The sequence below is a fragment of the Canis lupus genome, chromosome 22 (genome assembly GCF_048164855.1).
Source record: "Canis lupus baileyi chromosome 22, mCanLup2.hap1, whole genome shotgun sequence".
In the NCBI taxonomy this organism is placed as follows: Eukaryota; Metazoa; Chordata; class Mammalia; order Carnivora; family Canidae; genus Canis; species Canis lupus.
The window spans coordinates 30205296-30277384 of record NC_132859.1 but is presented as its reverse complement, the minus strand read 5'-3'; the positions used below and the strand labels follow the sequence as shown (position 1 = coordinate 30277384).

General features: G+C 35.2%; 2 long non-coding RNA genes and 1 pseudogene across 2 annotated transcripts in view; 1 reads left to right on the top strand and 2 right to left on the bottom strand.

The window, feature by feature from the left end:
• Positions 1 to 22982: 22982 nt before the first annotated feature.
• LOC140614107 (uncharacterized) lies at positions 22983 to 58756 on the bottom strand. Its single transcript, XR_012015001.1, has 4 exons — positions 58623 to 58756; positions 31533 to 31617; positions 29875 to 30029; positions 22983 to 24238 (listed from the first exon to the last, which is right to left on the bottom strand). It is a non-coding gene; the product is annotated as an uncharacterized lncRNA (long non-coding RNA).
• On the top strand, positions 35097 to 40773 carry LOC140613727 (large ribosomal subunit protein eL33 pseudogene; annotated as a pseudogene).
• Positions 58757 to 71580: 12824 nt separating the features above from the next.
• LOC140614105 (uncharacterized) overlaps positions 71581 to 72089 on the bottom strand; it is a 10992-nt gene continuing 10483 nt past the window's right edge. The window contains exon 2 of the long non-coding RNA XR_012015000.1: positions 71581 to 72089. This exon is cut by the window's right edge and continues 50 nt beyond it. This is a non-coding gene — a long non-coding RNA (uncharacterized lncRNA).

Below are 72089 nucleotides of genomic sequence, written 5' to 3'. Positions count from 1 at the left end.
ACTTCTGGACATCTAAGTGGGATCATAAGGGGAGTACTTGTGGGAAGACCTGTAGTATCTACCTCTTCTGAGGAAGCTGGTCCCTGTGGTCAAGTGCCTGGTGGTGGACTTGGAGTCACCATTGCTTGATGGGGCCAGGAATTAGGAAGACAAGATGAACTCAGGTTGGGAGGAGAGTAAAGACAAACTGGAGTTTACTTCTGCTTTGTTGTCCTAGTGTCCAACTGCTCAGTTCCTTCCCAGACTAGTGGCTTTGGCATCATTTCTGCCTTCTGGTTTTGTACTAGTTTCTTTCTTGACCAATTCTATTCTGGAATTGCCCAGGGAAGAAGATTCTGAGGAATACAGCTGTTAGTCTTAGCCACCTGATAGAATGTATTCAAGCACACAGTCCAGTCTCCGTATTTCATAAATACTGATTTTCTCATTTATAAATTATAAAATCATTTATTCTGTAAATGACTTTCAGAATGCTCTGGTATTGGCACAAGAATGTTTAATAGGAGGTAATGATTAGAACACAGGTTGCCCGATCCTCAAAAAGAGGGAGACTACCTGCATACAGGCCGGCACACATGCCCTGAAGCAATTCTATTGCTCCTACTTTTATGCTGATGAAAGAAGCTATAAAGGGCAAAATAACATCTAAGGACAGTTTACATTTCCATTCAAAGACAGTAAATCAGGTGGAACTAGCCAAATGATCACTGGAGTACACAGAAAAAGCTCAAGGCCAAATTACTCATTGGGCTTTTTATGTCTCATTTTTATGTCTCATTAGCCTTTGGCTAAAATTCAGGTATATCTTTATAAAATAAAAGATTAGTATTACCTTCCTAGTAAAAAGAACTGAAGGAATATATTGTGTTCACATTTACCCATTGTGGCAGCTAAGAAGATAAATCGATCTCCATTCTTTTGTGACAAACTTGTAGAAATAATGGTGTGTAAGCAAATGAAATGCAAGGGAATTATTTATGTAATGGAGACATTTGTTCTCATAAATTGTCAAATTATAAATAGTTGCCGACCTGTTGGATTTTCCTAAGGCTGTGCTCTTTACTTTTATCAACTTTATATATGATTTATGAAGGCAGATGCATCAGATTGAAAAACGATAAAGAAAATGTGACTTGCCTGAAAACAGAATTCAGAGATAAGTTTGTGAGTTTTACAATATACTGAATCAGAACACAGAATTTCACTGGAGTGATGACATAAAATTTACCTATTTTCACGAAAAAGTATTTTTATGTAAAATACCTCCTACTTAATTATCACAAAAACTTTGTGAAGTTAGCATTACAAAGCCCATCTTGCATAAGAAATTATTGAGACTCTAAAAAATGTGGCAACTTGTTCACATTGTTGTCCAAGGAGAAGATGAATGATGTTTTGCCCTGGTTCCAGGTTACAAATCTTTTTAGTCTTAAGTTAGTCTAAAAATATCTAGCCTTAAACTAGAAATTCAAGTCCTGTCTTAATCATCTAAAGTTCCATTTCATTTTTATATAAAATTTAAGAAGAGTATTAAAAAGAGCTCAAATAAATTACAATGAAGTTGACTGAAGAAAGATCTGGTCAAGAACCACATGCTTCCAGGAGTGCACAGTGTGGGACAAATCACCAAGAAAACGCTTTATTAGGTGCATGATTAAGTTTCTTTATTATTAATATTTTCTAAACCTCTGGTAAATAAAAATTATATGTTTAATGTATAACATATTTATCTGTGCCTGGTTCCTGGTACAGAGATCCTAATACCCTTGTATCTTCCTAACATCTTTTGTTCTAATATTTGATCTTTGACCCTGGTTTCTTATACAGCTCCTAAATCCCTTAAAATTTCCTCTGTTAACATGTTCTACTGAGGTGACTCAGAGGGCTCCTGGATGGAGGGCTAGCACCAGAAAGACCAAGCCATGATTAGAAGCTTGGAACTTTCACCCCAACCCCATTCTTCAGAGAGGGGAGAGCCTGGAAACTAAGATAATGATCAATCATGCCTACATGATGAAGACTTCATAAAAATCCCAAAAGGCATAGGGTTCAGGGGACCTCTGGTTTGCTGAACACATGAAGGTGCTAGGAAAACAATATTCAGGGAACGCTCCATGCCTTTCCCCACATCCTTTGCCCTATGCATCTTTTCTATTTAGACACTCATCTAATGATATCATTGTATCCTTTGTAATAAAACTGGTAAAAAGTAAGCTATTTTCCTGAGTTTTGTGAACTGTTCTAGCAAATTAATCAAACCTTAGAGGGGGTTGTGGGAAACTCCAATTTATAGTCAACTGGTCAGAACAGGTGATACCGTGGACTTTACCTGGCCATCTGCAATGGGGGTGGGAGAGGGGGGGGAAGAGCAGTTTTGTAGGACTGAGCCCTGAACCTGTGGGATCTGAGACTATCTCCAGGTAAATAGGGTCAGGATGGAGTTAAATTGCAAGGACACCCAGCTGGTGTGGAAGAATTGTTTGGTGTGGGGAAAAAATCCCAAACATCTGTTCCAATGTTGTGAACATGTAGTTGTATAAGAATAAGAGAAGAGATACAGGAGCAATGCATGGGAAAGCATATGATATCCACATGTTGCAGGATTTCTCTGCCTTTAGTGCCTGCAGTTCTTGGTCATGCCACTTTGAGAATGAAGAGGTAGGCCAGATGAAGAGTGGTGGGCAGCACAGTTTATTGAGCAATAGTACAAAGCTCCCAGAGACAAAGAAGACCCAAGGGGGTATGCCCTTGGAATTTCTAAGTTGAGGGGTTTATGAGCTCTTTTGCTGAACTATCTTAAGGAATTAGGGTGTGCTGAGTCATGCCAATCAGGGCTTTGGTCACATATCTGTCCACCTATTAGAGTAATGTTAACATGCTGAGGATCTTTTTTTCTGACATCTGGGGGCTTATGTCTTAACTGCTCCTTGCCCAGGATAGTGATGAAATGTTTTGTGCTTGTCTTATCTTAGAACATTTTGCAGAAGTCATTCCTACAAAAGCTGCAAAACAGGGTGCTAGTTCCCTCCTAAGCTGTAAAACAGAATGTTATTTTTGTTTTGTTTTGGTTTTTTAGCTGTACTGATTCCCTATTTTCTGGTTGGAGACCCTGGCCCTGCTAACTGTTCACCTAACTCCTAACACATGCAGACAACCAATTTAAGCAGGAACTATATCAGCATCATTATTTTTATTTCTTTAGGCCCAACTGTACCTTGAACAGACACTCAATACTATTTAAAAAAAAAAAAAAAACTCTTCTGTTTTTTTTTTTTTAGTCTTATTTTTTTATGTTTTTTTTTAAAATTTTTTATTGGTGTTCAATTTACTAACATACAGAATAACCCCCAGTGCCCGTCACCCATTCACTCCCACCCCCCGCCCTCCTCCCCTTCTACCACCCCTAGTTCGTTTCCCAGAGTTAGCAGTCTTTACGTTCTGTCTCCCTTTCTGATATTTCCCACACATTTCTTCTCCCTTCCCTTATATTCCCTTTCACTATTATTTATATTCCCCAAATGAATGAGAATATATAATGTTTGTCCTTCTCCGACTGACTCTTTTGAATTTTATACTCCTTTTCAACTAACTCATCAATACCTGCCCTTGGATCAGATATTGACATAGAGAACATGGAATATCTCAAGCTCAGATTATCACTAATCAATCCTTTCTGCAAATCATTATTTTCCAAGAGTCCCCATCTTATTAATCCACTCTCAATTACTTAGTAACCCAAACTAGCAATCAGGGCATAGTAGGATGTAGCAACGGCCAAATAGCCCACATTTGACTTTACCTTTGCATGACTTAGGAAATTTTGCTTCCCAGTGTCTTAGTTTCCTCACATGTAAAGTGAAAATATAATAGTACTTACCTTCCAGGATTCTAGTTTAGATTAATTGTAGATAAATATATAATACTTAAGATTCAATAAATCTATACTATGATTCCCTTTCTTTTATGCTTCACATTTATAACCAGACTATTTTATTTCCTCTCATAAAAAATTTCTTGGCTCATTTCCACTGTGTTTGTTCAAGCTCTTATAACCTCTTACCTTTTAATTGATTAACCTGTATCCAGTGACTATAGAACATTTCAATCTTCTATCTCCATTCCTCCTCCTTGACATATCTACTCTATTCCCTGTTCTATTCTCTTACTATTTTACACATACATGATCAAGCCACTCTTTCCTTAAGAAAAATTTGCTCTTTTGGTACTTAAGAAGTTATTTCTAACTTTTTAAAATGACATATGAGACCCTTTAACATTTGATTGAATGTACTTTTATTGACCATATTCCATTTTATCCCAGCTGAGAATCAGAACCAACTATACCCGTATGTCTTATGGTCTACATTAACAGGACTTTATTATTCAACTTATCATTAATATAACCTTATAATTCAGGCTTTTTCGAGGCAAGATAAAAGGTACAAATAACTATCATTCATTCTAGGAACTATATGACAGATCCATCAACTCTTCACTTGAAAGTGTCAAATGATAGTTTACACTCTAAGACTCAGAACCTCTTGCTTCAAAATCCTTGCCTTGCTGCAGTGTAGCAATCCTAAGAATGATTTTTTTAAGCCTCACTTTTAAAAACCAGACTTAAACTTGATTTTAAAAATCAAGTTGGAATAAATATTCCAATTTTTTTAAAAAATCAAGTTGGAATAATATTCCAACTTTGCCCTTTACCATACTGCTAATACTACAGAAGGATAGCTCTTAATGAGGTAAGAATAAACTTAATTTTGTCTCACTGGCTGGCTGTTTTGCTTATATTTTGGGGAGCCTGCATTTGGTCCTATCTAGCCAACATCAGAGCATTCACAGTTCTCCAAATGCCCCATTCTCAATCATGCCCTGTTTATTTCCACAAGTTTGGAATGCTTTATAATATCCCCCCTCCCTTTTCTTTTTCCAACTGACAAACACCAACTTAAACTTTAAGGTCAATTTTATTTATTAGGTGAATTCTCCTTCAAGAATTTTAATTAGAGACAATTACCTCCCAGTTGGCACTACACTTTTCCTATGTCACAATTATTACATATCCCATGCTGTATTGTAAATAAACGTATGCTTTTCATGTTTCATTGAAAACATGCTCCCTACAAACAATAATGCTATGTTTCTTTCACCTCAGAGCCCCAAACAGCTCATCTAGTGACTGACCCATTGTAGCAATGCATTTATTCTGTTACAAAAATGAATGAATATACATAGTAAACATGAGCCTTCTTAATATTAGGTATTCATAAGTTATACTTTTAAGATATCACATAACTCAAATCAATAATTCAGCAAGGTAGTAATGAATGAAAATGTAGAAACTGGCACCCAACTTCTCATTAGAAGAATTTACCCCTTTTGGAGGACAATTATAATCTGAGAGTTCAAGTGGTAAAGGGTTATGTCCTAAGCCTCATGGTCCTTGGCAAAGTTCCTTTCCTCTCTAAGTCTGATAACTGTTTTCTGCCTATTTTCCAATACATACCTAGTTCATTAGACTACCATGGGGTTCATTTTTATTTTTAAAGTTATGTCCATCCAGTATTTCAGAGCTGATTTGAAAATCCAGAGAGTAGATAATGTGGTAAAACGGGAATGGATTCCAAATAGAGCAGGAATTGAATAATTTTATTCACTATAATTAGGTTTACTTCTTCTATATTCCCTAATAAGTATTTAAGCTCTTATTTCTCCTCCATTCAATAAAGAGGATTTTTGCACTACATATACCATTTTCTAAATAACTTTTGGCAATCAAGGTTTCAAAATGGAGATAAAATTAATACTCGTTCATAGGATTATGTAGAAAAATGTAATGTGGCAAACTAAAAGTGTTCTAGGAATGATAAAAATCAGAGCAAACATGGCCACTGCTATTCCCTTCTGAATCTGTTGAAGAAGAAATTATTATCTCTAAGCTAATTATGCATGTCCTATCATGATATCTGTAGCAGTATCTTGAGACATTGTCCATCTGCAGAAGCTTTACTACATGTAGGAGTGTATGAAATATCCACCAAACAATGGTAGAGTTTCATTTCTATCCAATGACTATTTCAAGGTCCTATAATCTTTTTATACATGATCTCAAATTATTCCCTCTTTGAATCATCTTTTACTATGAGTGTCAGTTTAATCATAAACAAGGAATCAAATGGCAAGTTGGCAAGCAGAACTAATTCTCAGCCATTTGAAAATTGGGAATATTTGGTCCCTACCTTTTCCTTGACAGCTCAACCTTTTCAAGATGGAATTCTAGAAGGCATCAAAGTAACCACTTGGGACCTAAACACAAGTAGAAGAGCAAATTTTAAAATATGAATTTTCTAAAATGCCTAGCAATGAGAAATAAGTGAAATTCCATAGATATCAGGAGAAAAAAAACAGATGGATAAATACAGAAGGATTCATTTGCAAACAAGGATAATGGTGTAAGTAAGCTTCCTTCTCTTTCAAAACTGTATAAGCCCAAAGTGGAGTTGAAAAGCAATGGGATAGAAGGGGAACAATAGAATAGTAAGAAGGATTAAAAGCAGAGACTTTATAACTTGGAGAGTTGTATGGGATTTTTGGATGAAGATAGAAACTTTTGATTTGGGGTTTTTGAACTTGAGGGCATCACCTATCCTTTCAGGTAAACCTTGTTCAGCCACAAACATTACTCATAGAATTTCCTTTGTGCTGTATCTTCTGAGACTTTCAGGAATCCTCTTGGAATAGTAAATGGATTTTAGGAATGTGAGAAACCCCAGCAAGTTTTGCTCAGTGCTGTACCAACTCAGATAACTACTGTCTCCTCCACTCTTATCTGCGTTACCCTTAAGTGTGCTTAAGCTGTTCCTGAAGGGCATGTAGCTTCCTGATTCCCTTGTCCTTTAATTCCTGTGGTTTCTTCTCAAGAAAAATGAGAAACAGATAAGAGCACTGGGCCTCTCTGGACCTGAGCCACAATGCTTACATTTACTAGCTTCACTAAATTAGAAGTTATGTGTTCATAATGTGATCAGTTATGAGATTTGGAACAAGTCAAAAATAAATTTCCTTTCCTGTGTAATTGGCAAGAACATGATAATACAGTATGTAAGAACTTTTTAATTTGTAAACTGATATATAACTCAATAAAGTTTTTTATAAAAACTTTATTAAAAAAACTTTTTTAAAAAAAATAACACTTTCCCTTATCAAACTCTCAATAAATATTTGGCATTTCTGGTATAGGCCACCATTTATTTATAGAACCCAGCACATAAATATACTATAAATATTATACACACACAAATACAAGTTTGTTACCAGTCAGAATTTATAGGCCATAAAAAGAAAAACAAAAAGACACCCACACACTCCTCCTGTGATTTTTTTCCCTCTACTCACATAATCACAGTACTTCTGAGAGTAGAACTTTAGATTTTCCACCCACCAAGCAATTTTCTGGCACCAGCTGAGTATCCTATGATGTAAGTACCTGGAGATAGCATCAGACCCCACAAGTTAAGGGCCCAGTTCCACATGACTGACCATCTACTTCAGATGCCAATCTTAAGCCCCAGGTTACACTTGTACTTTTGATTGACCAATGATAAATTGGGGTTCCCATGATCCCCCTCCTTGGTTTGATCATTTGCTACAACAGCTCAGAGAACTCAGGGAAACACATTTACCAATTCATTACACAATGGAGGATATTATAAAGGGTACAAGTGAAAGCCAAATGAAGAGATACATAGGGTATTGTCCAGAAAGGGAGGGTCCCCAGTTTGGGATCTTCTGCTCCCCTGGGAGTTGAGGTACAGCACAGTGCAGGTAGAGGTCCATACCAACCCAGAAGTTCTCTGAACCCCATACTTTTAGTATTTTTATGGAACCTTCATCATGTAGGCATGATTGATCATTATCTCATTTTCTTGCACCTTTTACCTTTCTAGAGAAGGAGGCCTTGGACAAAAGTTCCCAAGTTCTAATCATGGCTTGGTCTTTCTGGAGACTGACCTCCATCTAGGTGACACTTCATGAAGGCTAAATATACTTACCCAGAAGATTCCAAAGGAATTAGGAACTCCATCAGAAACCAGGGTCAAAGACCACATATTAAAACAAAAGATGCTGTTAGTACTGTATCACTTAGGAAAATGCAAGGGTTTGGGGGGGAGGGAGTGAAGGCAGGTAGATCTATCTGTATTTACTATTTCACAAAAGCAAACAGCACAAGACAAGAACCTCACTGGTAGGGCTAGGATACACACTCAGTGTGTTTAGCACCAGGTTAGATTCATGAACCCCAAAAGGCAGTTAAATCTAGCAGCACAGGGCACATCCTAAGCCACTTGTTATTAGCTTATAGAGGAAACAAACATACTAGTATTTTCTTTTGAGATCCTTTGTCTTTTCTTCTTATCCAGCATACCCTGAACTTACTGAGTCTACCACCGTATCTATCAGATATTACTCTTATCTCCCCAATCATTTCAATTCCTTTTAAGATGACTTTTCTTTTGAGCTGATTCAATTTCATTTTTTTCTTAGTCTCTTTCTTGACAAAGTGGCCCAATCCAATAGTCTTCTTTCCTGGAAATGCCTCTTGTAATGTCAGTGTCTATTAGTTCTTTTTTAAGATTTTATTTATTTATTCATGAGACAGAAAGAGAGAGGCAGAGACACAGGCAGAGGGAGGAGAAACAGGCTCTATGCAGGGAGCCCAATGTGGGACTTTATCCTGGGACTCCAGGATCACACCCTGAGCCAAAGACAGATGCTGAATCACTGAGCCATCCAGGTGTCCCAGTGTCTATTAATTCTTGAACAATTAGTTATCCTGTTAATATACATGAAAACAGATGGCAACATCTAGACCATAGCAAAAAATGCCACACATCTAGGCATATCTAAAGCCAAGTTATCACCCTTTGCTTTTTTGGGTTCAGGTTATAAAGTACTAGGTTCAACAATATTATTAACATCTGATTTTGACAACTGTAACATGCAGAAATGATTTGTAATATGGTTAAAAAAATATTGAACCTTCATAGTTAGAAACACATCCCAAAATCACCTTATTCCAATGTGTAATGTTTGTATTCAAATAATATATGTACCTTTTTGTAAATATCAATTGTCAAAAAAAATTGCAATCAATTGCGTTGATATACTGATTTATTCAATGGTTACTATTATGCCAAGGTATGTACTAGTTACTGTCAGTAAGAAAGAGATGAGGAACTTAACTTTTCTGACTCCTACTCTGAACCAGACACTATTTATTATTTTAGGTAATCTATGCATTTCTCCCTTACACCACAAGTATTATCGTCACTGTGTTATACATAAGGAATCTAAGGCTTCAGTACCTTAAGTACTTTGTCTAAAGTCTGCAATTCAGAACCAGCACTACTTGACCTCAAACTTTACTTTCTTTCTATCTTTATCAAAGTAAGTTCTACTCAAGAGGACTTTATAGGCAGAATAAATACAATAAATACACATAAAAACAATGAAGAAGTAATAGTAAGATTCATCTGTGTAGTGCCAAAAAATTGCTAAGGGGGGGAAAAAGAAGCCATGGATATAGGAAAAAGGCTTGGTATTCATGGATCTGGCTCAAGTGTAGGTAAACTTAGAAAAAGCCAGCCTAGAGCTGCTTACCTGTCAATCAGATTGCAGTAAAGTGCCGCATTAGTTCCTATGGCTGTTGTACCAAGTTACAGCAAAAGTTATAGCAAAGTGGGTAGCTTACAACAACAGAAATTTATTTGTTCATTGTTTTAGAATTAGGGTGTTGGCAAGGCCATGGTCCCTCTGGAGGTTCTAAGAGAGAATCTATTCCTTACCTTTTCTAGCTTCTGCTAGCTTAATCATTTCAATCTCAGCCTCCCTGTCATGTCTTCTCTTCAGAGTCTCTTGTGTAAAAATCTCCTGCTTTCCTCTTATACATGTAATTGCCTTAAGGGCCCACTGGGTTAATCTAAGCTCTTCTTCCCAACTCAAGATTCTTAATTATACCTGCAATGACCCTTTTTGGTTTGTTTGCCATATAAGGTACATTTCCAGGTTTGGGAATTAGAACATGGTTATCTTTGTGGACGGGGAGGACGTTTATTTAGTCTACCACAAGTATCTCCTTGACAAATTGAAAATTTTTTCAACAGAGTAAACAATAAGAAAAGTTTTGAACCTTCAGTACATTCTCTTGGTTCTCTACTCAAAGCCCCTAGCCAGGCCCATGAACCACAGTTACTATGAGGGTTGGGTTATAACTACTCACAGCTGCCTTCCCTGGAGAATTGTCTGCTAATGGGAAGTGCTTTACTCCCAGCCTGCAGCCAATAACTGCCTGATTCAGGGGTGCAAAAGGTCAACTCTACTGCCCCACTAAGAATAATTAAAAATGTTAACTTAAATATATTACTCTAACATAGCACAATGTTTCATGTAGGAAACAAAATCTGCATCTAGTAAATGAAAATATCACAGCCCACCTTTTTTCACTGATTGAAATTTTAAGCACAAAAAAATTCCAAATGGTAACAATGAATTTACTCAATTACCGTTTCTTTGTCTTTGCTACCACTGAGCTATTATTGTTTATTTCAAATGCTCTATTTTTTATAGATTTATTTATTTATTTATTTATTTATTTATTTATTTATTTATTTATTTATTTATTTATTTATTTATTTATTTATTTGAAAGAGAAAGAGTGTGCCCACAAGCACAAGCACAGGAACAGGCATGGTAGAGGGTGGGGCAGAGGGAAAGGGAGAAGCAGACACCCTGCTGAGCTAGGGGGAGGGGTGGACCCAACTTGGGGCTCAATCCCAGGACCCTTGGATCATAACCTCGGCTGATGGCAGATGCTTAACTGTCTGAGCCACCCAGAAACCCCATCAAACGTATTACTTAACTACATAGCCCCACAGTGACATAAAATTCACCTAGAGAGCAAAGAATTCAATCATTGACAATTAGCTCTCACAATGAACACATACAGCTCAATCTGCATGTGTTAGGAGTCACTATATAAATGGGAAAAATTCGAATTAACTCCCATGTAGAATATAACACATTGACAACTAATTTATAAAAATGTGTAATTTGAAGCTTAAATATAAATTACAGAGTCAACAGAAACTGAAATAAATTTTCTAAATTTAGAATTCAGACTAACCAAAGTTTTGGGTGTGAGAACTACAAGGAAGTGGAGAGTGGAAATGGCACTGTCTTTAGTTGGCTTTAACACTGCTTCTACATTCTGTTCAGAGAATATATCCCCTTATTACTGCCTGCACCCAAACCATAACACTCTTCTCACCCTTGGTACTTGCTCAATTGGGTAAATAGGACAAGTTTTGCTTTGACTAATTGCTGATTTTGTTCAATGAAACATTAATTAATGGAATAAAACACAATTAAAAAATTTTTAATATAAGATTTCTAAGATCTTTTATATGCAAAAATACATTATAACCCTTTAATGAGAAGTTTCAGACTTTTTTTTTTTAATTTCTAACTTGGAATTCTTTGCTCTCAGAACATCTGGAGAGATTAATGTTCACAGGATAACACTTTGGAAAACACAGCTGTAGTGAAATTCCATCCAGCTCTTAAATAATACAATAAAGTTTGTTAGTGCCATTACTATTTAATATTTTTCTGGAGGGTCTATTCAAAGGGAAAGAAAAAAAAAAACAGAAGAAGAAAGGAGAAAGAACAAGAAACAGGAATTAAACCTAGTGGAAAGAATGATATAAGATGATTGCAATGATGTCATCACATCCTTTTTTTAAGAATGTAGAGAATTAATTCTATTTTAAATAATAACAAAATCCAGTAAAAGAGCTAAATAAAAAAAGCAATAGACTTCCTGCATATTTGTAAAGTCAGTTAGAACATGTAATATATTGAAGTTTCCTTCAATAAAGCAATGTAAGTAAGTAAAAGGAGAGAAATAATTAATTCTAATGGGAAATGGCTAGAATTCATATAAGCAAAGCTACAACACTTTCTAAGAGCTATGAAAATTTAAATAAATGAGGAAACATAGTATTTTCCTGGATGGAAATATTTAATACTGGAAAAGGTGTTATTTAAGTCCAAAATACATCTGACTACTGAAATCTCATTAAAAACCCCAAATGACAATTATTTGGGATTTGATAAAAATACTTTAAGGTTATTCAGAAATATTTTGAGAAATTATTTTGAAAATGGAAATAAGGAACTTCCATCATCAGATATATATATATATATATAAAATATATCTATTATAAAAGTATAGCAATTAAATGATTTATTTTGGTGCTACATGGGATAAGTAGATCTGTGAGTTAACAGAAGTAGTTCTGAAACAGACCAGAGAATATGTAAGAATGAAATATATATGATACATGATATGTGAATGATATAATATGCATTCCAAATAAACTCAATGAAGAGGTAGATATATTCCAATAAAGGCTAGAATCCTTGTTTGACTGTAAATTCTGATTAGCAGATAAATATTTATATACTTATATAGTTACACTTATATACTTATATATGTCATAACTTATATGTATAAAAAAAGGACTAAACTTAAAGTATTATAAATGTCTTTTGGAAAAGGCAGTAAAGGAAAATGTTAATTTATTAAAGCATGTAAAGTGGCTATTATAGACTAAAAAGTTATTTTATATATGCTCTCTCCCCAAAAATGTTAGAAAGTACAACATAAACATATACACACACACACACACATACACACACCCCTTAAATGTTAAATAAATGCATCAAAATAAACTCAGGAATTAAAGAATTTATGAAAATAAGTGAAAAACTTAGAAGAAAATGAAGGTACTATCTTAAATGATTACATCATGAGTAAAGATTTTTTAAGAATGTAGTAAGTTCAGGGGCTCCTGGGTGGCTAAGTCAGTTAAGTGTCTACCTTCCACTTAGGTCATAATCCCAGCCCTGGGATCATGGCCCAGCATCAGGCTCCTGCTCAGCAGGGATCCTGCTTCTCCCTCTTCCTCTGCCCCTCCTCCTGATTGTGCTCTCTCTCTCTCTCTCTCTCTTTGTCAAATAAATAAAATATTCTTTTAAGAAAAGAATGTAATAAGTTCAAAAATTTATATTTGTCTACAGAATAATGACAAAAATCTATATTTGTCTATAGATATATGGACAAAAGTAAAGAATAAAATTGAAAAGAAAATACCTTAGAATATGTATGTATGTCTAAAAATATACTACTATAAATCAGTATTTTGGAAACAATAATATGTAAAGGTTTAGAAAGTCGATTCAAAGAGGAAAAATAGAAATGGCTAATTAACAAATGAAAAAGTTTATTCCCTCTTACAGATAGAAAAATGTAGGTAATATGGTATGCACAATAAGATTCCATTTTTAATCTATCAAACTGACAAAAGTTAGAAACAGTGATAATCTTTTTAAATATTTTATTTATTTATTCATGAGAGAGAGAGAGAGAGAGAGGCAGGCAAAGACACAGGCAGACGGAGAAGCAGGCTCCATGCAGGGAGCCTGATGCAGGACTCGACCCCAGGACTCGACCTCAGGACTCGACCTCAGGACTCTACCTCAGGACTCCAGGATCATGCCCGGGCCAAAGGCAGGTGATAAACCCCTGAGCCACTCAGGGATCCCCAGTAATGATAATCAAAGCTGGCTAGATCAAGTTAACAATGACACTGATGGTTGTGCAAATTGCCACAGGTGACCTGAAGGGTAATACAATAATATGTACCCAGAGCCTTTAACCTGAGTTATGTACCTTGATGTAGAAATTCCATTTCTAGCAATCTTTGGTAAGAAAATAACATGTACAGATAGAGATGTATTATAAGGTGACTTATCCAAGTTCGGCTTTTCTGGTGTATGTATGTGTGTGTGTGTATGTGTGTGTGTGAGTTGCAGAACAGCAAATTTTGGAAACATTCCATATATTCAGGAAAAAAAGAAAGAATTATTTAAAAATATATGATACATCTATGTGATAAATCACTGTACAGCTATTAAAATCATGTTGTCAAAAAAGACTTTTGACATAGGACCATATAATAAAACATTGCAAGAAAAAGTATACCAAATTTATCTGTGCATAGAGAAAGAAAGAAGAAATACATGATTGCATTTTAACATATTTTAATGTCCTTATACTTTTCTATAAATTGAGTTTTAGAGACTGAGCACAGAATTTTATAATCAGCAAAACAAGTGTTCTTTTTATTATAAATGCAAATTAGTCTGTAATCATATAAAAGAATTTGAAAACCTAAAATCTGAAACAATTCCCTGGATGCCACATTATATTTTCTGTCACCAGCTTCTTAGCAGTGGAATAACAAAAGACAAAATTCCCTTTCCCTTCCAAAAGCAAGAACAAACAACTAACATGAAATCCAAAAAATAATCAAAGAACTTCATTAAAGTGTGGGTTGAAAAAATAGATTATAATCAATTTATACATGAAACCTTTAACAAAACAATATTCTAGTTTCGTGATTCAAACATCCCCTCAGAGATTCAGTGTCACATCTGGGGATTATTTTACAAATAGAAGCTTTGAGTTTTGTCAATCTGAATTTAAAATGTCATCTTCATTAGCATCACCTACAAACGTGTCATTTATTCCTGCCACGATGGTAATGATATGTTAAATACTGATTGAGAAATATGACTGATGTCTTTTTTGTTGTTTTAATCGAAAACTGATTTAAGGCAGCTAGGTGTGTCTATAAGCCTCTTTATATTTTAGCAATTACCTTTTTTCTATATGTCTTACAAGAGTAAGACACTTCTTGACTGGAGCATAAGGTTCTATGGAAACAAAAAAAGGAAGAACTTGAAAAATTCCAAGAGGCATACTGTTTCATTGCTTAAAACATGCCCCTGATTTATTTGCATTGCAATAACTAAAACCTTCTTTACCCATAATGTTAATTACCACAATCTTTCATTCTATAACAGCTCTTATTTTCTAGACTTCTCTCCTTCCAGACTTCAATTTGTAATGTCGCCTCCGCAAGGATTCATTATCTGGCATTCTACACCCTGGCAGAGAGGATCTCTCTTTTCAAGCTCCACTCTCCATGCATTCATAAGTCTCTAGACACTCTTGCCTGAAATATATCATGGCAGTCCTGTCTTTATGAGGTGGCTAGCATTCATATGAAAAAAAGAACCATTTCTTATAAATAAGACTTAAACCAAAGATATTCCTTTTTTACAATGAGATGTTGATTTCCCGTTAAAAATAGAATCTTTCATCTTAAATATTTTGATGTAGTGGTCCAGAACACAATCACCCTAATCATTATATTTTGGGTGCTCCACATATAATATGCATAATTACTGTACCATTAATTTCATTCTTAACTGGGTATTTTTGTATTTTTTTTAAATTTGCCATTCATATTTCAAACCTGGAAATCATCTAGACTCTACTCCTAACTAAGTTAGAAGCAATATCTATAGGATGGACTATCCAAACGTTGCCCAGAGCTGTCCTCTCTCTTTTTGCTGTAAAATTCCTCATACAAATCCTAACCTTCCAGTAGCTTATTACACCTTCCTAATGCCATGATCCTCCTGCCCACAGCAATACATCCTCCTTTTTCAAAAGTATATATCTGATCATGTCATACTTGTATGAAAAATCCTCTAATGGCCATGTGCATTTTTTAGGGTAAAGCTAGCTGCAGTGACAAAAAAAAATTGAAAATGCCTGTGGCATAACAGAATAAAAGTTAATTTCTCAATTGTGTATTTGTCTAATGTAGGTGTAGCAGGGTGGGGATATGATTCATCTCATTTAGTCATTCAAGAATCCAGGTTGGCTTTTTGTTTTTGTTTTTTTGTTTTTGTTTTTTGTTTTTTTGTTTTTTTGTATCATATAACCCTGGGAGAGACACATAACACTGCTGCTTACATTTAATTAGTGAGCACTAGTCACAATTTAGATTTGTTAGAGACTGGAACATGTAGTCACTGGCTAAGAAGCTATATTTAGCAGTAACTCTATTTTACAAGAGAGGACCCCAAACCTTTGGTTTGCTTTCTCTAACATCATTTCCACCACTAGCCTTCACAGGAAGAAATGCAAGGTGATAATCTAGCCCTTTGCAAATCTATTTCCCATGTATTCCCTATGCAGACATACATCTTAATGTCCCCCTAACTATGCTATTTTAGATTCTCACTGTTAAGCCCCATACATTTACACAAGCTACGGTCTTGCCTGAATTTCCCTTTGTGTTGTGGACTCAGTTTCCTGAATCCTGAAAGTTGAATTGGGAGGTTCTGAAGTTCATTGTTGTGTAGCAGCTAATACATACAATACATTCAATGTATGGCTATTACATGGCCTGGGTCTCCTACTCATTAGCAAACTCTTTGAAATTAGGAGTCACTTTATGTTATTGAAGGGATTCAGAATGTGTCACCCCAAAATATCCTGCTATGGAATATTGATTATTTTGAGCTGAAGTCACCTGAGAAATAGCAGATATAGGAAAGTCTCTCCGATGTTCCCCTTTCCACCTAAAAGCAGGCATAACATGCCTGGCAAAAGTGACCTTATACTGAGAATATTTTATCACCTGATTGGGAGTCAATACTGAAATGGATCTATATAAACAAACCTAGTGAAAAATCCTAATCTTCCATTAGTCCCCCCCATACATTTCCTCATCACTGTCCCATGATTTATTACTCCTAGCCCAAGTACAGTTGGCCCTTGAATAACACAGGTTTGAACTGCACTGGATATACTAAAATACATTTTTTAAAAAACTATAAATGCAATGCAGTACTGTAAGTATATTTTCTTTTCTTTATGATTTTTTTAAATTTTATTTATTTATTCATGATAGACACAGAGAAAGAGACAGAGACATAGGCAGAGGGAGAAGCAGGCTCCCCACAGGGAGCCTGATGCAGGACTTGATCCCAGGACCCCAGGATCACAACCTGAGCCAAAGGCAGATGCTCAACCACTGAGCCACTCAGGTGCCCCCTCCTTATGGTTTTCTTTTTTTTTTTTTTCCTTATGGTTTTCTTAATAACAGTTTCTTTTCTCTAGTTTACTTTATCGTAAAAGTACTGTATGTGATACATAGAGCATATAAAATATGTGTTAATTGAATTTTATGTTATAAGTAAGACTTTCAGGCAACAGTAGTCTATTAGTAAAGTTTTTAGGGAATCAAATCTATCCAGGGATTTTTGGCTATGCAGGCGGCAACACTCCTAGCCCTTATACTGTCAACTATATAAACTCGGGGGCTTTACAGCTTCTTTGTATCTTCATTTTCTTTTTAAAAACTCTTGTGTACATATAAAGAATATTTTAAAAATTTGTGTGCTTTTCTTCTGATAATCTGTTTATGTCAGTTCTTATGTCAATTTTTAAGCTATGTCATAGATCTCAGAAGAGTAAAGGGAGTTTTTCCCCTCTATGTTAAGTTTCTTTGGGGAAGAGAAATGCCTGCTTGTGTGAAAAATCTATCCCAAATCTCTAACACATATCTGGGCATATAATAGAGGTTTGATAAACATTTGTTGAATAAGTGAATGTGCAAACTCTTGCATTATTAGAATATATTAGTGTTGATAGTACACTTACTGACTATACATGCAAAGAAGAAAGTAAAAAATAGAAAGAAAAGGAGAGGATTCCTGGAGGGGAGGGAAACTTGCTTGGTTCTACAGCATAGCATTTCTTATTTCAAAGATCATCTTCAATAATTTGGAGTTTGAAGTATATACCACATACTATTATTTAAATAAAATATGTGATTAAACAAATAACTTCATATCATAGACACAGACATCTCCATGTTAAAGAGACTTCTCATTTATGTACAACCTAACTAAATCTTCAATTTCTAAGTCTTGGTAAACATTATCTGGGGGTGGGGTGTGGAAATCAGAGAATGCTATGATTTAATGGTACCAGGAAGATATGACAAAGAAAAGTTGAAACATAGAAATGTTCTGAACCTCAGACTGAAAATAGAGAAAATTGGAAACTTTTATAGTTTGGAAACCATAAATATTGTATTGAATAAGGCTATGGAAATTCACTGGGGAGAGCTAAGACCTCACAGAAAGCTCATAGCCACAGAACTGTCTAGAATGTACCTGTATGCTAAAATAAAACTCTTTATAACAATCTATTTAGAGTTGTTTTTAAAAAATATTTGGAAAGATTCCATGAAGTATCTCCAAAGTGTTATTAATATGAAAGAATTTTATTTTCCTCTTGGCTCCATGCTGGTTGTCCTCGGATGTGTTCAGCCAAGGGGCACTTCAGTTCAGTGAGTGACTTCATTATGTATAAAGGGTAATGAGCTTAAGTGTTCTACATTGGTAAAACCTAGAAGAGAAATTTCCTCACTTGCTCAAACTCCTTTCCCTGTAGCAAACTTGAAGTCTTTGCTCCAATAGTCATCTAATGGTTGAAGCTGCAAAGGCAAAACATACTTTCCTCTGGAACCTTTATCTAATTATTGAACACTGAAGTTTGCAAAAGGAAATGCTCTTTTTCTTTTTTATACAATCACTTAAATTCATATTCCTGATTTCTAGTTAATGTATTCAAGATCTGAATCCAATTATGCCTCATTGTAAGATTCCTTCATTTTATCTAATACCCTCTAGGATTAAGGCCCTCTTAAATCCTATAAACTCAACCTTTTTTATTAACACTATCATCTAGATTCAACTATTGTTTTCATTTATTTAAGCCATTCAGGAAATGTGTATCAAAAATAGAAATACAAAAACGCATTATTGTAGAATTAACTCTGTAAGCTCCACAAAATAATGACAAATTCCAGATCCAGAAGCAGTGCAGAGTTGCTGCAATTGATTTACCTGGCCAGCAGTCTCTGAGGTGGAATTAACATGCTAACATGCAGGAGATCTATCAGGCTCTGGGGATCTAACAGAAGAAAAAGGAAAAAAAAAACAAAACGCAGGATTGGACAAAATGAACTGCAATGTGGCCTCAGTGGAAGTCATAAATGACGCTGCAGAGAGTTAGAAGGAAGGGTTACTCCTTTAAACCTTTCCCACTTTGATGTTAAAAGGCTGGGCTCTTCAACTTTGGGGTAGCTACTGGTTGCAGGAAATAGAGTTTGCATGAGGCAGAGCTCCACCCGAGGCAGTTAACTCGAGGGGGTTGAAATCTGAGACACCAGCAATTGGAAGTTTAAATCCTTCATTCCTGAGGATGATTTGGGCAAGAGTCATAATGTCTACTATAAGGTTGCAGCTACACTTAGGTAAAGGAGTACAGACAGCCCAACCACTACATAAAGTAGTGTTGAAATAAATAGAAATAAGTGGTTGAAATCTGTGTTGAGAACAGTAGTGGAGAGTGGCTGGTATGAAGTAGTCACAAGGGAAATGCAAACAATAGCCCTCACTGGAATTTTTGAGAATTTTTGGCACTGTATCTTACATACTTGCACTTCTGTTTCCTTATCTAAAAAGTTGAAATAATAATGCTGTCCTCATACTGTTATTGAAAACATGTTTAAGACCCTTCTCTTGGGCCATATCTGCTCATTGATAAAAAGCACTGAAGGAAATTTCAGGAGAGAGAGTTCTCTCAAACAACAGCATGTGAACTCTTCGCAGATGACTCTTAGCAAGGTAGTTGCCATCTCAAATTAATCTGACTAAAAACCCATTGATATGATTTCCCACTAGTTTCTATGCAATGTATTTCAGTTGGCAAACACTGGCATTATCAACTGCTGGGGCTCTGCTAAGATCCTGAGTAAATAAAATAGAGCAATGAAATTTCTGTTTTCTAAAAGGCAGATAACCAAGAGGGTAGTTTACTTGCCAAAAAAGAAGACCTAATCTGACTTCACACATTTTAATGTTTTTCTCATCCTTCTCTTAAAATGGCTCTATAGAAGTAGAATCATCCCTTACGTCCTTACCCTTAATCAAATATGGGAAATGTTTGGCAAACTGATACGGTGGTCTGACCAAATAAAATGCCAGTCCACAAAACTTGTGACATATTACATATGTATTGAACTAGATACTCAAATCCAAAGACAGGATAACTATGTTTTCTTATACAAATAAAAGAAAGTTAGAGAAATGGATGTAAAACCAATATTTATTTGAAGAATGTAGAATTTTTTTTATCTTTATTTAAAGAATGTAGAATGATAAATATAAGAATATTAAAAGAATATAGAAAATAATTCGCAGCACAAAGTCGCTACAAAAGAATCCCTGATAGAATGTAAGTATTATATCATTAAAATTGTTCTGTGAATGACTTTAAGAATAATAAAAATTCACTTCATAATATGGATTCTATTAAAAATAAATGCCCAGTTACACTATTGCACTTTTACTAATCCATTAAACTGATGTTTTAAAATTACTTATAAGGAAATGTTAGTATGGGATATAATAAAATACCATTCTATAGCTATAACATGTTGGATTTTAATTACTATTCTTATAAAATATGAATTAACATGGTGGCAATTCACTTGAAATCTAATTAACGTGTTTTAGTTATCTTGCTCAATGCCCACAATACGCAAATAATCTTTACAAAGTTAACATATTAATAAGAATATGATTATGCACTTTCCTTAATTTAATTTCTATTTAATTATGTTACTAAACTTGGTTTGTCTTCTAGCGAAGTATCAATTTTGTAAATAGTATCTGTAACAGTCACTTGATCATAGCTTTTAAAAACAACCCAGTACCTTATTAATTCTGTATAAATTATTAAATATATCTGTGCTTAATGTCCAATGCCCCAATTTTCTGCCACTCTGAACCAGTGCTGCTCTGGCTTTTTCATAGATTTATCCCTAAGTGAAAAAACCCGTACGTGGAATTGCAATTCCTATGCCCCAGGCATCTGCCCTGATAAATAGACTGACATGGAAAAAGATAAGAGACTGGCAGGAGAAGATGACAGAGAAAGAGGAAGGTACCAATATCAACTTACAGGTCATGGGTAAAAAAGAAGTAGATTGTTGTAAAACTTGACACTGTATATTTTCAAAATACTAATGTTATATTCTGAGTTGCATTCATTTTCTTAATATTCATGCAAAGCAGCTCAAATTTTCCTGCTACTACAGAGAGGAATATATTATATAGCAGAGATTTGGAAGTCTACTACACTTTCACCAGCTAAACAGAGTCCCATCCAAGCTCCCTAGTCCTTCATCACCTGGATCCTAAAGAGGTTTGTTGGCACATGCTCAGGGGTTTGTTATATTCCTTGTGGGACAAAACACATCATTGGAGTAACCAATATTCCTTCCATACTCCATTCTGAGAGATTTTCCTAAGATCTCAAATTACAATAACCTCTTGAGCCCCTATGACCAATCTTTTCTTGTTCACAGGCATGTTACGGGAAGAGGTATAAGGAGGATGGAAGGAAACTTTCCAGATGAGCTGATCTGCACATGCCACTTGTGCCCTTTATCCTGATTCCATCTTGTGTGTGTGAACACATAGTATTTATCTTTAGCATCTGCCCAAAGGATGCTTCATGCCCAACATCAAAAGTCCCCAATTTATATCCCTTCCTATAATGTCATTTATAGAGACAACTAGAAACAGGCCAAGATACGGAGATAGGTTCTTTTTAACAGATATTCATCCCATTAGCTAAGAAGTAAAGGAAAAGAGAACACAGGTGTGGATTTCTGGCCATTCAAATCCATCTAGTCTTAAATGTACTTGGCAGAAATTATGGGGAAAATGGTAGATTTAGTGCTTTTGGGGAGGTTCTCAGACATTTAATAATTAATGTCCGGACTTCAAGTATTCATATTACAATTCAATAGCACTACCTTTTCTAATTAGATGGGGTCATGATATGGGACAGATAAATAGATGAAAGATTTGTAATCAGAAAATCATCCCTGCTTTCACAGTAATTAGAACAATTAGACCAAAGTATGGGTGAAAGTAGGTGGAGATAATAATCTTTCACATTTGCATATAGTCTTGGTCTCTACTGAGTATTCTCATCAATACATTAATTCTAATTCATTTCAGCTCAACAAAATTTTTCAGTGAGGTAGACACTATAATCCACATTTTATAGATGAGGAAACCAAGGCTCAATAGGAATAAATTATTGGTCCAAGTATCCTTAATGAGTCAATAGTGTTCCTATGATTTAAAGTTTGAACTCTAAAGCAGCCTGGGTGGCTCAGCGGTTTAGCGCCGCCTTCAACCCAGGGCATGATCCTGGAGACCCGGGATGGAATCCTACGTCGGCCTCCCTGTATGGAGCCTGCTTCTCCCTCTGCCTGTGTCTCTGCCTCTCTCTCTGTGTGTGTCTCATAAATAAATAAATAAAATCTTTAAACTAAAATAAATAAAGTTAGAACTCTAAATTTCAAGCCCAGTTAGTGTTCTTTCCACTCTCCCTCATAGATGGGTCTCATGCATAGCTTTTGAAAAACTACAACCCTTTCCTCTCTCAGCTGTTACTTTTGCTGGAGGCTGTTACTTTAAAATCTGAGTGAGAGTCCTGACCTTCATTCTTAATACTATTAGGGCAGTTGAGCCAAAATATCAAAGAAAGCATTTAATCTCCCACAAATCAGTGACTTTCCCAAACCAAAGGGATTTCTTTGGTTCCTTGTTCATAACCTAATACGGACAGGCCTAAGTGACCCTGGGATCTGAAGCCAGGAAGGCAGCACTGCCAGCCATAAAATAAGGATTACGGCCTTTGGTGAAATAGGATTAAGACACATGACAGAGAAATTTTAGCTTCACCTTCTTTTCTTTCCACTAAAAACTTCTGGGATTTGGAGACAACGAAATAGGCCTACAGAGCATGAGAACATCTTTGTTAAAACATTTACCACAAGCTACATTTTAGCCAATATGAAAAAACATTGACTCCCATTATTCCAATAATGCTATAACATAGGTTCTACTAAGGTGCATTTATAGGTTTAAAAAAGAAGACAAAAACAAAAGCAAACCTCAGGTCTATAGGGTCAAAGATCTGAGATCTTCCTAGTGAGGATAGTAGGATTTCAAAGTATGCTGTTTAATTTCAGAGCCTGTGTTCTGAATCACTAAGTTATGCCACCTTCATAGTATTGGTGGAGAAATATGGAAAATGAGGGTGGCAGCATATGACTCCTAATGGCACATGGGAAACAACTATGGAAAATATGATAGAATCATGTAAAAATACACATAATCAGTTACATAAATGCTAGAGTATAGGTCATGTTTCAATTCTATTCTGTTAAATTTAGACCATGCATTCTTATGGTTATGGTGGGGGCGAGTAGTGATATCACCTTCAAGATTGTGAAAATTGGTTCTTGGGGGACAAAAAAGCCTTGGTGTTCTTATATGTAAAGCTCAGATATATATATGATACATAAACAGATCTAGTTTATCTATAGTAGGATATCTCATGAGGAGATTGTTTAGGTAAACAAATGTCTGAAAAAGCTCTTTGGTGGAGACATTGAAAAAAGATTAAGAAATACTGATCTACATAAACAACTTAAAAAATTTAAAACTAGGAGTTCTTCAGTAGAATTCAATGGGGACTACATCTTTTTTATCTTAAAGATTGATTGGTGATTGATTGATTGATTTGAGAGAGAGAGCATAAGTATGGGCAGAGGAAGAAGCAGACTCCCTGCTCAGCAGGGAGCCCCACAAAGGGTTCTATCCCAGGACCCTGAGATCATGACCTGAGCAAAAGTCAGATGCTTAACAGACTGAGCCACCCACTTTCACCCACATGAAAGTGGTTAGTACACCACCTCTCTTCCACCATAGTCATTTCTGTTACATCACTCTAGAAAAAATGTCCACATATTCTTGTTCTGAAAAAGCATTTTGGTGACACTAAGCTTGACCGTATTTGTTGTAGCAAAACAGGACATGAAGGACTTGATGAAATCTTTCACTGTATGACTTTAAAATGAAACAATATTGTGTACTGTGTGCTCCACTATATTTCTTAGCCCCTTTCCAGTTTGGTGAGGCCGGAGGACTAGTGCTGACCAATGGCCTCAAAGCAGAAGTAACAATTCTCACTCCTAGGGTAAAGCATTCAAGAGTCAGTGACATGTGTTCCAGGTTGTGCAGCTATAAATTGCCAGAGCCTTCAAAAGCCTGGGTCCAGGTGGAAAGATGTGGAGGAGTGGCTCCTGTTCACCTACAAAAGAAAGATAATCTTATTAGGATTTATTGGACAGTTAGGTAGTCAGGGCCAGGGTCCCTAATGAGAAAATATGGAGTTAAGGCAGCTGAGATAAAACAGGACTAACATCCTGTTTTGCAGCTTACATAGGACCATACTAGCATTCTGTTTTGCAGCTTCTGTAAAATGTTCTAAGATAAGACAAGCACAAAACAGTTGTCATTATCAAGGGCAAGGAGCAGTTAAGACATAAGCCCCCAGATGTTAGCAAGAAAAGATCCCTAGCATATTGACATTAACCTAATAGGTAGACAGATATGTGACCAAAGCCCTGATTGCCACAACTCAGCACACCTTGATTGCTTAAGATAGTTCAGCAAAAAAGCTCATAAAAAACCCTTCAACTTAGAAACTCCAAGGGCAAACCTCTTGGATCCCCTCTGTCTCTGGGAGCTTTGTACTATTGCTCAATAAACTTTGCTGCCCACCACTCCTTCATCTGGTCTACATCTTCATGCTTTGAAACGGTGTGACCAAGAACTGCGGCACTAAAGGCAGAGAAATGCTGCAATAGTCTGAGTGAGAAATCAACTCTGCCTGTGTTAGGTCATAGAAATTCCAGGATTAATCTGTTATAGTGTCATACTCTAGCTTATCGTGAAAAATACAAAAGTGATTGCTAATTTTGAGATGTGGAGTTGATATTGGGGTTCCAAATTTATTAATCCCTGCAGCAATTTTATAGCCTTTGTAAAATGTACTCTTGTATAAAGCCAAGGCGTTGTGTACCAGATATAAATGTTTCATAAATGTCCTAATGGAAAACCCATAGGTCTTCTTTAGAAGCAACATATTCTCTTCCTTATTTCTTAAAGAATTCATTCCAGTGACTTCAATGGTGAATCTTAATAATAGAGTCAACTCTTACAGTGGGGTTCACAGGAGTAAAAAAAGAAAACATCATAAATCAAATATTATCAATGCTTTGGGAATTATTTTTTATTTTTATTAAAATATGCTTGCCTCCAGCATTCCTTTTAAGCCCGGCCAAGTTCCTTTTAAATCCTGGGCCTGTGGGCCAGTGCTTATTTGCATGCTAATTACCAGCTAAAGGCATTTTATGCTGATCTAAGCTCTTTAACCAATTAATGAACCAAGAAAAGATGATCTTTCCTTGGAGGAGAATTGCTTACTTTCATCATCATTACCACTGAATTGCATTCATTGTACCCATTGCCTCATACTTCAGGCTTGTTCCTGAATACATAAGTAGAAAATTGAGGAGCCATGGTTGGATGCCACTAAGTAGCTCATTGTGTATATCTATACTTAGGAAACATGCCAGATACTGTAAGTACGTAACTGACACTAAATGGGCAAAAGAAAAGTCCTAAGCAGTCTTCTTGCCATGCCAGGACTTTCTTAGAGTAGTTATATTCTGTCAAAGCTCTTAGATCTTTAGAGGAGTCCTTACATAGCCCCTTAATCACAGAATTGTTATTGGTGTATTTAGAGACACTGCAGACAAATAAAATGGAGAGTCTAGTGAGAATAAAAACTAAGAAGACAATGTCAAACACTCAATGTATGCCAAATGAAGGATGAAAATCGAGATTACTCATGATACTTAGGAATTGGACCTAACTATTTGGTTTCCATATTTTATAAGAGGGTTCCTCATAATTATGAGAGTTTTTTGAAATCTATAGCCATTCACAACAGCTGTTTCAATGACTTAGAATATGCATAAATATACATAAATTTCTTCAAGCACAGGCATTCCCTAATTTCATTGACTAACCAGTTTACCTATCCTGTTCTTTTCCCCGGGAAATTGACCTTTATAATTAGAGGTACAGTTCTAGTTATCAGCCTTATAGGTTTTAAAAAATGCAACAGCACAAATATACAACAGTAATATATTATTTGTCCAGATTATCTATTTCTTGATCTTGACTCTCTGAGGCTTCCTAGACCTACCAATGTAGACAATGAGCAATGACAATATTCTACGCTCAGCATTTCCTCTTCCCAACTATTCTATCTTACTACATCCCCTTGTTCCCTAATAGAGCAGGGTTTCAAAATTAGTAATATGTTGAGAAATACAGCTTTGCTTATTCATTTGTTTTCTTTTTTTTTAAATATTTATTTATTTATTCATGAGAGACACAGGGAGAGAAGGGCAGAGACAGAGGCAGAGGGAGAAGCAGGTTCCCTGCAGGGAGCCTGATGTGGGTCTCAATCCTGGATCCTGGGATCACACTCTGAGTCAAAGACAGACACTCAACTGCTGAGCCACCCAGGTGTCCCAATGTTCATTTGTTTTCTTAAAAACTAATTGATACATTATGCTCTGGAACACTGTCTACCTCTGAGAGAAGGTAACCAAATTTTTTCTATCAGATCAGTAATATAGACCAATATAATAGCTTAGATCATCTGAATAACTCAGTCTCTGGGTAGTTCAGTAGATATATCTTTCTTTCAGATTTGAGTCAACCCTCTAACAAAACTCCTCTCTTCTACCATCAGTGCTACATGGGAACTGAGTGAGGCTGCTCTATCTCTGTCCCTCAAGACAGTTATCAGCACAGAGCAGGCACTCAATAAATACTGTTGAATGAATAGATGAATAAATACACAAGGTTCTCCCTCAAAAGCCCCAACTAAGGCAGGAGCACTTGGATCAGTTCTCTTCTCTTTATTACAATCTAGTGAAGATCTGAAGCAGGGATAGTAGAACATACTCTGAATCCTTCCTTCTGTTGCCATATTTATCTGCCTTCTCTCCATTCTTAGAAACCAGAGAAGTATTCTTTAAACTTTCTCTTCCTGACCAGATCACCTTTATGTAAAACATTTTGCTATTCCACCTACCAAGTATAGCTCTTGGTCAGTTAAAGAACTGATCACGGAGTTTAGTGAATTCTCTCTTCCCCTATACCTTGTTTTCTAATCCAGTGTCCTACTGAACAGGCTAATATCAGACCATTTCATTTTCTACTTTAGGAGGCAGGCCTCTAGACTCAGTCTTAAGAGAAAGAAGGCTGATTCAAAAGAGGTGTGAAGCAAAGTAAATGCCTAGAGTTCAAAATCACAAAATATTCTCCCTGTTTCACTAGGAATTGTAGGAGCATTTAAAATCACCAATGAAGCAAAGGTCAGGACCACTTTGAATGGAAGTTCACAATTCACTGGTAACTGATCTGCAGGAAAAAAAAAAAGCAATTGGTGTACATTTGGTCAGAGACTGCATTTCTGAAAATTGGTCACTTCACCTCCCTCTTCAGTATATGCCAAAGACTAATGACAGTGATGGTTCAATGAAAAAGAGAGTGGTTTTCATGGGAATAATGAAACTGGAATACTTGCTAGAGTCCACTAGTTATGACCTCCTCTTTGCTTGCTTTGTATGCTGTCCCTGCTATTCCAAGCACTCTTTTAGTTGTTAGTATTAAATATCCCCATGTTTTCATGGGGTTTGCATAAAGGCATACTCAAAGCTTGCTGAAGGAGAATGGGAGATAACAAATGGCATGCCAGATATTTTGCTTTTAGCCTGCTTGCCTATGCTGCAAAATACTGAGTTGATTAAATAATCTATGCTCTAATATTAGCTATGATAAAGAGAGCTATTCAAATTAGTGCTATGGATCCCACCATTGGCTTCACAGAATCTCCTACAGAATTGCTAGAAAATACTGATTCTTGGACTCTACCCTCAGATATTCTGATTTAATTTTTCTGCGTTGGGGCCTGGGCACTGATTTTTTTTCTTCCCTGAAACTCCTCAGGTGCTTGCAATAGGAAGTTCTGGAGGCAGGATTTGGAACCACTGGATTCAGGGCCATTCTGTTATTAATTGCCTGATCCTAGACAAGCTGCCTAACTGTGTGTACCTCATGTTCCTCATTTTAAAATGTAATGTAATAATGCTAACTTACAGACTTATTTTGAAGAATATTGTTTGATAGTGCACGAAAAAAATGTTTGGAAACGCCAAAGTTCTATACAAATGTTAACTATGCACCTGAAACTTAAATAATTACTCAGATTATATTAAATGATTTGGATTAGAAACATTTAAAAACATGATAAGAGTAATAAAAATAATAATAAACCACTCTGTCAACTCCAGGAGAAGGTCTTTGCAAGTCTTAAATAGAATATGGTTTCTGTGACCTCTGTGAAGCAACTGCAGTGATGCAGTTTTTTCTTTTGTAGTCTATAAGTTTCTCTCTGGAGACCATACTTAATAAAACTGAATTTGATTTTAAATTTATTTTCACCTAGATAATTCTTATTTCTCTGACTTCCCCATCATATGTATTTCCCCAATTCAGAATGGAGTTCTACAGTACTATGGATCCTCTGAGAGGAGCTTGCAGATGGAATGCAAAATACATATTTATTATACCCATTGCTTGTTTATGAAGCTAAAGGGCAGCGGGGAGCCATTTGAATGTGCTGTTGTTTGCAGTGATAGAGTGGAAGAACATGAAGAGGAGAGAAATTACCTTAAAGCAGGGGAGGGCCAAAGGATAGGATGCATTTGCTGCATAGCTTTCCAATAAAAATATCCTAAGTAGAATGCTGGAGCTATTCCTGGATAGTAGGAGACAACATGACTGGCAGAAAAGGAAAAAGAAGTAGCCAAACAAAGAAAGAGTATATTTGAAGGTCACCAAGAATAGGTGATTTGATTCCTTAGTGAGGGCTTGGTAAACAGGCCAATGATGTATGGTCTTTTAAATACCAACCCAGGAAACACTTGCATCCTATGAAATGATTTCTGGCTACTCTATCTGATTTCGCTTTACCTTCAAATGAAGGAGCTCTAAATTGGCACAAATGCTCACCTAAGGACATTGAAATAAAATTGAACCCAGTTATATCCCACATATATCACCACAGACAGAGCCCAAGAGGTTCTCTAGGCAGATATCTGCCAGAGAACCAAAATGGAAGACTTCCAGTGGTTGTGCCAAAGATGCTGTGCTTAACTCTCCATGCAGTTGAAAGACATTCTCAACATATTCATCACGTCCAATGATGTTTTGGCCTGGGGAGTTGTGTTCCACTTAATCTCTGACTCAAATCAACAATCAAGGACAAAACAGCATTGTTGGTGACCTCATGTTAAAAACATCTATCATTACTACAATAATCTTACACAATTGAAACTAGAGGAGATGAACTCTCCTCCTCCAGTCTTTTTATTTTATTTTTTTTGATGGAATGTTAGGCTATTTTAGGGGCAGTAAAATAAATATATTTATGTATGAACAATCATACAAGAAAATGGGTATGTAATCTTTAAACTATGTATGCAATAAATAGCTTCCTTAAATGAATCATCCCAGGAAATAGAGTGTTATTTCTATCCCAGCCTTTGCTGATCTACACTTGCTTTAAGCTACATATCTCAACATTGCTGACATCTAGAAATGCAGTGCATAAGCTGTAGCTCCTACATCTGCCTCATCTCACGTTCCCCCTGTGCCTCAATTCTAAGGCATGCCATACATTTCACTCCAAATGTTTCCCAGGTTCTTTTGATTATCTTATGGTCGGATGATGACCAAACTTGGTGTAAGAGAGGGCATTTCAGAAACCTCAATAAATAGGCTTTCAAAGGGAATACCAACATTAGAAAATGATGAAGAAAAGACATGACTTCCAGCCAAGCTCCAGAGAGTTGAAATCCTTTCTGAAAAGATGATGAAGAGCAGGTCCTTCTGTCTCTCTTAGGGTTGCTCTAGTGCCAGCCAGATGCTTGCAGAGCCAGGCTGTTAGCACGTGCCTTGCCAGGGAACGTTAGAGAGAAACATGAGAAACAGCACATTAAGACCTTGTTCCAAAATGAGGTTCTTTAGGGGGAAAAAATTAGCAAAATCCTTCTGATGTTCAAATACTGTGTATTTTATGCACAGCCTAAATTAATAAAATGATGGCAATAAAAACAGATTTCATTCTTTATTTATACCCCAAGTGTTCCAGAATTTTTTTCAAAGAAATTGGTCAGACAGACCTTGGATGCCAGCCTTCCACTTATTTATCAACATGAGAATGGAGACAGTGTAGATAATTAAATCCACTTACAGGGTCAGATGCAGGAAAGGCTAAAAATAAGTGATGTTTGTTCTCACAAGTTTTTCTGTACCTGAGAAGACTTGGGTTTTAGTTACATCTCTATTAATACCTAAACAAATGGCCCTGGCCAAGCTCTTTTACTTTATAGGCATTAAGATGGCTTACTAATATTTCTCCCCCACCTCTCTCCTCTATAATATTTGGTGACTTTTGTTCTGCCAAAAACATCTGGGATATATGCTTATTCCATCTTAGGTTGTTCATTTTCTAGGCCAGTAGTTCTCAAAGCATAGTCCGGCAGCATCAGCATTGCCTAAGAACTTGTAGAAACACAGATTCTTAGGCCTTACCCTAAGCTTGCTGAATCAGAAGCTCTGGGGAAGGGCCCCAGCACTCTTCACTTTATCAAATCCTGGAATATGGTTCTGGTAGAAGCTAAAGTTTAAGAACCACTGAACTAAGCTATGCCCTACAATCTCCATCATTGTTTTTATTCAGTAAAACTTTTTGAGTCAAGGTGTAAATATATGAAAATAAATTATTTACAAAATAATAGAAAGTCAAGAGTGAAACCTAGAGCCAGGAGAACCTGGAAGGAAACATTGGCTTTTGATGCTGCCTTGGTTAAAATTGCATAACTTGGCCTAAGCCATCACTTTCCCTCTGCTCATCTGTAAAAGGGTAACAAAAACACTGAGTAATTCAAGGGCCTGTTGTGAGAATTATGTGATACTATTTGTGTCTGAAAGATAATAAGCACTCAGTTAATGGGAGCTATTATTGTTGAGTTACTTAGGTATTTTGTTAGTGTTACTAATTATTTTACCTAAAACATTTTAAAAATAGCATTGTGAAAATTTGAGATTCACTGAGTGTGATGGCCAGAATAAGGACCCCTCAAAGATAGCCAGGCACTGATTCCCTGGAATCCGTGAATATGTTTCTTTACTTGGCAGAAAGGATATTGCAGATTTGACTTAGGGTACTGAGCTTCAGATGAGGAAATTATTCAGATATTTTGGGTGGACCAATTTAACATATGAGTCCTTAAAAGTGGAGAACCTTTCCCAGCTATGATCAGAGCAAGATGTAATGCTGGAAGGAAGGTCAAAGAGATGGTATACTGCTCTTTTAAGATGGAAGAAGGAGGTCAAGAACCAAGAGATGTGGTTAGTATCCAGCAACTAGAAAGGAAAAGAAAATAGGTCCTCACCTGCAAACTCCAGAAAAGAATGCAGACTTGCTCATACCTTGATTTCAACTCAATGAGACCTGTGTCAGACTTCTGATTTACAAAACTATAAGATAATTAATTTGCGTTAAGTCACAATGTTTCTGGTGATTTGTCAAGGGAGTAATAGAAAATGATTACATAGGTCACTAAAACTATTTGGACAGGTTTCCTTTAATTTATTCCTTATAAACAGCTGCCCAAAATGTCTCAGTGTATGACTAACCTTACCGGAGATCATTTCAAACTTCCTCTTGGCTAACAGCTTTAACTTACTCCCAAACCAAGATGTATCCAAGGCTAGTTTGACCTCCAGCTATTCATTCCTTCCCCATCTACCAAAAGAGATGAATTAATGACCGGAAAAACAAAGGACTTAGATAATCCATAAAATGGATAAGCAGTGACTGAATAATTAATTGCAATTTAACTATGGTTACAGCTTCTTATCTAAAACAAAGATATAGTATATTCCAGGATATTTAAATCTGTATAGCAATAAGCTCTTTCTCTTTTTTTTTAAATATTTTTTTTATTGGAGTTCAATTTGCCAACATATAGCGTAACACCCAGTGCTCATGCTCTTTCTCTAATTTCTTCTTGGAAGTCATTGGGAAAGAAACCCAAGGCACGTTGTAACACCCATGTAATTTGTGTAATGTAAAACACTACTTCTAATGATGATTAACATCATTGCAATGATCTTATTTATCATAAAATAGCTTTGCAAAACTTTTTTTTTAGCTTTTCAAGACTTCTGATGATTATGGAACTAAGAAAAATCAATGGTAAATTTACATAGAGAATCTGATTTTAAAAAGAACTGTTTTTTAAAAGAAAAAATGAGAAATAATGCACTGGGATACATATATAGGATTCGGCGATATTCTTGTGATATTGTTAAGTCAGAAAGGAAAGAAACATATTTTGGAAATATCTTTACCTTATAGATTTCTGAGTATAATTCTCTATAAAACAAAACAAACAAACACCTATAACAGGGGTTAATATACACAAAAGTTCAAACAAATAATTGGTATATACTCTAATATTAGGGTTTTATGTATTGAGTATAGGCTTTGCTGAGCAATTCAGGATATGTGAAATTTAAACTTTTCTTCAAATTTGATCACATTTTCTTTCAGTGACAAGCTCTAATGACTTAGTGACTTAGGCAAACGAATAAAAAATTATAACCAAAGTGGATTCTATTTATCTGTTCTATTAATTCATATATTAGTAATCATTTTTCCTATCAGTGGTAACTAAATTTTTTGTTGGGTTGTTGTTTATACTTTTTGGATACTTATTTTGCATGTCTTACTTTTGTTATATATGTTTTATAGTCTATATACTATATGGTCTTTAAACCATTTACCACAACCAGGTGATTACACAGCTGATAATGCTTCTCATCTTTGGATTGTATTCAACTGTCCTTAGTGAACACATTTGGAATGTGTATGTTTCAAGGATATAATGAATACCATCATGCAGTGGCAAATAAATTCATTGATAAATACTGGCATTGCCCTTTGTTTCCAGGAAGTCACTCTGATTTCTATATTGAATTCCTTGAGCTACAGTATCCAAATTCCCCATCTATTACTCTGGGTTTTGAGTCTACACAGAACTGGGAAATCAAAAAGTAAAGATCTAAACATTTAAACCAAAGCACTCATTATTTTAAAACAGTTAAAAAAATTTTTTTAGAATAAAGATTTTTTAAAAAAATTTACTTACATCAATCAGATAAATTGTTTTATTCTATCTTTTGTGTGTAATTCCAATTTTTGCAACCAGGATATCATTGTGGAAAAAAATAGGAGATTTATGGGTAGTATATAGTTGATTTAAGAATATTATTTTGAGGGATCCCTGGGTGGCGCAGCGGTTTGGCGCCTGCCTTTGGCCCAGGGCGCGATCCTGGAGACCCGGGATCGAATCCCACATCGGGCTCCCGGTGCATGGAGCCTGCTTCTCCCTCTGCCTGTGTCTCTGCCTCTCTCTCTCTCACTGTGTGCCTATCATAAAAAAAAAAAAAAAAAAAAAAGAATATTATTTTGAGAGAATGTCTTAAATGTGACATACCTAGTAACAAATTAGACACTGTATGTATTTAATTTTGAAAGCACCCTGAAATTTTCAACAAACTTATATCCTCTTAATTTTCTGGATAATTATTTAATATACTAGTGTGTGATTATTGATTTCTAAAATGAAGCAGTTAAACATATACAGTCATATGCTCCCAGGGAGTTTATAATGTATAGGATGGAGTTTTCTAACTTTAAATAGAAATAGAAAAAATAAAAACAATTAACTTGAAGCAGAAGTCCCAAAGGAGACCCCACACACTATTTTCAGGTTTACTTATTCAGATCTGCTATTACTCTAAAATAGCTCAAAGAGTCATAAGAAATAGTTTCCTTTAAGTATGTACATGCTGGAGTAGCCTGTTACCCTTCACTAGCCAGCCATGTTAAAACCTCACACCTTGCTGAAAAGATTTGGGTTTGAATACATGTGACTTATTGCCAGTTAGTGGCTAATGTTGATAAGTCACCAATCCAAAGAAGTTTTAAGAAAAAGACTCTTTCTGTATATACATGATTGCTTTCTCCTTTGCTAATCCTTACCTTACCCAATTTATAGGACTTCTACTTTATAGACTACCTTAACAATTTAATGAGGTGACTCTGGTTTCATGTTGCCTGGTGAATTGTGCCTGAATAAAAATATCTTAAGTTCATTAATCAAAGGTGTCAAATTGTGTTATATTCTATTGCTGTTCATTGCCAAGTTTGTATATGCAGAGTCATGATGAAAGGTCAAATACTTCTCATTAACAAGAATATAATGAATGAAATAGAATAAACCATGAAGAAGTGCGAATCTTCTGGATTTCTTATAGAAGTAAAAGCTCTTTTGATATTAATGCACAGTCCAATTGCACTAGGTAGCTTACTGAAGTGTAAAATTGCTGACCTCTAGTTCATTAATATATTTAATGAGTACATATTGACTATCTAGCATGGTACTTATGCATTCTGTTAGGTAAGAGGATGAAACAGTAAACAAAACAGGCAAATTCCCTAGATCAAGATATATATATTAGACTTCACTGAAAAAGTGAAAGTAAGCAAAGTAAGCAAAGAGTTGATGGAGCTGAGAAAGAAACCATGTAGACATTTAGAAAGAGCATTCTAGGCATAGGGAACAGCCTGTGTAGAGAACTCACAAATGGATTTTGCCAGTTTGTTCAAAGAACATCAGTGAGGCCAGGGTGTTTGGGATAGAGTGTGAATTGGGAAGAACAGTAGGAACTGAAATCTGAGAGATAATCACGGCCAAGTTGTGTATGGTTCAGGGGCATTGTTGTGTTTACTCTAAGAAAGAAAAATTAATGAATTGCAAAGTTTGCTTAGAGAAATTATATAATCTGTCATAACTCCTCTGGTTTCTCTGTTCAGAATAGACTATGGAGAATCACAGGCCAAAGGAAGGGAGAATTCCAGGGCTATTAAGTAATCTAGAGAGTTAAAGATGGTGGCTCAGAAGAAGGTAGTAGCCATGGAGGCGGGAGGTAGTAGTTGTGTTCTGAGTCTGTCAATGCAGCAAGTCCAAAGATGACTAAAATAAGGGGAAAATGAAGGGGTCCCTATCTCACACTAGCCCTAGCCATCACATCAAGGCAGCCTCAGTGTGGCACAAATTGGGGCACCCCTAGTCATCACTCATTATGGGTCCAGCCATGTCACCAAGGTGAGAGGGGCAAAGCTCCCCAGGACACTTCAAGCCCGTACTGCTTTGATATACACTGCCAGGATGCCGTCTGCACAGAACACCCTGGGAACTTCTGCCCCATGCCTGCCTTGGTTTTTGCCAAATCACCATGTTGCTTCCTGTGAGGAGTACCCCAGGACATGTTGGCTTATACTCACTTTGGATTTAGTTGTCCTCTCAAGACAACCTATGTGTGGAGAGACTGATTACTCCCTTGCTTGTACCACTTCAACTTTAACAGTCTGGCCAGGTTGCCCTCTGTGCAGAGACACCCAGGACTGTCTGGGTCTGCATCCACTTCAGCTCCAGCCATCCCACCACATTGTCCCCAGCACAGAGTACCCTGAGACCCCCAGCCTATGACAGCCACAGCTCTGACCAGCCAAAGTAACCAGGCAATACAGTCTACACAGATGATGACCATACACAAGATCATCCCTTCAAGTTTAGGAGACGTAACTATTCTACCTAACTCATAATATAAATACAGAAAGTCAAGCAAAATAAGGAGCCCGAGAAATATGTTCTAAAGGAAAGAATAAGACAAAACCCTAGAAAAAGAACTAAATGAAACAAAAATAAGCAATCTACATGATAAAGAGTTCAAAGTAATAGCCATAAAAATGCTCACCAGACTGGAGAGAAGAGTGATGAATTCAGTAAGAACTTCAACTAAGAGAATGTATTTCAAAAATCAGAGTTGAAGAATTCAGTGACTAAAGTAAGAAATATACTAGAGGAAATCAGCAGTAGATTAAAGGCTGCAGAAGAACAGATCAGCCATCTGGGAGCCAGGGCAATGGAAAGCCTCTATGATGAATAGCAAAAAGAAAAAATAATAGAAAAAAATTAGGATAAGAGATTTCTTAGACAACATCAAGTGAGCCAAACATTAGCATCGTAGGGGTCCAAGAAGTGAAAGAACAAAAGGAGCAGAAAATTTATTTGAGGGTGTCTGGGTGGCTCAGTGGTTGAGCATCTGCCTTTGGCTCAGGTCATGATCCAGGGGTCTTGGGATTGAGTCCCACATCATGCTCCCTGAAGGGAGTCTGCTTCTCCCTCTGCCTATGTCTCTGCCTCTCTCATGAATAAGTAAATAAAAATTCTTTTTAAAAAAAGAAAATTTACTTGAAGAAATAATAGTGGAAAACTTCCCTAACCTAGGGAAGGAAGCAGACATTCAAGTTTAAGAAGCAGAGAATTCTAAGTAAGATGGACCCAAGGAGTTCCACACCAAAACACATAATAATTAAAATGTCAAAGATTAAAGATACAGAGAGAATTTGCAGCAAGAGAGAAGCAACTGGTTATGTAAAAGGCAAATCCTATCAGCTAATTATTCAGCAAAAACTTTGCAGGCCAGAGGGGAGTGGCAGGATATATTAAAACTTCTTCTTCTTTTTTTTTTTTTTATGTTAAAACTTCTGAAGGAAAAAACTTACAACCAAGAATACTCCACCTGATAAGATTATTAAGAACGGAAGGAGAGCTAAAGAGTTTCCCAGACTAATGTTAAAGGAATTTGTCACCACTAAACTTGGTTTACAAGGAATTTTAAAGTGATATTTTTAAATAGAAAAGAAAAATCCATAATTAGAGGAAAACTATAAAAGTATATAAAACATTACTAAAAGCAAACAGATAATAAAGATAAAAGTGCAATCACTTATATAGCTAATGTGAAGGTTAAAAGCCAAAGGTAGTAAATTGATTATATCTAAAAAAAATAGCTAAGGGGGTTCACAAAAAGAAAAATATGTAAATATATGACAATGTATACATAAAATCTTGAGGCGTAAGTAAAAATGAAGTCATTGTAGCATTCTTTCAAACTTAGGTGACCATCAACTTAATTTAGACCGCTATATATTTAGAATGGCTTTTGTGAACCTCATGGTTCTACATGGTAATCACAAAACAAAAAACTATAACAGATACACACACACACACACACACACACACAAATAAATAAAGAGAAGGAAGCCAAGCATAAACAAGAAAAGACAGCCAGAGAAGCACCCAGGGTTACTAGATACTAGTAGAAGGTAAGAATTAATGAACCAGAGTTGAAATAAGTGAGATAGATAGTCAAAAGAAAAAAAGAAAAGCTATTGAGACTACATCAAAATAAAAAAAAAAATTGCACAGCACAGGAAACCATCAACAAAATGAAAAAGCAAACTGCTGAATGGGAAAAGATATTTGAAAATGATATATCTGACAGGTTTAATATTCAAAATATACAAAAACCTTACTCAACACCAATAATGTCTGATTAAAAAATTGAAGATAGCCTGAATATACATTTTTCCAAAGACTTACAGATGGCCACAGACACATGGAAAGATGCTTAACATCACTAACCATCAGGGAAATGCAAATCAAAACCCCAATGACATATCACCTTACACCTGTCAGAATGACTAGTATCAAAAAGACAAGAAATAACAAGTGTTGACAAGGATAAGGAGAAAAAAATAACCCCTGTACACTTTTGGTAGAAATGTAAATTGGTGTTGCCAGTGTGGAACACAGTATTGACGTTTCTCAGAGTTACAAAATGAAATACCCTATGATCCAATAATTCCACCACTGGGTATGTGGTGGAAAAAAAACAATAAAACCAGAAACACCCATTTGAAAAGGTACATCACCCTTACATTTATTGCAGCATTAATTCACAATAATGGAGATATGAAAGCAATCCAAGTGCTCATCAAAAGAGAATGGATAAATAATTGGTGTGTATGTAAATATATATATAATTATAATATATATATATATAAATTAATGGAGTATTGCTCAGCCATAAAAAAAGAATGAGATCTTGCCCTTTGCAGCAACATGGATGGACCTAGAGGGTATTATACTAACTAAAATAAATCAGACAGAGAAAGACAAAAACTATATGATTTCACTTATTTAGGGAATCTATAAAACAAAATGAATGAATAAGCTACAAAGAGTAGAAACAGACTCATCAATTCAGCGAAGGCAGTGGTTACCAGAGAGGAAGGTATTGGAATGATGGGCAAGATGGGTTAAGGGGAGTGGGAGGTACAGTCTTCCAGTTATGTAATGAATAAGTCATGGAAATGAAAAGTACAACCTAGTGAATATAGTCAATGATATTTTAATAGTGTTGTATGGTGACAGATGGTAGCTACAATGTGGTTAAGTATAACATAACATATAAACTTGTCAAATCATCATATTGTACACCTGAAAGTAATATAACATTACACGTCAACTATATTTCAATTTAAAAAAAGTAAGTGCAAAAGATGTTCAGGAGCACATCTTTTTCTTTTGATTAATGTGATCTATTATTATATCACTACTACAGAACTATTGCAAAATGTTGCAGTTTGTTCTTGATTTTCCACACAATTACAGTCAATTTTTAGTTCACAAAAAGGAATAAAGACCTGATGAAGAAATAAACCAACCTTGAATATGCAATTGTATATTTCGATTAAAAAGTCCATTTTAATCCATAGATTAATCTAGCAGCATAAAAACATGAAGATTTTAGGCATGCCAAGGAAACAGGGTGGCCAAAATCAGTGCATGAAATCTTTTTAAATAAAGAAAACATTGCTTTTTATTCTCTAAGCTGCACTGTCCAATATGGGAGCCACTAGACAGTGGCTAGTGAGCAGTTGAAGTGTGGCTAGTCTGAACTGAAAGCATTGCAAGTGTAAAATACATACCAGATTTCAAAGACTTAGTGTAGGAAAAGCACGTAAAATACCTAATATTTTTATGTTGAAACAATAAATCTTTGAATATATTAGGCTAAATAAAATTATGTTAACATTAATTTAATCTATTTTAATTTTTTTCTAGTATGGAAATTTAAAATTACATACATTGGTTATATTTATGACTCACATATTTCTACTGCACATTTCTTCTCTCAGGTATAAAATAAGAAGGAATAAGATTTTAAATATTTTCTTATCTCCTATATCCCTTATAAAATTTTGCTTGACCTTAAAGTGATGAAAAAGAACCTGTTTCTGGCAAGGGAGAGGAAAGTTGATAGAATGCAATGGGAAAATACATGATGTATTTTTAAGGATGTATCTCCCTCACTTCCCTCTCCCAGATCCCTTTTTTAAAGACTTTATTTATTTGAGAGAGAGCGTGAGCATAAGCAGGGGAATGGGGAGAAGGAGAAGCAGACTCCCCAAGCAGGGAGCCTGAGGTAGCACTCAAACCCACGACCCTGGGATCATGATGAGCCAAAGGCAACCACTGAACTGACTGAGCCACTCAGATGCTCTTCCTTTTTTTTTTTTTTTTTAAGATTTATTTATTTATTCATTAGAGACACAGGAAGAAAGAGGCAGAGACACAGGCAGAGGGAGAAGCAGGCTCCCCACAGGGAACCCATTAAGTGACTCCATCCCAGGACCCCGGGATCATGACTTGAGCCAAAGGCAGATGCTCAGCCACTGAGCCACCCAGGCAGGTGCCTTTCACTCATCTTTTTTAAAGCAGATAATTCCTAATGATAAAGAAACAAATTTCCACATGTCAGAGATAATATGTTCATATGAACAGTTAAATTCTAGCTAAAGCCTCCTGCCTCAGACTTACAAAAAGTGTAATTTCATTTTATTTTTAATTTATTGATCACTGACATTAAAAAAAAAGAACCAAAAATATTGTATACGCCTAGTTTCTGTACCTGGTCAGGGACCACACTGTCAGTTAAATTGTTTAGTGCCATGTAGAATTCAAAAGAGAATTCTCAATTGTCCAAAACACTAATTTTCAAATTCTAAATAAATCTTAAATCAGTGTATATAACATTGCATATCTTAGTTTAATTATTCTAAGTTTTTTTATTTCTGGTATAATATTTACTACCTGAATTAAATATTCTTTATGTAGTTCTTGTGGATAAGCATAGCAACCCCCCTTAATCCAAGACTAAAGATGCAACAAAAATATTTATTATAAGGGATGCCTGGGTGGCGCAGTGGTTGAGCATCTGCCTTCGGCTCAGGACATGATCCTGGAGATCTGGAATCGAGTCCCATATCAAGCTCCTGCAGGGAGGCTGCTTCTCCCTCTGCCTGTGTCTCTGCCTCTCTCTGGAAGGCTTTGGTCCAAGGCCATTTTTGCCGCCTATAAATGGGGTCTCCGGAACCAGAGGGAGCACACAGCTCTACTTAAGATCGAAGGTGTTTATGCTTGAGATGAAACAGTTCTATCTCGGCAAGCGATGTGCTTATGTCTACAAAGCAAAGAACAACACAGTAACTCCTGGTGGCAAACCAAGCAAAACCAGAGTAATCTGGGGAAAAGTAACTCGTGCTCATGGAAACAGCCGCATGGTTCGTGCCAAATTCCGAAGCAACCTTCCTGTGAAAGCTATTGGCCACAGAATCCACGTGATACTGTACCCCTCAAGGATTTAAACTTACAAAAAAAAAAAAAAAAAAAAAAAAAAAAAAAAAAAAGCAGGGGAATGGATGTCTCTAATGAATAAATAAATAAAACCTTTAAAAATATTTATTATACCCTCCAATGTTCTATAGATAGTTTTCTGTTTGACACATTATGAACATGACTCATTTTGGCTATTTTTTTTTTTTTACAAGGTGTGAGACTTAACAGAGATTTACTTATTTATTTATACTTGGCCTATGGGTATTCATGTTTTAGCAAAGATTTCATTCTTTCACTGCACTGCTTTTGCAACTTTGTCAAATATCAGTTGGGCATATTCATGAGCCTATTTTGTAATTCTCTCTTTTGTTCCACACAGTTTTGATTGCTGTAAGTATATGATCTTGAAATCAGGAAAGGGAACTCCCCCATTTTATTTGTTTTTTTTTTTTTTGGGATCCCTGGGTGGCGCAGCGGTTTGGCGCCTGCCTTTGTCGCAGGGTGCGATCCTGGAGACCTGGGATCGAATCCCACATCGGCTCCCGGTGCATGGAGCCTGCTTCTCTCTCTGCCTGTGTCTCTGCCTCTCTCTCTCTCTGTGTGACTATCATAAATAAATTTTTAAAAAATTATTTATTTTTTTCAGAATTCTTTTAGCTGTTCTAGTTCCTTTGCCTTTCTATACTAATCTTTTCTTGCAAAGATTTTGATAGGAATTATTGTAAACTTGCATATCAATTTATAGGAATTCACCTTTGTCTATGCGGAGTTTTCCAACCTATGAATTCAGTATGTCTCTCCATTTATTGCGATTTTCTTTGATTTCTTTCACCAGATTATTGCAGTTTCTGAATGCATGTTTTGTTATATGTACCCCTATTTCATTCTCTCTTGAATGATTGTAAGTGATATTTAAAATTTTTGGTGTCTATCTATTTTTGTATCCTGTAACATGGCTGAATTCACTTAGTTCTGTTTTTTTGTTGATTCTCAAGTATGTTCTACACATAACATCATGTCACAGCAAATAGGGAAAGTTTTATTTATTCCTTTCTAAGCTGTTTTCCCTCCCTCCCTCCCTCCCTCCCTCCCTCCCTCCCTCCCTCCCTCCCTTCCTTCCTTCCTTCCTTCCTTCCTTCCTTCCTTCCTTCCTTCTCTTTCTCTTTTTGCCTTAATGAACTGGTTAAAATTTCTACCACTAAGAGTGGTGACATGGATGTATTTATCTTGCTCCTGAATTTAGGAAGAAAGCATTCAGTCTTTAACTATTAAGAATAATGTTAGCTATAAGGTTTTTATATATGCTATTTTTCAAATTGAGGACACTTCTCTCTACTCCTATGTTTCTAGGAGTTTTTATCATAAAGACTGTTGAATTTTGTCAATTTTTTTACTGCATATATTGATATGATCATGTGGTTTTTCTTTAGTCTGTTAATATGGAGGATTAGATTTAGTTTTGAATATTGAACCAATACTGAATCACTGGAATAAGCCCCACTTGGTTATGGTGTATAATTATTTTAATGTATTTCTGAATTCTACATCCTAAAATTTTTGTTTTTGAGGTCTTAAAGTTTTCCATTTTTTTTATTGTCCTTGGTTTTCGTATCATGATAATATTAATTTAATATTGCATAAAGAAATGGTCCCTTTATTTCTATCTTCTAAGAGTTTGTTTAGAACTCATGTTAATTCTTCACTAGTTTCTCCAGTGAAAACATCTGGGTCTGGAGATTTTTCTCTTGGAGTTTTTAAATTATGAACTCAACTTCCTTAATAGTTACAGCCCTATTCAGATTATTTATTTCATATTGGGTATGTTTGCTAATGCTACTTTTCAAGGAATTGGTCCATGTTGTTTACATTGTTAACTCCACTGGCATAGAATTGTCTGTAGTATTTTCTCCTCTTCTTCCTCCTCATTATTAGTATTACTTGAGGTCAAAGGGTCTTTAGTGATATCTTGTTTTATTTTTAGTATTGATAATTTAGGTCTTCCTTTTTTCTTTGTTATTCTTGCTGGAAGTTTGCAAGTTTCATCAACTTTATTGTTTTGCTGTTTTCAAATTGGTTTACTTCTACTTTATCTTTATTTCCTTCTTTCTGCTTGTTTTGAGTTTATTTTGCTTTTTTTTTTCTAGGTTTTAAAAAATATTTTATTTATTTATTTGAGAAAGAGAGAGAGGGCAGGGAGGGACAGAGGGAGAGGGAGAGAATCTCCAGATGACTCTGCACTGAGTGAAGACCTTGATGTGGAGCTGGATCCCATGATCACAACCCCAGACAAAGCTAAGAGTCAGACACCCAACTAACTGAGCCACCCAGGGGCCCCTTTCAAGGTTTTTGAGGTGAGAGCCTAGATTATATATTTGAGGCTTTTCTTTTTTTATAATGTCTGTATTTAGTACTATAAATTTTCCTTTTAGCACTGCTTTGTTGCATCCCACATATTTTCATATATTTTGTTTTCATTTTTATTCAGTTCAATATAACCTAATTTTTTTCTTAGTACTTGCTCTTAGTCCATGTGTCATTTAGAAGTATGTTTCCTAGTTTCCCTTTGTTGGGTAATTCGGTTATATTTCCATTATCAATTTGTTTAGACCTTAATTCTATTTTGCTCTAAAAACATATTCTAATTTCAATTTAAAAATTTTAAGAATTATTTTATGGATAAGGATATGGTCTATCTTGGTATACATTCTATGGGAACTTTAGAAGAATGCATATTCTGCTTTTTTGGGGTGGAGTTTTCTGTAAATGTCTATTCGATTCTATTGATTGATGATATTGTTGAATTATATATAGTTTTTTTTTTTTTCTAGTTGTTCCATCAATTGTTTAGATAGGGCATTGAAGTCCCTAACTATAATTGTGGATCTGTCTGTTTCTACTACTTTTAATTCTCTCAGTTCTTATTTCACATACTTTATAGCTCTCTTGCATATGTATAATCTTGATAGATTAATCCTTTTGTCAAATATAATTCAGATAATTCATATATAATTTGTCTCTACTTATATTCTTTGATCTGAAATCCACTTTAATGTTAATATAGTTACTCCTGCTTTCTTCTTATTAATTTTTTCATTACATATCTTTTTAATCTTTTTTACATTTAACCTGCCTACATCATATGTGAGTTTCTGGCATCACAATTTTTAACCCACTCTGCCACTCTCTGTCTTTTAATTGATATGTTTAGACCTTTTATATTTAATATAAGTATCGATATGTTAGGTCTTCAGTCTGCAATTTTTTTTGTTTTCCCTTTATTTTTTTCCATTTTCTTCTTTTCTGTAGATTATTTGTAATCATTTTTAGAATTCCATTTTGAATTATCTATATATTTTTATAGTATCTTTTTGTAATTTTTTCAGTGGTTGCTCTCAGCATAACATTATATATATGTAGCTTATTATAGTCAATGGGTATTGCCATTCTACCAGTCTATGTGAAGTATAGAGAACTTACCTCCCTTTAGTCCTTTTATCCTTCCTTTTTATAATATAATCACCTTAAATATTTCTTCTATATATATTTAGAATCACTATACACAGGGATACTATTATTTTTTAGTTTAAAGGAAAACATCACTAGAAAATAGGAGAAAGAAAATCTATCGTATTTACCAACATTTTTGCTTAGAGTATATTTTATTCCTTTTTTAGGTTCCAAGTAAGGTCCTCTTTTTTTTTCCCCGCTCTCTGTTCAGAGAAAATCTTCTAGCTATTCTTTTAGGGTAGACCTGCCAACAATAAATTCTCTTAGCTTTCCTTCCTCTGAAAAGTTTTGATTTCTTTTTCATTATTAAAGGGTAATTTCTCTGTATATGAGATTTTGTATTAATAGTTTTTGTTTCTTCAGCACTTGAAAAATGTTGTGCTATTTTCTTCTGTCCTTCATGGTTTCTGACAAAAATTTACCCTTATTAAAATGATTTTTTGCCTCTAGGTAAGGTGTTCATATTTTGCTGCTTTCAAGATTTTTCCTTTGTCTTTAACTTTCATAAGTTTGACTATGATGTATCTTTGTATGGGAATTCTTTGGGTTGATCTTGTTTGGAGTTTCCTAAGATTCCTGAATCTGTCGTTTTGTTATTTTGCAAAATTTAGGAAGTCATCACTTCTGCAAGGACTTTTTTCTCTTTTTCTTCTACTCATTAAACTCCAATGACATGAATGTTACATTTCATTTTAATTGTACAATGCCTGATTGTTCATTTTTGGTTTTTAGACTTTTTGTTGTTGTTGTTCTGGTTGGCTTTTTTTTTTTTCCTGTTGTTTTAATTGTTCTTTATCTCTGTCCTTCCAATCTGCTATTTAGCTCATCATATTTTTATTTTGGTTATTGTATTTTTCAATTTGGTTCTTTATATTTTCTATTTCTTTGTTGAAACTTTCTATTTTTTTATTTGTTGCTAGTGTTTGAAATTTCTCATTGAAAAATTTTTATGATGACTACATTAAAATTTTGGCAGCTAATTCTAACATTTCTGTCATCTTTAAGTTGGTATCTTTTAATTGTTATTGTCATTAATTGTCATTAACTGTCAACTCAAGTAGGTGAGAGGTTTTGTCATTACTGAGTGGGGGTTCACGTCTCCTATTATGTCTCCACCAACACCTCTCTGGTTGGGATGAGGAGTGTCTTGTTATTCTTTCCTATGAGGCTCTCACTGATATGGGAAACTAACCTCGGATTAGCTGGGATTATAAATTGTGCTTTATTACTGCCAGATGTCTGTGGAAATCCAGGTTTTTTACATGGTCTTTATTGATCCCACAAGGGGAAGTTATCACCTGGTGATAGTGAAATTCCTGGCTCTCTATTCTGGCCTCTCTGAAATCATGCTGGCAAGGGTGGAAGTCTAGACTGCCCACTCAGTCTTATCTTGAGTGGCTGGAGGTGAGAGTAGCAATTTTTTCTGTAATATATGGCTTAGGTAGAGAGGTATTGTCTAAAGTTTTCTGTCTTTCCAGATTATCCCTTTTCTGGTTCTTTGGATAGTGAAGGCCAATGTTTGTTGAAGAGATTCTATCCATTGGCATTTCTGAGTTGTCAGCTTCTTTAGTTCCAAGTCTGGAATATATTAAGCAAAAAGAAAACTTAGAGAACTCAATACCTTATCATTTTTGTGCCTCAAGGTCCCTAACCAATCCAACTTCTCTCTGTCTTGTTTTCCATATACATAATATCCAAGATTTTTCTTTAGATGTATCTAGTGGGATGAATGGGGGAAAGTGTATTTATTGCATCTTCTCAGATTTTGTTACTCTTCCCCACCCAACATAGGAAAGAAGGCAGAGGTACTTCAAAGGTTATATGCCTTTCCCTAGGCTCTGCTGATGGAGAAATATGGATGCTTCCATATACAGACTCAGGGCAGATGTGGATTTCGAAGCATCTCCAGCTTCGTCCTAACTTCCCTCTAACTTACCCACTTTGCCATTTTAAAACTACATACCACCTTCCAAAATGAGCTGCTCAAGATACTTGATTAGGGAGGCACAGAGAAATACAAGTATATAAGGCATGTTTCCTGACAGCATCCATCAATTGGAGGAAGTTATTTCACTTTTTCCTACTGTAGGACTTCTTATTATCATGAGGAACCACATATTACCATGAATCACTTGAAATACAGGGTCAGTCAGCCCATCCACCTGTACTGTGGGAGGCTTGATTTTATTAGCACTAACCAGGCTTGATAGATGGATGTCAAGCATGTCTTGAATTCCTTTTACAAAAGAAGCTGTGTAACATTACTTAGCAGGTTACTCATTTATTCTGGCTGAGTTATCACTGGATTTGATTTTCAGTGAAGTCAGCTAATAGAGACAGCAGCAAAAAGGTAAAAACAAAAAACAACAACAAAAAAACCTTCCAAAAGAACAACAAAAAACAACCCTAAAAACAAAAAGACACCCCCCAAAAAACATAAAAATTAAACAAAACACACAAGGAAGCAGCATAGAGTCTGTCATTCAAAGGGGACTTGAGGAAAAAAATAGTCTCTGGCCCTTAAATTGGAAGAAATTGCCAGTAGGCATATGAGAAGGTGGGAAATGAATGAATAGAATATACTATGTCACACTCTCATTCCACCCCTCAGTATCCACATTCCTTAGCATTCTCTAATTTGGAATCATAGTGTTTACCTTTTTTACTTCTAAGGGTTTTTGTGAGGCCAAAATGAGGTACAATATTTACCCCTTCAATAATAAGTGAGTACAAATCTCTCAGCTTGGCAAATTTGCATTAGTCGATGCCTCCTCCATGTCCTCTTTTGCTTTTTCATATTCTTCTTTCTTTCCCTTCTATTCAGGGTTTAAGAAGGAAGTGGAGAAGGAAATTCCAGGATCCATAAGGTATAACAAAACAGGCTTTGTGATGCCAGTTGTATTTTTTTCTCTGTCTCTTGATTCCTTCACATAAATAGAACATGTGAGGCACTTGATGCTATGTTGACTCACCTATTCTCTTATTGGATTTGATAGGCCATAAGCCCTGGAATTCTCTTAAGAGTATGAAAAAGGGAACACAGAAGGATCAAGAAGTTATTGTTGAAAGTAGATGGCATCCAAGAAGTGGCATTTGTTCTTGCATTTGTACATGTTTAAATCTATTAATTTATTTGTCCAGAATATCTAATCACTGATCACAAACTCGAAGCCCACTTCTGTATGCACAAGATGTATTGATTTTTGTCCATGTTGCTTTTTTTTCTTTTGTTTCTTAGAGACTGGGGGCATAGGGGGGCAGAGGAAAAGAGGGCGGGGCAGAGAGAGAGAATCTTAAGTAGACTCCACTCCCAGAGCAAAGCCTAATGCGAGGCCTGATCTCATGACCCTGAGTTCATGACCTGACCCAAAATCAGGAGTTGAACACTTAACCCACTAAGACACCCAAGTACCCCTGTCTATATAGCTTTTTAAAAATCTTGGGATCCCTGGGTGGTGCAGCGGTTTAGCGCCTGCCTTTGGCCCAGGGCGCGATCCTGGAGACCCGGGATCTAATCCCACGTCGGGCTCCCGGTGCATGGAGCCTGCTTCTCCCTCTGCCTGTGTCTCTGCCTCTCTCTCTCTCTCTCACTGTGTGCCTATCATAAATAAAAATAAATAAAAATAAAAATCTTGAAATTTTACCCATATATATTATTTGAATTCTTTGCTTCTCTGTAAAAACCAGAAGACCTGACTTTCTAGGTCCACATTTCTGCATAACAAATGAACAGAGAATGAGGAGCTACCACTGCTGGTAGATAAAGCCTGTGCTCTTCAGTTACTATGTCTCCATTACTCTCTGTTACCTTATACCTGGCTAGAGTCACTCTTTGCTCTACTTTCTGACCTCAATAGACTTATAATTTATGAATCCTTATATAAAGAATGCAATTTAAAATGTATTTCACTTGCTTTTAATGATGTGCCTTATTTTCAGTTTTCACAAATATAAAACCAAAGACATGAATTTGAGTACCAGTAGTTTATTTGGAAGGTGAGCCCAAGAAATAATCATATTGGAGTGGAGACTGGGAAGGGAAGATTGACAAGAGAAAGTAGGTCAATTGGCAACTCACTGCATGGTTGTATGTGACCTTCTGTGTGACCTTGTGAAACATAATTTAGAATGGTCCCATGGGAGGCAAGAAAACTAGAACATTTATCCATCAGATTAACGCCTTCATTGGTTGGCAGTCACACCTGGGAGCCAACTCTTCTACATGTCCAACCTTCTCCCAGGTTGCTTGGGTATAGGAGTGCTTGCATTAGGAAGTTATAGGTGCTCATGAGAAGTTTTCATTGCAGCTGCAGATAGCCTCCAATTGGCTCAAGTGATATGGATGAGTTAACAATAGTTCCTGCTACATAGTAAGTCCAGAAATGGAATGTTAGTCCTGATCCGTTAAGAGGCAGACAATAAGATGGACTTAAGCATGCAAGGTTTTTATTAGGGGAATACCTGTGAGAGAAAATGGAAAAGGCTGGGAGAGCTGTAGCTCTCAATACAGGTCTGCCTTGAAAGAGGGAATGAGAAAACAAGGATAAGACAGAAGCGTCCCAGACTGCCAAGGAGTCTTAGAAAGGTTTGGCAAAGCCATTGTGAAGTATTTGAGCCAATATCTGTGGCCACAGGTGTTTCAAGTCTTCCAGGAATGCCTGCCATCCTTCTATTGGCTGGGAACCATCCTAAGAGGTATGTCCTTTGCAAAAATGTGATGGTTCGGGAGCATGGCTGCTGGTTAACTGCCATCCCTGTAGTTGAAGGTCTTCTAAATGCATTTTGGTGGCCACCACAAATAGTAATAGAAATATGGCAAGGCATACAACATCCAATGATGTGCAGGTGTCAGTTCATGTGGCCTATGTATCTCTTTCAACTCTCCTTCAGTGACTCCTTGACGTGAAATTGGCCATGATGGGAATCTTCTCAATACAGAAACTGACAAATGCTACGTATCACTGCTTCTCCTCCCCTCAAGAGACCGTTGTTAAATATGTACCAGTGCCCCATTGATAACATCTATACTAAACATGTCACAGTGTAGTAGAATAAAAACCTAGAAATATTCTTCCAATTTCAACCTTACTGAGATTCCACTATAGAATAATTCCATATGGTTTCCTCTGAAATAATGAATGTCACTCACTTATTTTTGCCATCAAAAGAGGCTCCCTTCCTTTATTTGTCATACAAATGTCATACATGTTTCTTTTCTGAAAAGGAAACATGTATTTTTATATCAGTGTTTTATTATCTTTCTAGTCCAAAGACTTAAGAGAAAAATTACATTGAAAAGCAAAATTGTGTTCCGCTATTACAATATTATATGTGGCATTATAATAATAATACCTGTTTTGGTAAACATAACATCTCTAGATGCAGTAGTAGAGTTAAAGTTTAACTGTCAAAGAATGAAATAAGGCACATTCAACCTACCAAAGGATGAAAGTCAATTCAGATACCTGAATTCTAATACCATGTGTGTTTTTCACCTTTGGATTTCAGGGCACTGAATTGGTCTCCTTTCTATAGTCTAATTCAACAAATGAATAGGTGGCATTGCCCCCTACTTACTACAAAGAGAGACATATATACAGTAGAATAACACCATTAAAGTATTTTGAGTTTTTTGAGAAAAAAGGTGCTATATTTATAAAAATAGCAAGCATTATTATTCATATTCAGGAATTTTGCCAACTCCCACAGCTTTCCTTGTGATTATCTACCATTTCCAATAAGTAACATTTCAACATTTGATGTTATCATGCAATCATAGTAGAAGAATATTAAACTAGAAAAAAAAAAGCCAAACACATGAAAATGTCTATACATTGTATTCTACTCATGTAATTTAAAATTCATAAAGTCTACAAGACTGGTATAATCTGAGCCTATTTAAGGATATGCTGTCATTTTGGAATAAACATTGTTTCTCATAAAAATTAGATAGTTTATGAGGGTGTGACATTTTAAATAAATACCCTGCTCTCAAGAGAAAAGAAAGTTAATGTTTATAATAGATGGTGCTCACCTGTCAGAGATGCTGTGCTAAAATTGGATATATTCACTCTCTTGAGAGTTTTAGGATTTGAATGATGGGTGAGGGCATAAGAGCAAGGACGGTAAAAACTAACCTATCTACTAGGAAAAAAATAGGTGATGGGGACAAAGTGGGATCTTGATCTGATCTGCATTCTTGAACTGTGCCAGGGGCTTCCCTTTAAAAAGCTAAATAAAAATGTCCCATTTGCAGAAGCCTATGTTTATAATCCTAGCCCAAAGGTCTATGGGAAAGATAAAAAGATCTATCAATCCCCAAAATGATTTCCTATCTTTTCTTCATTAGAGCTTCATTATGTTGGATCTTTAAGATTCTTTGTATCTTCAAGCATTGTTTTTTAAATTGAATATATCCTTGAGTTAGGGCCATTCTTTAAGAGTCTCAGTAAATATTTTATTGATAATGAGCACCTTAATTTTCAGTTAAGATTGAAAGGCCATGGCATCATTGGATGCTGTCTAGGGAGAGGAATTAGGTCACAGAGGACACATCTTGGGGTGAGGATATGAGAACCAAGGGAGAGGAAAGGTTTGAAATAAATAAAAAAGGGAAGGAAATCTACAGCATAGTCCTGTGCTTCTCAAATTACGTTGTGCAAAAGTTTTGTTGATTTCTGAGTTAACCCAGGCTTCTTTGCTTATAATGGAGGTTCTATCTTCATACTATTGTTGGTTATCTGTTTATTTTTACAAACACATACAGACACACAAATGTGTTTCCTTTGCCACAAGGAATATACAAATACATTATATATGATATCTCATTTGATTTTGATAACCATTCTATGTAGTATATATAGTTAATTCTATTTTATAGACAAGATCGTAGCTCTGAAATGTCAAGTCCCTTGTCCCATGTGAGATTTTTTTTTTAAGGTTTATTTATTCATGAGAGACACAGAGAGACACACAGAGAGAGAGAGAGGCAGAGACACAGGCAGAGGCAGAAGCAGGCTCCACGCAGGGAGCCCAACGTGGAACTAGATCCCAGGTCTCCAGGATCAGGACCTGGGCTGAAGGTGGCACTAAACCACTGAGCCACCCAGGCTGACCCCATGTGACATTTTTGAATGTAGAATTGTCAGACACCAAAACCCTTTTCTAACCATTATGTGACATTATCTTCCTCCTAGCAACTTGTTCAGTAAGATGGTTCACGAAGAAAAGCTGTTCTGTGATTCAATATGTTTGGAAAATGATACATATTATAATCCCTTGGATAATCAGAAATAACATTAACATATTAAAGGCAGTAAGAAGCCTCATATTTATTTAAGACAAAACACCTTCGTATAACACACCATTTTCTATGCTTATCAATTTCTGATGGAGCTGGTATCTATAGAGGATTACTGGGTATCATGGCCTGGACAAAAATGAGCTAGTCCTACATTTCACTCCCTTCTCTTTACAATTTTATTAAAACCTCTTCTTGATTGTTCATGAAACTTTTAAGTTCAGTATAGAATCCTGAATAGAATGGTGATTCCTTATACAAAGTCTTTTGTGGGAAACATGGTTAACTGTTGATCAATAGTAAACTGTAGATCAATAGTAATTTGCAGGTATCTTTCTCTTAGGAAATAAGTTTGGATTTTGGTTCACCAAGTGCATATTGTTAGATTAGAGGGGTTTTTAATTATTTGCTTATTATTTATTATTTTCTAGCTCTTACTAGATCATAAACTCCATGAGGGCAGAGATTAAGTTTTATTTCATTCATTACCATATAGCCAGTATAATTGCTGGGCTATTAAGAGCTACTGAACAGATATTTGTTGAATAAAGATGATCAATGATTAAATAATAGAAAAGTGACTTAAAAACTCAACATATTCTCAAAACTAATGTCTGACATTAAAAATCCATGATAATGGTCTCCTTGGAGTAAGGGTAAGAAGTAGTGACTGGAAGGGAGCAAATGGGGTCTTCTGGGGTTCTCACAATGTTTGTTCCTGGTCTTTGTGATGGTTACATGAGCGTGTTCAGTGTTAGAAAATTCATCAATCTATGCTTCTCCCAATATTTATTATACTTCAATAATATTAGAGAAATATGTGAGATTCAGAAGTGATCTATGTTTTTATACAGTTCACCAATTCCTTATGTCAGAACTCATAGACAAATGGAGATTAAAAATTCACCACCAACTATTGATGGATAGCAGGGCAGGGCATGGTTAAAATCTCATACTGATGAATTTTCTTTAGATGGAAGGAAGGCCCGGGTCTTGCCTAGGCCCGGGTCTTTGCTCTTTGGGAGCAATTTTCAGATTGTGGTTTTGTGAATGCTTGGACTATAGTAGAAAAGGGAAGTTACTTATTTTGTGATTAGATTTGAACTCTGTAGTTTAATTGCATAATTTAATTCAGTCCACTCAATAATTCTAATTTTGATATCATTATCTCTGTTTTACAATTGCAGTTGCTGAAACCCAACAGGTTAACCCAACTGGTTCAAAGTTGTAGGACAAGCACAAGATTCAAATTTTCTAGGAAATTGAAATCACAAGACCATAGTGCTTTAGGAGTACAATTTGTAATGAAGTATGGATTTTTTTCTTTGTTTTGTTTTTGTTTTTTTTCAAAAATTTTAAGTAATTCCATACCCAGGGTGGGGCTCGAACTTCACGACTCTCAAAGCCCCATGGTCCTGTGATTTCAATTTACTTTCAATTCCAGCGTTTGACATATGTGAATTCCAATGATTTGCCTTTTTTTTTTTACTGTTTTAATAATCCTTAAGAAAAATATGCATATGCTTGTGTGTCCTTCTTATTCATGTAAAAACAAGTAATATTTCTGCATGTAAGTATAAGCTATAAATAAAATATTCCAAATTATCAGCCAATAAGCATGTGTTCTGTTAATTTTTCTAAAGATCAAATTGGCTTTATTAAAGTAGTCATTAATCAAGCAGCATTCCATCTAGCAAGTAGAAAGGAGCTCCGTGTTCTCTTCATTTTTTAAAAAACTATGTTTACCTTCCAAGTTAGACATACTCACAAAATTGAACGACACCCTCAATGTCTCATTCTGTTTTCAAAATTAAAATTTTATATTTGTCCACAAATCCTCTGTTGTTTGAATGTTACAATAAATTTAGAAAAGAAGTCAGTTGGATAAAATATAGCTTATTCACATTGGGCTCAATCAGAAAGTGGAGCAACAATAATAAGTGAAACAATTAAATTTCTTTTTAAATGTATTTTGATAAGATCTTATAAAGACAAAAGATTTTAACAGTTATATTCCAGAAGCAACTTTATTGAGATTGTGTATTTTCTACTTTAGGGGGAATTGGAAACCGGAATCTTAGAGTTTTCTTCTCTTACTTAAAAAAAAGAATTGCCATTCAGATGCTGGGTAAAATCACAAAAATTGGGAGAAATCCGTCAACTCTCAAAGGTTCATTTAGTTGCTGACAATATTTCTCACATTTGCAATGAACTATGCAGAAAGAGACACTTGATTAGCATGTGCCATTAATCATGTAGGTAAAAGAAATGGGGTGCCTTTCATTTTCAATGAGTAGAAACACAGAGCAAATGAAGGCAAAAATCAATGGATGACAAGTAGTTTACTTATCTCATAGAATAAAGTCTGATTTGGAAAAAATATTGTGATTCCAGCAGCATTCATTTATGATTATTGAAGTCATTTATTCTCCATGGCACACGAATATATCATTTGTCGAAACATATTGGCTTTTTAAAATTTATCTTTTGCTATTTATTTTCCCTATTCAAAGAGAACATGAAGCTTTCTGATCTAGATGCATATTCAGTGAAAGCTGTGGATACTCTGCCTTCTTGAATGACTCTTCAAAGGTAATTTACATGCCATCAAAGGTTGGAACAAATCGTCATAGTCTTTGTATATGAAAGGTGCGAAACCTGATCACTTAAAGAAAAAAAAGAAAACAAAAACTATTCAAACAAAATTCTAGGTTAGCTTTTGATTAGAGGGAATTAGAATATAAATGAATACAGACGTGGAGATAGGTCAGGTAATTCTTGAAGAATGTTATAGGACACTCATCACAGAAAGAGGTTTGATCTTTGTATCAGTCAGGATTCAGTCAGGAGATAGAAATAACACAAGTAAATTGAATAGAGTTAATTTAATACAAAGAATTATTAAATAACAATAGCAGATTACCTACTAAGGAATAAAGAGAATGCTAAAGAATTCCAGAATGGGAGATTTTAGAAGCAGCCATTACTTCTAGCCACTACTTCTACATCTTCTAATATAGAAACTAAAGAAAGAACATGTTTAGAAGATGTTCCCCATCCCCTACCATGGTTGAGATGCAGACTTTGAAGGAAAGGTAGCCTTAGCCCAGCCAATGGTAGAGAAGTTTGTTTGGATGCTACCAGATAGGGCTGGAAGGCAGGCAACATCCAGGTATAGCACTAGTGTGAAACACTGAAAAGCTATTTTTAGGGGCACCACTAAAACTCTCTGGGAAACTACCCTCTGGAGAACCAATGAAACTCCATTGCAGGTGAATGTAAATGAGTGTCCTCCATATCAGCCAAGTACCGAGAAAAGCACACTAGAACCAAGAAAAGAAGTCACTTCCTCCTGTAGTGTCCCTCCAGTGCCCTGGACTAACAAAGCTTAATCTTGTTCCAGGTGCAAAACAAAAATGTTTCTAGAGTCCAGATACAGTATCAGAAAGCAAGGCAACAAAAGGTGGATTTGTTGCTGAGTGGAAATAATTTGTCAGTTAATAAATGTCTTCATCCATTACATGGATTTTCTTTATATTCTTTAAATACTAATGAGCAAACACTCATAATTTTATTATAGTCCATCTTCTCAATATTTCCCTTTGGGTCCTTTATGGCTTTTTATGTGTTGTTTAGTAAATCCTATAATATTCAAACTTGAACAAAATTATTCTATATTCTATTCTAAGAAGTTTAAAATTTTTACCTTTTTATGTTTGTCTTTGATTAAGCTGAAATTAACTTTTTCCATATATTAGGAATATACTTAATTTCTTCCCTATAAATAATAAATTGTTATGAACTAATAACTATACGAATTCACTTATATGTGGAATTTAAAAAAACGAAACAAACAAAAAACAGAACAGACTCATAGCTAATAGGTAACAATCTGGTGGTTGCCAGAGGGTGGGAGGTAGGAAAAGCGGTGAAATAGGGTAAGGAGATTAAAAGGTACAAAATTCCAGGTACAAAATAAATTAGATATAGGGATGCAATATATAGCAAAGAGAATACAGTTAATAATATTTAAACAATTTTATATGGTGATAGACGATAGCTAGATTTATTGTGGTGATCACTTCATTATGTGTATAAATGTTGATACAATGTTGTATACCTGAAACTAAAATAATAGGGCATGTTAACTACACTTCAATTTATTATTATTATTTTTTAGATTTTATTTATTTATTTATTTATTTATTTATTTAAGACAGAGAGACAGACAGACAGACGGAGAAGCAGGCTCCATGCAGGGAGCCCGACGTGGGACTCAGTCCTGGGTCTCCAGGATCACGCCCTGGGCCAAAGGCAGCGCTAAACCCCTGAGCCACCGGGGCTACCCTACACTTCAATTTTAAAAAATAAATGTTCCAGCATTATTTTTAAAAATATTTTAGTATTTCTCACTGATTTTCATTACTGGCCACCTCAGGTTTCCATGTGCGAGTCTGTTTCTGGTTTCTCTCTGTCCCTTTGATCAATTTCGTGCCAATACTATTTTAATTAGTATTAAAAATATTACCTGATCATTCTTCATCAATGTCTTGATTGACTTTGCTTAGCTCTTTTCTACTCCATAAATCTAGAATAAGCTTGTCAAGTTCTTTGAAATATACTAGTGAGAATTTGCTTTGCAAATTTTATCAAATCTACAGATTAATTTGAGAAAAACTGACAATTTTACTATATTGGGTTTGCCTACTGCAAAACAATATTTTTTAAATATTTATATATTTATATATTTTAATATATCTGTAAAGTTGTGTGAATTTTAGCTAAATGTCACATATGTCTTTTGCTATGTTCATTCTTACAATCTTTCATTTTTGTTATGCTACTATAAATGGCATTTTTGAGTTTCATTTTGTGGATTTTGGTAATTTAGATGGCAATTGATTTTTATACTGATTTGGTGTTTAACAAACTTTCTAAACTCTTGTACTAATTCAAATACTTTATCTGTAGTTCATTTGGGTTTACAATAGTAACGAGCACATTATTTGCAAATAACAGTTTTGCTTCTTCCTTTCCAAGCTTTATAGATTTATATGTCCTTTTCTTTTCTTATTGAACAGGCTAAGATATACAGTAAAATGTTGAATATAGTTAAGTGGACATGGGCATCTTAGTCTTTTTAAAAAAATTACTTTCAGAGAATGATTTTGTTTTCAACATTGCATATGTTAGTTTTACTATTTCTTTTTGTAGAGACTTTTTTAGATTAAGAAAGTTTTATTTATTTGTTTGCATTGGAAGCCTTGCTCCATCACTTTTGTTTCAATTTTTTAAACACATGAAACACAAATATTGTATACTTTGCACCTGATAATTCCAAAATCTGCGGTAAATATTTTTCTGATTCTTCAGTTTATTGTTTTTGCTGACTCTCCCTCAGGTGGCTCATTTCTCCAAGTGGTTAGCAATTTTTTTTTTCATTGTGATTTCAGGTCCCAAGGAATGTTGCCTGAAGTAATTTTTTTTTTTCTGCCTAAGATTTGAGTGCAATTTTTCTATAAAGGAGGTGTGAATGCTTCTAGAAGGCCATGGGAGAATTACAACCCAGATTTCAATTTGAGTTTTTTAGGTAGTGAAAGGAATCTATTCAATCACCCCTCACTCCCCCTAAGCCATGCTTACAGACAAAAATCACAGGTATCTGTACTTGGCCTTAACTCTTTGTTTTGCTATGCCACAGTGCCCTACATTCTTGGAAAATAAATCCCAACTACACAACATATTCTTCTAGAGACTGACCGTAACCCATATCCCAGATGAGCTCTGGAAAAACCTGCCAGTGTGAATTTCAGTCACATACTTGGGTATCTTAGAGATTCTCATAGGGAGAATTGCCTTTCTGAACCCCCAGATCTAAAGCCAAGAGAGATGACTATGCCTCAAATGTATCTGAGTTGTGATTTTTTTTTTTCTAGTTCACCCTTCAAGTGTCCTAGCTTTATAAAGGGGATTCTGATGATTTCCCACCCCCTTGTATAAATTGACCATAGACCTCCAAAAGTCAACTTCAGGACCCATAGGGATTGGCCTATGTCTTTAAGGACAAATGGGGTTTTTGGTTTGATTTTCTCTAACAGATTTGTATTTATTTGTGTGGGGTTTCTTTTTGCATTTATTATTTTCAGCATTGGAGAAAGTCTCTTTCTTTCTCATAAACTCAAACACAGCTTAAAATTAAATAAGTTTTCAGGCAATTTTGCTCCCCTGAATCAGGACGGACTTTGTATTGATAATTGATAATTAGTTTGTCATGTAAACAGACATGAAATTCCCCCACTCAAAGCAACTAGAGTAAGCAAAGGAAGATGAAAATCTGATATAACATGTAAGTCTCCGGCATAACATCCTTCAATTGCTTTATGTCATTTATGTCCTCTCTGCTCTCACATAATCTGCCTCGTAGACCCTCTCCTTCAACTATGTTTCTACATACTTTCTCTTTGCCAGTTATCCTGGCCTTCATTCAATTCCTTGATTGGGACTTGCTTTTACCCACATCAGGGCCTGTGCACACATACAAGATGTTCCTTAATGTGATTCTTCTCTCCCTTATTACTCTAAAGATCCTCTATTTACCCTTCTGAGCTCAACTAAACCACTTCAAGAAGGCTCCTTGATTTCTCTCTCAACTCTAACTCAAAACATGCCTAGGTCACTGTTACATGACTTTCTTACAGCAGTTATTAAAAATATTATAAGGAACTGAGTACTTAAATAATTAATGACTATGTACCTTTTCAAAATGTAAGCACCAGAAGGGTAGTCTATGTTTGCTTTTTTATGGTGTATTTCTACTGCCTCAGATGGTAAACAATGAATAAATATTTTTAAGTGGATGAATGAATTAAATTATTGCATAGGAAATGCTGAATTAAAGTTAAATTATTTTTGTCTCTGAAGATCTGTTCACCCTAATATGTTGTCAAATATATTACTAGTTTCTGAAATAGATTAAAGCAATACTAGATTTACAGGTAAAATTTACTAAAATTTACTGAGATTAAAAATACTACTAATATTAAAATATTTTGATTAGAAAAATAATTCATACATACGTTGAGCATGGCCCACAGATCACTAATTTTCAAATTTATAATAAACCAATACCATATGTCATAAACAATGGCAGAGATCATATCATGAGTAAGACCTGACCATCATGAAGACAAAAAGGAATTGGGCCATGAATAGAATTTGGAATTTCATAGTGTGTAACTAGATACAATGAAGATAGAACTTGGCCCAGTGGCTGTCTCTGGTGGTATAACCATGGGGGGAGGGCACATATTATTTTATATATTTAATTACTTTAGCATGTATATTACTATTATTTAAAAAGAAATCAGTTATTTCATTTTTCTCCAGAAAATATTACACTCTACCTAAACCATCTTTACATATGTTTATATGTACGTGTATACGTATGTTTATGTTTTTATTTTTATTTTAACTCTAAACCAAGTTTCTCTATCTCTTTAGTCAATGTGTTCTATTGTTTCACATGTTTTGGTCAGGAGGTGCTTATTTATGAAAATCCTTCTATGTGTAATAGTAAACCATTTTGTCCTTAGTAGAGTTTGAAGAAATAATCCTTCAATATTAATAGTTAAAATTAATGGCATATTTTTAAATGATAGAGAGGAATCATATATTTTAATATCACTTTTTTCTTTTTTGGGTCAGGAAATCTCAATTCCTATAGCCTGTCTTCCTGTTTAGTTCATTTCAACAAATACCTCTTGAGGACCTTTTCTGTATTAGGCAGGGTGTTACTTGCTACAGAAAAACATACAAGTTACAGTCTCTTAGTTGAAACAAATAGTTTCAACAACAGATGTATGAACAAAGCCCCAGATTATAGAAATATGACTTGGTTTCCTATAAGAACAAGGGCAGGTGATCATACAAATTTCATAGTACTACTAGGAAATAATTTAATTATTTACATGTTTCTTTATGCACTGATTCAGATTCAACTTCTTAATAGTATTCATATCTAAAGATATCAGTACAGTTCTGTCGCTAACTTTTCCACTCATGAATCCTTGCTGCAGAAAGTTAAAGAAAAGAGACTCTGACCCTGTGTAGTTTGGAAGGCGCCTTTCTGAAAATGGGAACACCTGCTAAGTTAGTGCTGAATAATATTATTATAGTCCAGTCACAGTGTTGTGTTCTCAGAATTATTTTGTCAAGTTATCTTTCATTCTCTCTAACACTCTGAAGTCATGACAGAATGATATAATGTTCTTTGATGGAGTAAGAAAAAAAATTCACCCAGAACATGTGAAAAAAAGATGCACTATGATGAAAATAAATATATTTATATTTGAAGTAAATTATTAAAAGAGCAAATGGAATTATATCAAATAAGAATTGCATGGAGGGCAAGAAAATGAGGTGTGTATGTACATTTTATTTAGGTCCAAAACTTAGAGAATTAACCACTTGCCATGCACCAAGTCATTTATAGGCATTCTTTTACTTCTCACCAAATTCTGCAATGGAAACATTGTTTCCAAACAAGCCATGCTAATGATTAGAGACATTACAAAGCATGCCAACATTATGTTCTTAGCAGGTAAAAAACAAAAATGAAGATTCAAACCCAGGCCTGTCCAGTCCCCAAGGGTGTGCTCTTTCCTATAGTCTGCAATGCTTCCCAGTTATTACAATGATGAAATAAAAGTATCATGGGAACCATACAGTGTGGGCTTGGCACACTGTGAGTGCTTAACAAACGCTAAATGTTGTTTGTTGTTGTTTTTATATTGTGCTATCATCCAATTAGAATCTTCTAGGGAAAAATAACCAACAAAGAGTCAGCAGGATCACCATCACTAGTTGGTTTGTGCATCCAATATCTCTTACAGTGTGTAGTGTACTTGCAGCAGTACTTTTCAAATTACAAAAGGCATCAGAATCATCTGGAAATTTTCTTAAAATGTAGATTCTGAGCTTTTAGGTCTAGAGAGGGCCCCAAGATATTGCATTTCTAACACGGCTCATAGATGAGGCTGATGCTGCTGGTCCAAGGACCGCAGTTTGAGTAGCAAAAGCTTAAACGTCAGCCTACGAGTCACTGGGTACATTTATTTAAAATGCAGTTACTATGCCAGAGTTACTTAATTAGAATACTTGAACATAAGGCTTGGGAATCTGAATTTTCTACACATCTCCAGGTTCTTTTGCACACTAAAATTTAAGTACTCTTTGTGTGGTTTAAGACTTAATCATTTCTGTCATACTGTGCCACTATTAGAGAACAGGAAGGTTAACTTTCATTCTCATAACTTGGTAAGTTTTATATTTCAATTTGTTGGAAGATTTTTTTGCAGGCTTATCTTGCGATTCTTATAAGATATGCCTTTGAGAATCAAAGATGTATATATTAGTGGTTAGTTTGGGATACTACAGTATCTTCTGATTTATACTGCTTTTGCTCAGTGTTAAGAGTGAGGGTTCTGAACTTTTTTCCTGCTTTTTCATATTTTATCCTCTTCCTTCATGGAGATAATTCCACAAAGAGATGAATCTGAATGAAGATTTATTTATCCCAGGCTTCTTCCCTGAGGTGAAATTTCACCCTAGAGTTCCTGGTGTGTGTGTGTGTGTGTGTGTGTGTGTGTATTATATTTGGGATTAGGCTGATGAAGCAGCCACTCATATTTAGGGGGCAACAACCAGATGATGGTCCCTGTGGAGAGCCACAAAGGAGATACAAACCAGGATATCTAAAGAGGTCAAAAGAAACATGCAAACCCAGAGAACCTCAAACAAAAATCAGAGAAAGGATAGACTATGGAAGGATGTTCATGAGTGCAAAGAGGTTGGTTTTGTGTATCAAAAGAGGATTCTTGGAGAAGCTGCCTTAAACAGCTATTTGAAAAGTTTAATTCATCTAATACTTACCGGAAGATCTTATCTGTGTCATGTGCTGGACAGCAGAGGAAGGTCAGTAAAAGGATACGATTCTTTTACTCATGGTAACTGCAATCTAGCAAAAGATAGCTCAAAAAAGAGAAATTAAACCTGAATTCCTGGTGGGAAGAAAGTTAAGGAGTAAATTAACTTTTCCAGGTCATTTTTTAATTCAATGAGGAAAATCTATGTCCATAAAAGTTTTTAGTAATATGAAATAACTGAAAAAATCCAAATATCCATCAACAAGTGAATGAATAAAGAAATTGTGGTATATTCATACAATGGACCTCTCCTCAGCAATAAAGAGAATGAACAAATGATGTATGAAAAAAATGGATGAATCTCAAAAAAATTAGGAGAAAGAAGTCAGATGTAAAACAGTGCATATTGTATGTCTCAACCAATATAAAACTCAATAGAAGGTAAAACAATCTATGATATTAGATGTTTATGGAGATTGGCTGGTGGGGAACTTTCTGAGGCGATGGAATGTCTTTTATTGTGAACAGGGTGGTTGTTTAATAAGTATATGCATTTCTAAAATTTACTTAAGATTTTGAATTTGAATTTATTGGCAGATTTTCTTGAACCTATTTTTTTTTTTTTAATAATGGCAAACAACATGGTCATGGACTTACTCCTATCCTTACTAATCATTTAAAAGTCTCACCTTTGGTTCTTTTACTGTCATTTCTTTCTCCTGGGGTTACTTTAATAATTACCTGATAAATGTCTATAAAGCACCCAATACAGTATGTACTTAAATATGTGTTACCTAATGCTACCATTGAAGCTGATAGTAATAAGGATTTCAAACCAGGAATACCTATATTAGAAACAGTATTATACCATAATGTAAAACATATACATACATATAGAGAGAGAGACATTCATGGTATGTAGGTATATGTGTGCATATACATAAATATATACATATTGTTCATGAAGAGAAAAGGCAGGTAGAGCTTATCTTGTAGAAGATCAAACAATTCATATGTGAAGATACGAAGGCAGCCAGTATAGAGGGATGGGGTTAATTAGTTAATCCTTGAAGAAATTGAAAGGCCCTGACATGGAATTTTCATTTGATTTGAGAAGCAGTTGAAATTATTATTGGAGAAGTAGATTAAAGCAATAGTGCATAAGAAGTACAATTCTAATTGTGTATTTTTATTCTTCTTCTTATGGAATGAGACCTTGTGTGCTATAGAGAGCAGAATGTCGAGGAAGGACCTATGAGGAAAAGAAAGCACTTAGAAAACTGAAATTAAGAGCATTTCCTTTCTGGTGTAGGTCTGAAAAAGCAGCAATCTTTCTTTGAAATGGAGTGGGTCAGAAATGGCAGGAGTTGATAGCAAAAAAGACATGAAAAACCAAAAAGGAAGGAGAGGGCAAGTTTCTTATCAGACAAGGGTTTTTCAACAACAGAAATGCTTAAAAGGAATAGCACTTTGGCAGAGGGGAAAAGGAAGGCAACATGGCATATGTTTTGTTTTATGTTATAAAAAGACCTGGAAGTGCAACATCCAGGTTAGGGAGACATTGAGGTTCAGACTGAAGAGGATCTGCAGGAAGTGCAGATCTGCTGGGCTTCCTCTCAGCTGGATTGTGTTTGAGTTCTTCAAATCTCACCTCAGGGAAGTAAGATGGAATAATCTACTCAGGGAAACCCCTGAGCTTCTAACAGGATTTAGAATAGTTTTAATTGTGAATTATCAAAATACTCCCGTAGTGTGACTTCTTCCTAGAATATTCCATGTCAGGGAATCTCGATGGAAAGAACATAGGATTTGGAGTCCAGGCATTCCCAAGGTGAAGCCAAACTTTAGTAATTGCTTAACTTCTTTTAACTTCAGTTTCCTCAGAGAAAAAATGGAATAATAGCAACATCCTCATAAGATTTGTCTTGAGGATTAAATGAAATGATGTGTGTGAGGTGCCAGGCTAGGTATCTCCTAGCCTGTGTACAGCATTTTTTCAAATAATGATAATTACAAAATCAATATCATTGAGAATATGAATGTCCTTTTAGTTTCAACAGGCCCATTATTCCCAGTATGTAAAATAGGACATTTAACTCCTCTCTTTCAATTGAATGCCAGCATTCCCTCCTTTCAGTTTCATATATTATCACTCTGGAAGTTATTATTTAAAAAAAAAAGTGCCAAGTTAATTGACCACAGGGATGCATAGTAAGGTAGCATTCACTGCAATTTGTTAAAAGATCCATGAAATGTAATCAAGGGCCATCAAGTGGTTCTTTTGTTTTTAATGAGAGAGATCTATAATGGAGTGTTTTTCTTTCTCGGACTCTGCCTGAAAATTTGCTCTGCTAACATATCTTGTTATGATGCTGCAATTTTTGTTTTAAAAATCCCTTTCTCTTAAAACAAAAACCAGCCCAGCTAAGTAAAAAGTACCATTTCCATTAAAAAAAAAAAGGAAAAAAAAGTCTCTGGGATTTGCTTTTAGCTTCAAAACAAAATCCCATTTCCTATTAAAATATCTTGATGTATTGTGAATGTAGGAATCCTCAAATTTATATCTGAATCAAGTGTCTGTGTTTGCTAATCTCTTCACTGTTTTCTAAAGGTTGTCTTCTTTCTACTGAAATAATAAATGGGTAAATAGTCATATGTGAGATGCTTGCATCTTTAATATGCCAACACCTTCTGTCTTAGAGGCATATTGTGCCAGATGGAATGTTTCATAAACCTATAACAGACAAATTACATTAGATACCCTGGCTAGCACAGTGACACACAGCACCTTGATATAACTCAATTTTGTCTTTGCCTACATCTCAACCATCGCATTTTAAATCAGCAATGGGGTAGTATAAACTATCATCGCTGAATAGAATGATAAATCCATCCACTATGTTTATAAAGCATTCAGCCTCTATTAATTTTTTCATAGCAATATTTATGCTAATAGTCAAACCTCAGAATGGCAAAGCAAGAATATTTTTCCCACAAAACTATTCTCAAAAGGCAGTACCTCTTTCTATGAATACTGTAAGGATTATGAGAGGAAGCAATTGAAATAAATTTGAATCTTTGTTTTGGAATTTGCAGTTGAGCAAATGAATCAATGCAAATATTTTCAAAAGATTTTTTTTAAGAAATTAGTAGCTTGAAGGTTGAAGATGAATGATTCCTATTACACAAACCATTATGATTTTTGGTACATAAAGAAGAAATATGTTTGTTTTCAATATATAAATGGGGAGAATAACAGAACACCCAGAGGAAAATACAAGTAGACAGATGGATAGATAGATAGATGGGTAGACAAATAGAAGGAGCTCATCTAATCCTCAGAAGTCAAGAATATAATTTATTTTTCCAGTTTAAGTACTTTCTTGCATAGTCTAAATGCTTAAGTAAGTATCTCTAGTTTAAAAAGCTTAAGGTAAATATTGTTTTAGATGGTAGTTAATATCAGAAGTTGGAACCATTTAAAGATAGAATAAGATATTCTTTAAAAAAAATTACTTACAACCAAGATGGAATTTTAAAAGCCTACTTTCCTCACAAAGACCTTCCTATACTCCCTGTTGTTTGCCCTATTAACTTTTAGGACACTTATCTGGAGGCCTGACTCTGAAGGGCAAGGATTCACAACAGGCACTCCTCACTTCCCATTATGGGAAGCTTTTATATGAATAGGTTTCCATTCTCAAGACAAGGCGATAATTATTTTTCTTCATGATGTGGCTTGCCTTTACAATCTAGTTTATTACGCAATTTAGTAGAAACCAAGAAAAGCTTAGGAAATGCCTCATGAATTCATGGATTAAAATCATTGTCTTAATTGGACACTCCTTAATCTCATGAAGGAGACAATGAAATTTATAGCTGCATGACTAAGTGCAGAAATTGACAACTTCTTTCAATTAGTGGTCTAAAATATAATTTCAATGTGTTAGTGATGATGAGTTAATTAAAATGTAAGGCACCAGTAAACTATGTAAATCAGAAATTGCATAAATAATAATTAAAGTTCCTAAAATTCTCTCTTTAAAAAAATAATTTTGTAGTAAGCATAGAGTTGGAAATGTGTGATCAAAGAAAATATGTTATGCAAAATTTAGCAAAGTAGTTTTTTAAAAACTCTTGATAAATCATGACTCTTCTTTTTGCTGAATTAATCAGCTATTTTAGAAAGAAAATATATATACATGATTAATTTAAACTTTTGTTATCATAATTTAATATTACCATCATTTAGAACAAAGAATCTGATCTGATTTAATAGTGGATCTCTTTTTTAAATGTTTCTTATTATAAAATTAACATAACACATTTTTAGAAATTACTAAACAAAAGGGAAAAACACCCATAATCTTAACAGCTTACCACACATTTTGCTGTATGTTTTTAGTCTCATTTCCTATTTTTTTTATCATGTAGTCAGCCAGTTTATACAGAAATGTTCTTTTTCTTATTTTCTGTTGTATAGTCAACATTTTGAGTCTATTAGTCTTTATAATACCACATTTTAATGGTTGAAGAATATCCCATCCTGCAGTTTTAAAACATCCTTTTATTATTGGACATGGGCATTTTCTTATCTGTAGGTTTTATTGTAAATTTGAATAGAATTGCCACTTTAAAAATGGTTATAAGAGGTAGAATTGCTAGCTTGAAGCACACAAATTTGAAATTTTTCCTTTTGACTATGCTTATTTCTTGTTAGACTTTGAACAAAAGATACTTAGTATACATTTTAAAAATATATAAGTGAATGGATATTAGTGTTAAGGTGTTCATTCCATTCTAAAAAGTATTCCCAAGAAGGTTATGAAAACTATAGAGTCATGAGGAACTGAATTGAACTCCTCTTACTTACTTGTGACCCAAGGCCAACTGCTTACATTTTCTTGGTCCTGATCTTCCAAGTGTACAAAAGTCCAGTATTAGTAGCTACTTTTGAGGGTCTTTACTTGAATATTAAGCAAGAAAATGCATGAAAAGTACTTAGTACAGTTCCAAGTAAAATTATAAGTCTCAGTAATATTCCTTAATATCAATGTTGATATTGATTGTAATATCTTCTCAGCCCCTCAATAAATAAATTCATTAAATAGCACATCTAAAAATGTTTTAGCTGAACATTTTTAGCTAAATGCCTGATTATTCAATTAATACAACTAACTAAAATGTGCTAAAAAGTCTCAGATGGGCTGGGCTTTCTTTCCCCCTAGAATTGACCCGTAGTTTGGGTATCATATAAACTCTCTGGATGAGACATCCGTACAATTGATTGAATAGGCCAGGCAGTCGATCTGAATTGACTCTTGAGACAGTATTTATCAAATAGATGTGTCTCTGAGAGACGTGGATGGTGATAGGCATTCACATCTCTCACTCCCACAATGACATGAGGTTGTAATGTGCTCCTCTCAAGCTTTAATTTGGCAAGGAATCTCTGCCTCTGAAAGCGAGGATGTGACAGCTGTCTGAGGAGGCACATAATGTAAGGGAGGAATTATACAGCTGCAAAGACAGGGCTCTGCTCTGTGATTACCATCATCATCATTTAATATTTATCAGGGTGTCCACAATGTGCCTGTGCTTTATAGGCTATAGGCATCCCTCTGCCTCAGGAGAGAGAAGCAGATGAAAGTCAGCACATGCCAAAGATGAAACAAACACCCACGCTTCATCAAATGTACCTGCAATATTTAGAAAGATGCTACTTATTTCTGAGTGCTGAGACTGTACATGCTGATGGCAAACTTCCCAGTCAGCAACAGTAGGCCTTCAAAAGAAGAAAGTAGCAAAGGTGAGATTTGGGAATCTTTTTAAGCAATGATCCTGATACAAAGATAGGTTTGAACACTATTTTGAAGGTATGCTCTCCCTCTTCTTCCCACCCCCCCAAGAAGTGAGTTGAAAAAAGTGGGACATCTTATTTTTCAAGTGCCACATTTAAGATGTTAAATCACTTGGAGAACACATTCATTTCTTGGAGGTTACTGTAGAGTAATGGCAAACAGCTTGTACTGAAGCAAAGGTTTATATATATATTTTAAAGGTTTATATTTGATGTGGGACAACACTATCTGCAATTTTTAATTGTATACTTTTGCTCTAACAATTTATTAATGTTTTTTACTGTAGGAGAAATTATGAAAAATACAAAAACATATACAAAGAATTAATAAAAGTTAATTCCTTAAATCCACCAGGTTTAACATATTACTTACTGCATTTCCATTCCTTTCATATCGTGGTTTAAGAAAGACTTTCCTTCTGAAACTTAATTTTATTTTCATCATTAAAATATAAGTTATTTCTCATTCAATATTATTTTTTTTCTATCATTCTTTTTAATAGCTAACTAACAAGAAATTCTTTATGATAAATAACTAAAAATTCTATTTGGGGGGACAAAAAGTCATGCTCATTTTAAATTTGATGGATATCAACTAGTCTTTAAGACACACATTTACACTAAAAATCGACTCCCACAAGTAATACATGAGAATTTCCATCTGTTTATATCCTCACCAAGCATGGATAATGGCTACAGTTTGATATTTTATTGTCGTTATGATTTGCAATTCTTTGATAAAAACTGGGTAAGGAATTATTTAATATATTTATGTCCATTTTAGATTTATTATGTGAATATGTTGTTATTAAGGAGTAATTAAGGATTTTATGATTTCTGTTGGTTTAAGAAGGTTCTAAGTTTAAAATTGTTTTCTAATGAGTTTGTTTTGTATAATGGTATTAATTCATCTGATATTATTTTTAGAAACTAATATTTTATCTTCAAATTTCATGGCTAAATATCCTAATCCCACTTATTTAAAAGTCCATCCTTTCTGGGACGCCTGGGTGGCTCAGCGATTGAACGCCAGCCTCCAGCCCAGGGCATGACCCTAAAGTCCTGGGATCGAGTCCCACTTGGGCTCCCTGCATGGAACCTGCTTCTCCCTTGCCTGTGTCTCTGCCATTCTCTCTCTGTGTCTCTCATGAATAAATAAATAAAATCTAAAAAAAAAGTCCATCTTTTCTTCTCAAAGTGTTAATACCAGTTTTATTTTATACCATGTTGTGTTAATCACAGAGCCACTACTGATTTCAATTCAGTTTACCACTGTATCTAATTAGAATTCATGCAAGAAGAGAAGCTAACCATGTAAAGAACAGTAAAAGAGAGTGTTTCGGGGTAAGAAAACAGAAAATGTAGAAGTCCTGAGATGGGAAAGATGTTATTATCTCTTTTTTAAAAATGAGGAGGAGGTTGGTTTGTTTAGAGTACAGTAAATCAAGAGGAGAATGGCTGGTTCAAGATGAAATTTAAAAGATAAGTGGGGCCAGATCATGTGAATGGTGGTGCCTCTGCCTGGTGAAACTCACAGAGTATGGGTGGAAAGTCTCTGGTCATTGCTTCTCTGGAAAAGATTAGAGATAGATAAGGTCTGTCTCTTTTTTGGGGCACCCTGGACCTCTGTGCTCCTTAGACTAGTTAGGCCTGCAATGGGATCCAAGAGAACCTTCATTGGATGGTCAGGAAAATCTCAGAAAAGCACAGTGTGGAGAAAGGAAGATAGAAGTTTTATCTAAATTACCAAATCGTTTATATTATGCAGAGGCTCTTCCAGACTTGGCTATTGAAATGAGTGTCCTGTAGCTGCTTTCTCTTTCCAGACCCCAAGCCCACTCATAACTATTTCCTCCCCTCAGCGCTTTTAAATTCCCAGGTCCACACCTTTACACATTCCCTAACAAAATGCACTGTTCTTCCAGGGATAAGGAGCTTCATCCTCCTTAGAATCTCTTATGAAATTGTATGTGATGGAATTTTTTGTGGGTGTGCCATGGAATTTAATTATATTCCAGATGATCCTACCACAAAGATACCTAAGGTGGAGGCAGAGTTCATCAGGTTCCATCAAAGTATTACCTGAATTCTCCTAAAGTTTAAGTATCTGAAGATATCTCTATGTTACAGTATTTTCCTTCTTTCAAATGGCTTTCAATATTAAGATTAATATTAAAGCGATTATTTAAGGTTCTATACTTATATCATGTATTACATGCAAATATCTAAAGAATGATATAAAACATCAGAGCCTTTGGTATATTTTGAGTGGGTGCGTAGGAACTCGTCATATATATATATATTCACAGGCAAAGGCTTAAAAATTTGAAGATGATTATGGTAATAAGACCTAACACTTGAAAAATGTATATGTGTATGATTGCATATACTATCACATTTGAGTCTCACAACATCCTTAAAGGACAGGTTTAATCATTATTATCCCCACCTTACAGCTAAGAAACAAGTTCAGAAAGAAATTGCTTTCTTTTTTAAAAAATATTATTTATTTTACTTTAGAGAGTGAGAGAGAGATGAGGAAAGTATGAGAGTAGGGGGAGAGGCAGAGGGAGAGGACCTCAAGCAGACTCTCTGCTGAGCATGGAGCCCACCAGGAGGATCAGTCTCATGACCCATGAGATCATGATCTGAGCCAAAACCAAGAGTTGGACATTCAACCACCTGAGCCACTCAGGTGCCCCAAGAAACTGCTTTCTTAATGACATATATGGGTATAGAAGATGGATCTTGAACCCAGCTTCTCTAACTTTGTGATTATATGTAGCTCTTTCAAGTACGCTATTCTGTCCTTCTATTTTACTAAGGAAGGAGCAATAGTGTCACCATATTCTTACATTTTTTAAGGGCTACTATTAGAAAAATGAACAATTAGCTCACTATTATAAAACCAAAAAACTTAGTCAGGGAGGCAGAAAGATTATGCTAACAGAACCTTGAACTAATGAATAATAACCTTTTATCATGAATTATAATGTAATACCTGTAACATTTAGCTATAACAATATTTTAATTTAGTGAAGCTTTCTGTAGTAATGTTAGCATACTTATATAAAAATCAAGCAGAAAGGAATATTGAAAGAACCTTAATGGAAGCCATTACACAGACAACCTACACTCTCAGAATATTTATAAGTAAAAGAAAAATATTCTATTTCCTCATTTTTTTAAATTTATACATGAGAGTCAGGCAGAGACATAGGCAAGAAGCAGGCTAATATGGGACTTGATCCCAGGACCCCAGGATCACGACCTTAGCCAAAGGCAGACGTTCAACCACCGAGCTACTTAGGTGTCCCTCTATTTCCTCATTTAAGAAATGAAAACCAGTCAGACAACTTTGTCCTGAGGAAACTTGAGAAGTCACTGATGGCTTACTGGGACATACTTTTGGAATCCTTGTGTTCATCCTCCTTCTTTTCTTGTGATTCTTCTTCAATATTTCCCCTACCTCACCTGGAACACTTCCATGACAGTGTCCATCCAAATACATGAGCATTCTCTGGCAATATGCATTTTAGAGTGGTCTTTACTGTATTTCAAAGATGGTATTAGGTCTTTAGGGGAAAAAAAATAAGGTATTATAAGCTGAATTTTCAGGCAACAAGTGCTACCCCTACTGTGTCACTTGGTCATATACATTCTGTTATGTAGGCACTGGTTAGTATATGTGGAATAGTGATTATTTCTTTTCAATATTATCATTTCAGAACTGCTTGATTACACTGGAGATGGTAACTTGCTCCCTTTTATACCTAAGAGGCTCAACTTTATATTCTTAATTCATAGTTGCTGCCTTTTATACAAAACTCTTCAAAAACATGGGTCATTAGATTTTCTTACAACTAAAACTTAGAGAGAATAATACTTGGCACATAGTTAATAATGTGTAGGGATACCAAACATATACTTGTCAGAGAAAGCACTCTTCTCAGTTGAACAGATAATTTTCAGCATGCAAAACCACTCTAACAAACTGAGGTGGGTAAATTGGCCATTTCAGGGCAGCTTGGCTGCTCTTGATGTATACAATACAGAACAATGTCATAATAACACTGCGTTTATTTCTATAATTCCTGTGCAGTATAAAGGAAGTCTCCTAGGTGCTAAATAAGATTAACAGCAGTGAAAAAGTTGTTGTACAATAAACTCACAAATAATTAATCCATTCCAAGGGGATTTATAATACACCCTTTTGTGTGGAAATAGCACAACACAACAAAACACCTTAAGTTAGTGTGCATATATATAAATATTTATATATATAAATACTTAAATTATATATTTACATATACATGAATACATAGTTTAAAAGACCAGAAAAGGAAGTTGACTGGGATAGCAATTTGTCTTCTCATAGCCAGGAGGTCCCATTTCTCTTTAACAATAGGACAGATAAAGTCTTCTTGATTGATTTTTTTCTGTGGCTTGAGCTATGGTTCTGATGCTCTTTGCTGAGCATTCAAAGCCAGATTAGGATTCCAGATAAACCATGGTCTGTTATAATTAAGACCAGTAGGCAGTTTTAGGAGTTCCTTTAAAATAAATTACAGTGTATTTTCTCCATGAAGAGAATCAGGCAGCTAGGGCACAATGAGAAAGAGAATGAAAAGTAAAGGAAACGGGAAAATGCATTGGATGGTACCATTGATTGTTACCAAAAATTAATTTGTTCTTTTTCATGAACCTTTTCATCAGGAGAATCTCCATCAAGTGCAACATGATGTTTCCAATGAATGTCC